This window comes from Coregonus lavaretus (genome assembly GCF_964263955.1).
Source record: "Coregonus lavaretus genome assembly, chromosome: 31".
Classification (NCBI taxonomy): domain Eukaryota; kingdom Metazoa; phylum Chordata; class Actinopteri; order Salmoniformes; family Salmonidae; genus Coregonus; species Coregonus lavaretus.
In genome coordinates this window covers 2394981-2464431 of record NC_140018.1, presented here as the reverse complement: position 1 = coordinate 2464431, position 69451 = coordinate 2394981, and the positions used below count along the sequence as shown (strand labels likewise).

General features: G+C 44.5%; 2 protein-coding genes and 1 pseudogene across 4 annotated transcripts in view; 1 reads left to right on the top strand and 2 right to left on the bottom strand.

Annotated features, from left to right (window-relative positions):
* LOC311106744 (EMILIN-1-A-like) overlaps positions 1-4600 on the bottom strand; it is a 42955-nt pseudogene extending 38355 nt beyond the window's left edge. The window contains exons 1-2 of the transcript in view: positions 4460-4600; positions 4234-4321 (exon numbers count right to left, since the gene is read on the bottom strand). The product of the transcript in view is annotated as an EMILIN-1-A-like (transcript). The remainder of the gene's footprint in view (positions 1-4233; positions 4322-4459) is intronic.
* Positions 4601-20121: 15521 nt separating this feature from the next.
* Positions 20122-36251, bottom strand: LOC311107133 (DNA replication licensing factor MCM3-like). Its single transcript, XM_084149630.1, has 17 exons — positions 36097-36251; positions 35632-35744; positions 35099-35307; positions 34703-34833; positions 34365-34603; positions 33969-34074; positions 33312-33465; positions 29369-29500; positions 28225-28433; positions 26988-27162; positions 26532-26658; positions 25981-26131; positions 23530-23670; positions 23020-23123; positions 22512-22585; positions 21868-21967; positions 20122-21548 (listed from the first exon to the last, which is right to left on the bottom strand). Exons 1-17 carry the CDS (start codon positions 36169-36171, stop codon positions 21350-21352), a joined length of 2439 nt encoding a protein of 812 aa, XP_084005756.1. The 5' UTR covers positions 36172-36251; the 3' UTR covers positions 20122-21349.
* A 4181-nt stretch (positions 36252-40432) lies between these two features.
* On the top strand, positions 40433-44854 carry LOC311106671 (membrane progestin receptor beta-like). 2 transcript variants are annotated; one of them, XM_084149063.1, is made up of 4 exons: positions 40433-40665; positions 41740-42377; positions 42830-43050; positions 43183-44854. In XM_084149063.1, the coding sequence occupies exons 2-4, from the start codon at positions 41846-41848 to the stop codon at positions 43501-43503; spliced, it is 1074 nt and encodes a 357-aa protein (XP_084005189.1). In that variant the 5' UTR covers positions 40433-40665; positions 41740-41845; the 3' UTR covers positions 43504-44854. The 2 variants fall into 2 exon arrangements, with proteins under 2 accessions (XP_084005189.1, XP_084005190.1); XM_084149064.1 differs by having other exon boundaries at positions 40433-40661; positions 43183-44410.
* The last annotated feature ends 24597 nt before the right edge of the window (positions 44855-69451 follow it).

Genomic DNA, 69451 nt, shown 5'->3' with positions numbered 1-69451 from the left:
ATGCACAAATGTTTTCAAGTTGTTGTTTAATCTGTTTACATCTGGTGCTAGATCATTCATGCTAATAGATTCCTGAATGTAAATATTGTTGTTGTTATTGTTGTTTTTCTGTGTGGCAGGACAAACACGCATTAGAGGTGCGGAAGAAAAAGGAGGAAGCCTGCCTGTAGACGAGTGGAAAGATGGAAGGAGAGAGAACGGAGGACTGGTTTAGTGTCATTAAAAAAACAAGAGATCAAGACAGTGAGAAAAAAAAGGAAACTAAAGAACGTCAGAGCGATGAAAACAGGAGTTGATGTATGCGGCAACGATTTGGAACAAACGCACAAACCAAAAAACAGTTTCTTCTGGGGGCATTTGACTACATACAAAACGAAAAACATTGTGACGAAATGATGAAAACACAAGAGGAAAAGAAAGAATGCAGTGTTTTGTCTGGCTGGCAGATCAAGATGCACACGAGTGAGGAAGTGGTCTGGTAGTGTGAGGGGGGGGGGGGGGGGGTGATGTGATGATTATGTTAGAATGGGTATATGGTGCCCTAATCAGTTGGGGAGAACAGTTACTGTAAAACACCATTACAGCCTGCTTTCCCATAGTTTACACACCTCACATCTACGCTCGTACACAAATCTCTCTGTATCTCACACGCACGCTCGTACACACGAGAGCTATGTCTACCCTATAGCTTGAACAGGATGCGGTAAACATGTGCTATTTTTGAATTGACCAGGGAACACTATAAATTATGAATTTGTGAATGTCAGATAAAAGATTGGGTTGGTGTCATTTGGAAAAAGCTCTCGAGTAACTTTATCAAACTTGAGTTATTAACTGATAGATTGACTGATAGATTGACATACATTTAGCTAGACTTAGAGCACAACATGCACTCTGTTTAATTGACATATAAATCATCACTTATTTAAACCACAACTCAAAATCACTCCCGATACAAAGGAACATGGAGCAGAACACATCTTGGACGTTAGGGAAGGCGATGACCTTGTTCTGATTGGTTCATTGATTGATTGACAGGATGGTAAAACTGCTTGAGCTGTCAGACCAGATCATCCAATGGGTGCGCTTTTCTTTGGCATGATGTCACTGTGCTCTGTTAACTGTGATTGTCTGATGGGTTTTTTTTTTTTATGAGAGAAAATAAAGAGATATTAGAGAATGAGAGAAGAGATTGGGGTTGACGTTAGCTAGAGCCACACTGGGTACGTCCCCAAATGGCACCCTGTTCCCTACATAGGCTGCATTTACACAGGCAGCCCAATTCTGATCTTATTTGTGTTTTTGACCAATCACATCAGATCTTTTCACATCAAGATCTTTTTCAGGTCTGATTGATCAAACCCAGCATAGTGCACTACTTTTGACCAGAGCCCTATGAGCCCTGGTCAAAAGTAGTGCACTACATAGGGAAATAGGGTACTATTTAGGACACGACCTCCGTCTTCATTGTGGCGTTGTGTGATATGTTTGGGGGGAATGTGGGGGTTTTACTTTGATATATGTGTATTCGTTATGTTGTAATCTACTCTTTGGCATGGTCAGTAAACGCTTCTCTTGACTGAACTCAGAGCACAGCTCCAGTTCTCTCTTTATTGTCTTTTGTTGTTAGGAAAATATTTACATTTTTCATTTTGGGTCTTTTAGCAGATGCTGTTATCCAGAGCGGCTTAGTCAGAAAAAAATAAAATAATAACAATTGTATAACAAAATAATAACAGAGACATTAAAATCTCTGTCATAGATTTAATTTTTTTACACAGTAAGTGATAAGATGTTTTACAATTATACACATTCTACTGTAAACTATGGTAGACACATTCTACTGTAAACTAGGGTAGACACATTCTTTCATTTAAATAAACAGGTAATTTAAAAAGTCATTTCAATAAACAGGTCATTTAACAAGTTATTTCAATAAACAGGTCATTAACAAGCCATTTCAATAAACAGGTCATTAACAAGTCATTTCAATAAACAGGTCATTTAACAAGTCATTTCAATAAACAGGTCATTTAACAAGTCATTTCAATAAACAGGTCATTAACAAGTCATTTCAATAAACAGGTCATTTAACAAGTCATTTAAATAAACAGGTCATTTAACAAGCCATTTCAATAAACAGGTCATTTAACAAGTCATTTCAATAAACAGGTCATTTAACAAGCCATTTCAATAAACAGGTCATTAACAAGTCATTTCAATAAACAGGTCATTTAACAAGTCATTTAAATAAACAGGTCATTTAACAAGCCATTTTAATAAACAGGTCATTTAACAAGTCATTTCAATAAACAGGTCATTTAACAAGTCATTTAAATAAACAGGTAATTAACAAGTCATTTCAATAAACAGTTCATTTAACAAGTCATTTCAATAAACAGGTCATTTAACAAGCCTTTTAAATAAACTGGTAATTTAACAAGTCATTTAAATAAACAGGTCATTTAACAAGTCTTTTAATTAAACAGGTCATTTAACAAGTATTTTCAATTAAAAAAGCAGTAGGAAAGTATTCTGTCTCTCTCTGTCTCCCTCTCTTTCTCTGCTGTCTGTCTCTTCAGAGTGGAACGTTGCAGTGATAGAATGTTTCATGTTGCCGTTGTTCTAGAAGCATATATGTACAGTCAGTGTTCCAATGCTGTAAGGATTTCTGCAAGACTGTCATCGATCAAGAGCACTTAAAGCACTTAGATCTAAAAGATATACATTGAGTGTACAAAACATTAAGAACACCTGCTCTTTCCATGACAGGTGAATCCGGGTGAAAGCTATGATCCCTTACTGATGTCACTTCAAATCCACTTAAATCAGTGGATTGATGAAGGGGAGGAGACAGGTTAAATAAGGATTTTAAGCTTTGAGACAATTGAGACATGGATTGTGTATGTGTGCCAGTCAGAGGGTGAATGGGCAAGACAAAAGATGTAAGTGCCTTTGAACGGGGTATGGTAGGTGCCAGGCGCACCGGTTTGAGTATGTCAAGAGTTGCAACGCCGCTGGGTTTTTGACACTCAACAGTTTCCCGTGTGTATCAAGAATGGTCCGCCACCCAAAGGACATCCAGCCAACTTCACACAACTGTGGGAAGCATTGGAGTCAACATGGGCCAGCATCCCTGTGGAACGCTTTCGACACCTTGTAGAGTCCATGCCCCAACAAATTGAGGCTGTTCTGAGGGCAAAAGAGACCGTGCTTGGCTCACCTGACCTGACTACCGGCGCCTCAAATGTTCTACTGCATTTGTTCTTACACCTCTTTAAAAATATTAGCTCAAAAGTATTTTGCAGTTCCTGCACCTAAATATAAACAGTACCGGCACCCTCTTAATGAGTACCGGTACCTATTTTAGTTCAAGTCAAGCACTGTTTAGAGCTTAATGGAAACATGCAACAATAAATAGCAAGTCTATCGTCTTACAGTCAAAAGGCTATTTATAAACTGGGTGGTTCGAGCCCTGAATGCTGATTGGCTGAAAGCCGTACTATATGAGACCGTATACCACGGGTATGACAAAACATTTCTTTTTGGGTAGGACAGGCTCGTGTTAATGGCTCGAGCATTATATGTGGAATGGTATCAAACACATTAAACACGTGGTTTCCATGTGTTTGATGCCATTCCATTCCCCCGTTCCAGCCGTTATTATGAGCCGTCCTCCCCTCAGCAGCCTCCTCTGGTATTAAAGTAGTGTAGTGGAAGTATACGCTGTATCGATTAATAAGGCTGATGGAACGAATCAGAACGTTTAGCTTAAAATGTTGATAAACTATTATTTCTTCCCATTTTAGGTGCAGCAATGTGCACACGGAGGTAGACCTATGCACCAATGCTCCAAAATGAAATTTGTGGGGGGAAAAAACATTCTAAAATGAATGAAAATGAAAGATGAAAACATCCGTTAGAAATGTAGAAAGAGGGGAGATCTAAAGATGCAACAGCTATCATGGGTTGCTAATATGACTGGGATAATGCCTTTGGCTGCTAGACAATGAAAGACAGTTGAAAGAAAACCAATAGAACAGGAGAACGCATATGAGGAAGTCAGCAGGTATAACCTCTCTCCCAGTCTTCCTCCCTGGCGGGACCTCTCGAGCAACCTTAGCAATGAACGGTTAGCTCGTTCTAGGGTGCTTTCAGCAGGACTACGGGATTCTCCCTGGACCACTCGTCTAGACCTAATACAAACTGATCCCCCACCACTCGCGCTCCTACCTGTCATGCCCCTGGTGCGCAGCCACTCCTGAAGACATGCGCTATGGAACTCATGGTTACACCTCAACCTTGTAACCATTTCGTCTCTCTAAACAGATAGCACATAATACATATGAGTCCCCTGTTTCTAATGACTAAAATTTAAATGTAATACTCTCCATACCTTCCCTCTGGAGACGGGTTTCACCTCCGGGGAGGTAGCTTGAGTTTCACTCGGCACCGGTACCTCTCGGTCATCCTCATGGCCCATCTGATCTACCGATTCCACAAAGCTCACCACTATTACCTCCACCGGTGCCTGACCCTGGTTCCCCCTGAGCCCGTCGGCCGCCACTCCACCTATGGTTGAGTAGCTCGGTTCCCTCATCCTTTCCGTAGGTTCCCCTTGTAATACAACAGGCGCCCTATGACCCCTCACCGGCCGAGCCTGTAGTATACCCTTATATCCCCGAGGGCGCCTCCACTCATTCTTGCGCCGGCTGACCCATGTACCAGGTTCTTCCCACCAGCGTAACGTTCAGGTTAGGTGTATCGGGACCTGACCATATTCGATATCCTGCCACCCACCAGGATATAACACGTTGCTCATCCTCCCTGCTCGCAGGTCGTCCGAAGTCCCCCTGTAACACACTCCATGGCCCTAAGTTCTGACCCTGCAGGGTCCCTTCCTTTACCCGCCTGGTGACATGTGCTGCAGATTGCTATACAAGCCCCTCTAAATCACCCCTCCTTGTTCCCTGTTCGTCACTCGTTTACACTTGTGACACGGCAAGGGCATCGAGGGACCCCAAGTGGCTTTCCCATTCTGTAAAGAGGATACCATACATTACGAGCCAGATCGTTCCTTTTAAAGTATAATCCAGTCTAATGCGGTGAACACCCCCCAACAACAGCAGCCACCCCAACATTTTACATGCGGCCCAGTTCTCTGGGTCTTCACAAATACACACTTAAGCTCCGCAGCACTTTCCCATCCTTGCATGCCGCTTTGGTCCTATCTTGTTGGCGCGCTTTCCTGTTTCCCATGTTCACACACACACCACTAGATACGGTCCTAAGTAAACTCCTATCAGGGCTTCTATCACCCATAACAGAGGCCTCGGGATGTCATAGATCTCCACACCTACATCCATGGCTTGGCCACACCATCAATACTCTCCATTTGCAGTACCTAGCCTTGCCCGGTTCTATTGGTTTCTCTCCAGTGGGTAGGCCACAAACCAACCACGTGGGTACCTCCATGACCCTCTCAACCAGATCCGCCCTGCCTGTTTGATGTGTTCCTACTAGCAAAATAATCACTCTAATTACCCAACCTTCCTTCCATGAGCCCAGTACACAGTCTCTCAACCATACCAGTGTATGTAAGGTGTAGTCTATTCCCCTCCCCCAGGACCCATTCAGGTTTGCCTCGTTTTCAGTAAAGTTGCCTTCAGTGTTGTTGGTGAGGTTGTTATCCATCTTGCTCCTTGGTTCCCGTTCTCTCAAGTGCAGCCCTCACCCTCAACACTTGGCTTACATCCCATTCTCTGCCTTTAACAGGGATGTGAACCGACCACCAACCTACTACCCTGAGACAAGGCTGAGTATAGGCCACAAAGATCTCCTCCACTGCACGAGCCCGAGGGGGCAACAAACCCGGACAGGAAGATCACATCAGTGACTCAACCCACTCAAGTGATGCACCCCTCCTAGGGACGGCATGGAAAGCACCAGTAAGCCAGTGACTCAGCCCCCATAATAGGGTCAGAGGCAGAGAATCCCGATGGAGAGACGAGAACCGGCCAGGCAGAGACAGCAAGGGCGGTTTGCCGCTCCAGTGCCTTTCCATTCACCTTCGCACCCCTGGGTCAGACTACACTCAATCATAGGACCTACTGAAGAGATGAGTCTTCAGTAAAGACTTAAAGGTCGAGACCGAGTCTGCGTCTCTCACATGGATAGGCAGACCATTCCATAAAATTGTGTAGGTATGTACGGCAGGACCAAATCGGAGAGATAGGTAGGAGCAAGTCCATGTAATGCTTTGTAGGTTAGCAGTAAAACCTTGAAATTAGCCCTAGCCTTAACAGGAAGCCAGTATAGAGAGGCTAGAACTGGAGTAATATGATACCATTTTTTGGTTCTAGTCAAGATTCTAGCAGCCGTGTTTATCACTAACTGAAGTTTATTTAGTGCTTTATCCGGGTAGCCGGAGAGTAGAACATTGCACTAGTCTAATCTAGAAGTGACAAAAGCATGGATTAGCTTTTCTGCATCATTTTTTGACAAAAAGTTTCTGATTTTTGCAATGTTACAAAGATGGAAAAAAGCTGTCCTTGAAATATTCTTGATATGTTCGTCAAAAGAGAGTTCAGGGTCCAGAGTAACGCTGAGGTCCTTCACAGTTTTTTTTTAGACAACTGTATAACCATCAAGATTAATTGTCAGATCCAACAGAATATCTCTTTGTTTCTTGGGACCTAGAACTAGCATCTCTGTTTTGTCCACTTCATTATGTCTGAAACACAGGCTTCCAGGGTAGAGAATTTTGGGGCTTCACCATGTTTCATCAAAATGTATAGCTGTGTGTCGTCCGCATAGCAATGAAAGTTAACATTGTGTTTCTGAATGACATCACCAAGAGGTAAAATATATAGTGAAAACAATAGTGGTCCTAAAACGGAACCTTGAGGAACACCAAAACGTACAATTGATTTGTCAGAGGACAAACCATCCACAGAGACGAACTGATATCTTTCCGACAGATAAGATCTAAACCAGGCAAGAACTTGTCCGTGTAGACCAATTAAGGTTTCCAATCTTTCCAAAAGAATGTGGTGATCGATGGTGTCAAAAGCAGCACTAAGGTCTAAGAGCACGAGGACAGATACAGAGCCTTGGTCTGATGCCATTAAAAGGTAATTCACGAGTGCAGTCTCAGTGCTATGATGGGGTCTAAAACCAGACTGAAGCGTTTCGTATACATTATTTGTCTTCAGGAAGGCAGTGAGTTGCTGCACAACAGCTTTTTCTAAAAATGTTGAGAGGAATGGGAGATTCTAGGTTTGGCTTTTTCAAGAGAGGCTTTATTACTGCCACTTTTAGTGAGTTTGGTACACATCCAGTGGATAGGGAGCCATTTATTATGTTCAACATAGGAGGGCCAAGCACAGGAAGTAGCTCTTTCAGTAGTTTAGTTGGAATAGGGCCCAGTATTCAGCTTGAAGGTTTAGAGGCCATTACTATTTTCATGAATGTGTCAAGAGATATAGGATGTCTCCATTGATCCTAGGTCCTGGCAGTTTTGTGCAGACTCAGGACAGCTGAGCTTTGGAGAAATACGCAGATTCAAAGAGGAGTCCGTAATTTGCTTTCCAATGATCATGATCTTTTCGTCGAAGAAGTTCATGAATTCATCACTGCTGAAGTGGAAGGCATCCTCTCTTGGGGAATGCTGCTTTTTAGTTAGCTTTGCGACAGTATCAAATATACATTTTGGATTTTTCTTATTCTCCTCAATTAGGTTGGAAAAATAGGATGATCGAGCAGCAGTGAGGGCTCTTCGATATTGCACTGTACTTTCTTTCCAAGCTAGTAGGAAGACTTCCAGTTTGGTGGAGCGCCATTTCATCTCCAATTTTCTTGAAGCTTGCTTCAGGGCTTGCGTCAGGGCTCGGGTATTTCCTGTGTATCCCCTGCTGAATAAACCGTGGCCAAATACTGATAGCTAGTCCAGTAATTATTCCTCCAATCCAGTTTATTCAGGCATGGTTTCACATAGTTCAGCACTTCCCTAGTTTGCAGACCCCACCAAACCCGGGCGTCATCAATGGTAAACACCTGGGTGTACAATTTCTGTGCGCTTTTCACCGTGCTCGATCCTCATAGCCCTGTGGAATTATACCTCCAATAGCCCTCCACCCAGGCTCCCCCCTGGCGTATAGAGCACCTAGGGCAGGGTTCTTCAATTCCGGTCCTGGAGGGCCGAAACACTTCTGTTTTTATTTCTACCTGGTAGTTAATTGCACTCACCTGGTGTCCCAGGTCTGAATTAGCCCCTGATTAGAAGGAGAGGATGAAAAACAGAGGTGTTTCGGCCCTCCAGGACCGGAATTGAAGAACCCTGACCTAGGGGTTCCCCAAGGATTCCTATCTCCATCCAAGGTGTAGTCCTTGCCATCTCGGCCTCAGCCATCGCCTCACTCACACACTTATCCAGTGCCGTGAAGTAAGTTCAATTCAACCCCTACCAAATCCCCAGGGGTGGGCTGGTGCTGTACCCACATTTCTACCTGTACCTTTTCCCACTTCTCCGGGGGGTCGTTTACACCTAATATGTACAGTGTAACTGGCCTCTTCCACACCCAATGTTTCATTAATCTCCCTATCTACCCCCACCTCGGTTATACTGCGGCTGGGCCATTTCATGCATGAACCACTACCTGACCCAACACCCCCCCGTGTCCATGTCCAGTATCTTCGTAACACACTGTTCATTGTATTTATAGAGCCCAAGGTCTTTATTAACCTGCCTCAGGTCACCTTCAGATCTTACAGCTGTGCTTGCCACCCTTGACCCATGGCATGTCAAATTCAGTTCTCCCCAGAACCGGCCATCCCAATATATGCTTACAATGCATTCAGCCTCCCCCTGTTTCCACGCATCCCCTTTCCCAGAATGGTGTGTCTGGATCTCCCTTAGGGTTGTTAATGCACCAATCAGCATACTGCCAAGGATGTGATCCCATTTCTCTAATCCAGTTCACCTGCATAGATCTGTCCTCTAGTTCGGACCATGACAACGTGGCCAGGTACAAGTACCTACGGTCCCAGTTCACGTCCAAAACTCGAAAGCCAGTCTTATCATTCAAGTTGCCATCAGTGGCCCAATTATCCAGCCCTTGTGTACAGTTGTCAGCCGTATTGTTCAACTCCCTACCCATTGCTTCGTTGAACCCATTCCACTTTTAGCTTACATTCCAGTGCCTGAATAAATGACTACCATCTCTGGGGCCCCGACCATGCACCCATCCACAGATCATTGGTAGCATGTAGGTTTCAAACACTGGATTATATGCTGTTCCGTTATACCGCCTAGTTGGCCTTATTCCCTAACGTGTGAGCGTTCCCAGCCAGATGACCCAAGGACGTAGAGACCCACCATGAGCAGAGCCCCAAACAACATGCTAATTTCGTACCCTCGTTTACACTGCTTCCTGCTTGGCTTTCCTGCGGGCCCAGATGGTGGTAAGGCTCCATCTCCTTTTTCCTCCCTTTGTCCCCATTCTTACCCTTCCTAGGTTCTGGCTCGTTCTGGTTCTGGGCGTCCTTTCTTACCAGGTCAGTTCCAACTCCTGACTCTTACGTCTGTCGAAAGAGATCATCAGAGCCACTTCCTGTTCACCCAGCTTTCATCCAGAAGGCGAGGTCAGTACAGGTGCATCATAGCTGGAACAGAGAGACTGAAAAACAGCTTCTATCTCAAGGCCATCAGACTGTTAAATAGCCTTCACTAGCACGTTAGAGGCTGATTTCTATATACATAGATTAGAAATCACTGGCCACTTTAATAAATGGAACACTAGTCACTTTAATAATGTTTACATATCTTGCATATATCGTCCATATATTTATTTATATATTCTTAATTCCATTGCTTTACTTAGATTGGTGTGTATTGGGTATATGTTGTGAAATTGTTAGATATTACTTGTTAGATATACTGCACTGTTGGAGCTAGAAACACAACCATTTCGCTACATCCGCAATAACATCTGTTAAACACGTGTATGTGACAAATACATTTTGATTTGATTTGACCCGTTAGCGGCACATAGACCGTCCTAAGTTTCACCCCCCCAGCTGCACAGGCTCCTTCCCTGCCAGTGGACAGGCGCTCGGTCTGCCTGACCCCAAGGGACCTGCAGCACACTCTGTCTAATTGTCTCCTCTGCAACACCTGATTTGAACTTACCTACTTCCCCAGCCATCCAATCTGGTCAGAATGTAGCGCAGCCTACTACTATTTTCCCCCCTTTTCATTAGGTATCTGAATTCCCGTTTCCTCGCACGATATTCAGAAATCCGTCATCATTTCCTTTATCAACTTGTTCCAATGATATAGCTTCCATAGGCCCGTCCAACCTTTGTCCATATCCTGATTAACCGCGGGAAGCTGATTAAACTCCTCCCAGGCCCCCTCCGGCCGATAGACCCTGAACTGGGTCTCAGGCCTTTCCCATCCCAAGGCGACCTGATTTAACTTTAAACACATTCCTCACCACTGGCCAGCAGCCATCAATGGCCTCTATCCAGTCAGTCAATTGGGTGACCCGTGTTGAGTTGTCCCCTCCCTTGGCGCGGGGGTCCGAGCATTCCGCTCTGACATTCCCTGGCCCGCTAGGGTACACCTTCCATTGAATCTCCCTCAAGACCCTTCCAGTGCTCAAAAGGAGTCTACTAAATTTCCTGACCTGGTAACCATCAGCCACCCCGGCCTTCCCTCTTCAGATCGCTGCACTCCTCACACCGCCCCAATTGGGCCCCGTCCCACTGACAAGCAATCCTGGGGACCTCTCTCTGGCTCCTTGGTGCCACCCCGCCCAACCCACTGGTTGTACATCCTAAGTTGTGGGAGAGACTGAAGATGGCAGTAGTGACAGAATATATGATCCATCACTTTTACTGGACCACGTGAGACCCCATCTAACCCATAGGCCACATCGCGCTCCACACCAGGCACGACTGGAGGCCTCTCATTCCCGGGTCCTTCCTATACCTTGGGAAGGGTACAGCCAAAGGACCCCACTTGATAACCAAATTTTCCTTGGATATCAAGCCATCCTTAGACCCATTAAGAAGCCCCAATCCCCTACCGATCCATGCTTGGGTATATCCTCGTCTAAACACTACGATTCCCTGTACATTGGCCACCCCGGCCAAAGGAGGTAGTGCTACAGCTTTTGCCGTCATACGGCCTTTTGGATTCTAACGCGATTTTTGCTATCTTGGAACTGGTTTCAGCTAGTTTACACACTGTATCCCAGATTTGTTACACCTAACGGTATTTGATTCCAAGACTTCTATCACCTGATCCTGGTGCTGATACCGTTTCCTTATTGGTCCTTCTGCTGGCCCATGTCCTTGAGTCTTCACCCAGACCTCCTGCCCTACAAACAGAGAGCACACCGGTTCAGAACTATCATCCTCCACACACCCCCTCCTTCCAGTCTCGAAGAGACTGGAACGGGCGAGAGTTGAGTTCCCTAGCTGGAGTGCCTCTGTTATCCTGCTCCCTGTCATTGAGCTCTGCTCCCATCTTCAGCAGCTGCTCACTCCAAACCTTATAATTGCAATTTTTAGCAATCCAAGCCTTTAAGGGAAAGGAGGATACCTAGTCAGTTGTACAACTGAATGCATTCAACTAAAATCTGTCTTCCACATTTAACCCAACCCCTCTACCATCCCTATCGTCCATTCTACCAGGACGTAGGGGGGAGAAAAAACCTTCTGCACCACGTATTCCTCACACCAGTCATCTACGTTTCTTGTTCCGAAAATGGCTGCCATTGTCGGTTCTGAGCTCCCGGGGGATACCAAGGCTGCTGCCTGATCCAGGGTTTTTACGGCCTCCAGACCCGTGGCTCTACAGATAGCCGATGCCACCACGTACCCAGAGGCTCTACAGATAGCCTGTGTCACCACGTACCCAGAGGCTCTACAGATAGCCTGTGTCACCATGTACCCACAACAGGAATCCACCAGTACACATATTGTTCCCTTTTGCAGCCCTTCACCGGCAATGGACCTGCAATATCCATGCATACCGAACCCCAAGGTACCTTTGATTTAATGGTCTGACCCGCTTGTCTTTTCACTACCCTCCCTGCATTGTACATATTGCAGAGATTACACTTCCTCAAAAACCCGGGCCACTACAGTGCGGGTAACCCTGTACACCAGCTTTACCCGTTGTTTCCGAGTTCCTTTTATACCGGCATGCTCAATCTCCGTGTGCACCCCGGTAACCAACTTTTCAATACAGTTATCCGGGACATTTATTCCTTTGTCCCCCTTTTCCCAACTCTGTCCCCCAAAAACAATTACACCTCTCATGTGGGCCAACATGTCAACCTCTCTATTACCTTCCCAATACTTCCCTTCGGTGGTGTGACTTTTTTGGTGAGCAACCTCAATCTCCGTTTTTTTAATGAGTTCTGCTATTTTCACCCATGACACCGCTGTGGGCCACTTCTTTACCCTCAGCACCCTCATAACCATTTTTTCCCCAAATCCTCAGATCCTCCTTCAGTGTCCTTGCACAGTAATCACTATCCGTTATCAAGCGTAATCACTTTATCCTACGCTTTTTCGGCCTCCAGTAGGGCCTCCAGTATTGCTCCTACCTTGCCCGCCTGGGCTGAGAAACGGTGGTTCCTCACCTTTGCATCACTGTTTTTCCCTGGTGTTTCAATAGGCCCATATATCATTCCCCTTACTGTGTTTTAATATGTAAGTCCAGTAGGCCCCTATATCATTCCCCTTATGGGAGCCATCAGTATACAGTTCCCGCTCTATCTCAGGCTCTTCCACCTTCTTAGCCTGTTTCTTCGGTCCATCACCATACACAAACTGCAACTGTGGGTCCAACAGGATATTCTCCCATCAACCCCAACGCACGTTTGTGGCCCTGGTGCCCTCCACCGTTTCTTTCTTCAACCCTATGCACCTTGCTCTGAGTGTGTACTATGATCGGCATACCTCCCACCACCTCTATTATCCTCTTTCATTAGTGAGCCAGTACTGCCAATTCCTGCTCTGGTAAACATATTTCTGCTCCACCGACCCTAGGCTCCAAGATCAGAGTGCTATTAGCCCTCCTTTATTTACCAACCCTAGTTTCTGAACCCATTCCTTCCACATGGATCCATACTTCCAGATCTTTGTCTTGGTCCCCAGGTTCGAGAGCCTTGTATCTACTTCCGGAGACACTTGAAACCCCACCTCTTTAAGGAATACCTGGGATAGGATAAAGTAATCCTTCTACCCCCCCTTACCCCACCCCAAAGAAAGAAAAAAACATATTGTAAAGTGGTTATCCCACTGGCTATAAGGTGAATGCACCAATTTGTAAGTCGCTCTGGATAAGAGCGTCTGCTAAATGACGTAAATGTAAATGTAATGTTCGATAATCTCCCTTATCCTTAACTCATCAGCCTCTGTCCACACACATGCCTTCTCTGACAGCTTGTTGTACAATGGAATTTCATGCTCATTTTCTCTCCCCAACCTTCCACAGTCGTTTTTTAACTTAGCCAAAAAGTATGGCTTCCAATTCCCTTTTCCCGTGCTGAGAGTTCACTCTCTTACACCTTCTTTTGAATTTCGTCTTCTAGATCCAGTTCCTTGTACCATCTCACTTCTGTGCCTGGTGGCACCTTGTTGCACCTATCCAAGTTTCTTAGTGCTATTAAATTGCTCTTTCCCAACATCCAAAGTATGCCGTCCGCCTTTCCTACAGGAACGAACTTCTTAGACCCGTCCGTGAGGAGTATGTACAACTGGCCTACGGGCTTCAAGCGTCTTTTGGTCATGGACATTTCGGCTCCGGTGTCAACAATGTACTTCTCTCCATTCAGGTAAGTTATCAGCCAGTCACCTTCCCACTCTGCATTCTCCAACACCGTCCACCTGAGGCCCAGGCCTCTTTCCTAGTCCACGCCTGTTTCTCTCCTGATGAGTCCTTCGTTCTTTGGGGGTCATCTTTATCCATTGTTCCTTTGGTATGTACGGCGTAGCGTAAGTGGAGGCGACTCCTCTGCCCTTCTGGTCCCGATCGTATCTAGGCTCAGACCGACTCGCCCCTGGTTCCTTACGCGTCTCACCCTCCGTGGTGCGACCTTTTACCCCCAAGTCTGACTTCTCTTTGGGTGCCGCGGTCCAGCTATTTCGGGACATCTCTAAGCGCCTTATCCCTAGCTCTAGTCTGACGCTCCGATTGTCTTCCGGCTCGGTCACCTCCTCCAGTCCGTGCTTGGACCACACCTTTCCTACGTTTTCTGATGAGGGCCTGAGTCATAAGGTTGTGGCCTTTTGTTACTGTTAAAACGGCCAGCTTCAGTCAGCTGATTCTAGCCATCCCTTCTGGTTAGTTCTAGTCGGGCAGCTTAGTCTCCCATTCAGAGGACCCCCACTTTTGTTAGTGTCTTATTGGTTAATGTCACGCAAAAATACTTATCACCACATCTCGTTCAGCCTATCAGTGGCCTTGATTCCCGGGACATCAGTTTCAGTTAGTCTATGACCCCAGCACACTGTGTGGTCAGAAACGTGTTTTCCCCATCCTGATGAGCAATTCCACAGTGTTTCCCCCTGCTGAACTTTTCCTCCTGTGGACTGAATCCCTGTATGGCTGATGTTTAATTGTGCTTGCATCTAAACGTAAGTGCCTTGAGATCTGTGTCATATTATGTGGAGCTAAGTTTGCGGTCTATTGTGTATAATTACCATGTGTTGAGCTTGTTAGCTAGCTCGCGCTCCTGCCAGCGTTAGCACTACCGTTAGCATTTTGCATTGGAATGCATGAGCATTTAGCATGACTGTTAGCGATTAGCCGTTTATTAGCATTGCTCATTTATGGTGCTAGGCTATTTTCTATTCTATATATTTCACTCATGCTCATTGTATTTATATTATGTATACATTTCAACATTACTGTAATGTTTATTTGAGCACATTTGCCTGAGTTTCATGTGTACAAGTCTAATAGGTTGTGTAGTCTATTGCCATGTGACAAGGCCTTATGCCTGCTGTAGTGTATAGCCTTTGCTGTTATATACTTACCTGTGCTAGCTTATACAGCCATGGCATTCATATTATACCAGTTCTATAGTCTACATTTTCTTTCTCCGCTTTCCTTTCAGAAGCACATAGTTAATGTCAGTTATCCCTGGACATGATTCTCAGTTATCTGAACCATGAGTGGTCAGATGTGTGTTTGATGTGTGTGTGTGGATGTGGACATCTTCTTCCATTAAACTCCCCTTAACCTGAACATCCGCCTCATCTTTGTTCTGACCGGACATTCTGTAGTGGTTGCTACCGGCCTTAAGACAGCACCTAAGGTTTCTTATTACATTCAAGGTCCTCCGATAATCTACAACACTCCACTCTATTTTATAGTTACCTTAGTGAGGTCTATTGGGGTGGAGGTCCGGAGACATCATTTAATAAACTCCATGCCTCCCTGCTGATCTTCCATCAATCTCTTTAGGAATTTCACCTGGTGGGCCTGGGGTATTCTCTCTGAGTACTGCCTCCATACTTCACCCAGTGTGGTGCCTCCCTTTAAAAGGCCAAGGGCCTGGTCAATCATGGCTTCCTCATCGTCTTCATCTTTCATGACCAGCTCAGTTATAAGATCTTCCCTGGGTGTTTGGCCCGTCTGGCTCATTATCCATAACTTCTGTGTTTCTTCGGACACTGGGCCTCATTCACCAACCGTTCTTACAAAGTAATGTGTTCTTAAACCCCACTTACACACTTTTTACGAAGATTCTGACATTCACTAATATTTTCTCATCTTGGATTTGTTCTTAGCTAAGAACAAAATCCATGCACACTCAAGAGCATTCTTACGCACATTTGAGTGATGACAGTTTGCTCCAAATAATTGCTTACTGCATTTCATTTAATTCTACAGTCGTTTACAATGATAGTATTTTACTGTAATGTATTTCTGATCATTTGTTGAAAAACAAAAAATCATAGTATGCAAAGAAACACTAACACTGCCATTTACATCAGCAATTAAGCTGATTAAATCCTGCATTATGAGGTGATTGATCGCGCTATTTATAGGGCCAAACTGGGCCTGTTTCTGCACATCAGGCGTGCTATCAAAATGGCACATCTGTTACTGCTTGACGACATTGCCGCGCGTGCTCTGAGAAGGGAACGCTTCTTTGAGGATCACGTTGATTTATTTGCAGAGACTGACGAGTCCTTTGATCGGACGGTTTTCGGCTTCCAAGACACGTTTTAATGGAGCTGTGTGATACTTTGGAGCCAGTGCTGCGAAGCCATAACCAACGGTCCAATCCCGTACCACCTCATGTGCAGGTACTCTCCACTTTGGGATTTTTAGCCGCTGGGACATCTCAGCGGGAGTTAGCAGACCGGGTGGGGCATATCACAGCCATCCATCAGCCGCGCTCTCCCACGAGTTGTGGATTGAATAAATCAACTGGCCACACAATATATTTTCTTCCCCTACACAGCGAAACAGCTGCCGGTCAAGAGAGGGTTCTACTCTATTGCGGGTCTGCACAACATAATCGGGGCAATAGACTGCACTCACGTGCGCATTAAACCACCCTCACCAGACCCATTCCCGTACCTCAACCGCAAGCAATATCACTCAATCAATGTACAAGTCATCTGCGACTCCGACAACCATCTCTTGAACGTGGTCTCCCGCTTCTCAGGAGGTGCACATGACTCTTATATTTTGCAGAACAGTTCTGTGGGAATGCGCCTGGAACAAAGAGCTGCTGGAGACGCATGGCTCATTGATAAGCATCGTTCAGTAATTTCAAATTCCAATTGTTGGTTTCAAAAAGTGGGTTTCTCCATTAATGACTTGTTTCATTAGGAGATCGGGGGTATGCCCTTGCGCCCTGACTAATGACGCCACTAACAAACCCTCAGACGCACCAAGATGCCTCTTATAACCAGAGGCACGCAGGCACCCGCTCCACCATTGGTATTCTGAAGGGACACAGCAGGCGGTAAGCTGCTTTACAAGCCAGAGAAGGTGAGTAGGACTACTTGTTTTATTCAGGTTTGAAAAATGGAGAACATGTTGTAGAATAATCTAATTCCAACAATTCGTTTTATTTAGTTTTTCTAGCTTTTGATCCTCGTTACACCGTTTTTAGGTTTGCAGAATAATCATGGCCTGTTGTGTTACACAACATCGCTATGAAGCGTGGTGTTCCACTTCCGCCACCACACCAGGATGTGCGTCCTGACCCATTGCTGGGACCAGACAACCGACTTGGTATGGAAGTCAGACAACAAATAATTTCTCGTTTTTGATTTGTTTTGTCCTTTAAATACCACGAATTAAACACATGAAATGACACAGGTTTCAGTGCGCGTTCTTTATATTTTAAAATGTGTGTTTATGTCTGAGTGTTTCTGATATTGTGGCCAATATTGAGTAGAAGCGATTTCACAGAGACTTTGCGCAATCCGCTCCTGGTTATCCAAGACCGCATCGGAGATGACACGTGCAGTTGGAGAGGACCTGGGGGCAGGTAAATAATAATAATAATTATAATAATTATAATATAATTATAATAATATAATATAATTATAATATGCCATTTAGCAGACGCTTTTATCCAAAGCGACTTACAGTGATGCGTGCATACATTTTTATTTGTGTATGGGTGGTCCCGGGGATCGAACCCACTACCTTGGCGTTACAAGCGCCGTGCTCTACCAGCTGAGCTACAGAGGACCACAGGTACAGAGGTAGGCCTACTGGTGTCCGGTTCCTCTTCAGAGGGGTTGCCTGGATTGGAGATCTGTAAATAACAAAAATGATACTGAAAGTAACAGTCACAGTGCAGTTATTTTTTTTTGTTTGTTTCAGTTTGTTCAATATAGGCCTACTGCAAAAGCAATAGGATTTAAAACTGAATAAACTAGGTATTCAGGCGAGGACTCATTCAGTCACATAGGCCCACATTTGGTTTGACAAACTGGTGTAAAATTCCTTTCCAATGGTTTCACCGTTGCTTTCAGTTAACTTGTGGCATGAAATGGTATAAATTCGGAAAGACTTGCTTACCGTCTGATTCACTGGTGGGAGATGGCCTTGAAGGATATTAAGCTGTTGACATAGGGCCCAATAATGGCACCCATGCCTCCGTTTTGTTGGTGGCTTTAAAACCACAGGAAACACTACTAAATATTATGCCTCGTTTGGCATTTACCTGTTGCAGTAGAATTTCTATTTCAGAATTACTGAAGTTCCTTTTTCGTTTGGTGATCGGTGGACCACCACCGTCTGTGCGTCTTTTGGACGTTCTCCAACTTTTCTTGCACACGGCCCTGAAGTGTCATGTCCTTATATGGGAATTTGCGGGGCGTTTTCTTATGCTAATTAGGAACAACGGGCACACGCTTTCAATTACGAAGACGTGGGATTCATCAATCCCAAGAACACAGGTGCGAACAATTATGTTGTTTAAGAACATGTCATGAATCCGACGTAGACTTTTCTTAGGGAGTTTATTAAGAACAGTTTAGAACATCCTTAGGTAGATATTGGTGAATGAGGCCCACTGTTCTTAGTGTACAGTACTTCTTACTCTGCTGCATTTCCCGCCTTTTCTTTGGCGGGTACACGGGTCTTCAAAAATGTAATTTCGCTCATGCTAATTCCCATTACTGCCCCTCGCCTATTACCCTTTTCACTTTCACTTTGTCATTATAGGGCATCGTGTGTAGATGGGTTATAACATTTTTTAAAATCCATATTGAATTCAAAATGTGGAATAAGTCGAGGGGTATGAATACTTTCTGAAGGCAAGGGGTATGAATACTTTCTGAAGGCACTGTATGAAGTAAAACGTCCAGGTTTCAAACAATGAAGGAACAGGAAAAATATAGCGACGCCAATGATAGGCCTAACCGTCTTCTGGTAGATGGAAAGGCTTTCCCAAAAACCTTTGTAGTGTATTAAGATTATGACTTTCTAGAGGAACAAAGAGGGGATGTTTATCTTAGTTCAAAAGTAGCCATTTGTAGGGTGACGCCCCAGGGGAGACAGGTGATTGGACAGCAGAGGGAGCAACCCCTATTTTTGCATTGTTTATAAGTATATGCTGGAGGAAGAAGAGGTTAGAGCAGCCATTGCAATCTGGGACGTTGCTCTCCGGGTGATCTTGACACCTGTAACTCATGCTGAAAGCTTGTGATATGAATAAACTTATGATCAAGGTTCAGTATGAGCGGACTCCTTTGTTTATCAGCAATGACTAGCAACTTTTACTCGATACCACACCTTCTCTATTAAATGTTAACTAGCTACAAAGTAGCCTATGCCTACCTGTCAGAATGATATCATGACTACTTGCATCAATCCAGTGGCCTTTTGTTTTGAAAACTCCATCTCATGTGCTACAGAAACATGCTAACCAAACAGTGCTAGGTGCCTGTACACTTGAATTAAAGGGTAACTACACAATTTTTTTTCTAAATTTCTTAGATTTTCCCCAGACTTCAAATGTAGTCTCCTTATGTGGTTTAGGCATTGTTATGGATTTAGAACATCCAATGTTGTTTTTCTATTAATAAAGTGTGGCTTTGATAGTAAAAACTTGAACTAATTTGGGAAAATCAGAAAACTGTGAATTTCTGACTCAGTTGACAGCCTCATTTATCGATTTCAATAAGAGGACTACTATTAGCTGACTTGCACAGTACAGCTTGGGTTGGCCTGACTATTAAAGACCAATATGGGATTGATCATTTTAGGTCATTCAGTGTCAATGTTTCTCGTAGAATTTTTCACACAGGACACCTTTTCTTCGGTGTGTGGGCTGTTTGGGAAATGTTTCGCAATATTTGAGGATACCCACTTCTCCACGCACCACTGTAGCAAACCGATTTAAAATCCCTAGAAGAGGCACAATCTTCACAGACACACTGCCAGCGTCCCAAATGGCACCCTATTCCCTACATAGTGCATTACTTCTGACCAGAGCCCTTTACGTAGTGCACTATATAGGGAATAGGGTACCATTTGGTGTCCACCCACTCCTCTCTATCCAGGTCACAGAAACGCTGACCACTTCTCAGAACAAATCAGCATTACTCAGTCAAGAAACTGAAAACGGAGCAGAGATTATATTTAGAGAGCTGGGCCAACTTTTTGATTAAAAAATAAAAATATTGTTCTCATTCTATACATTCAGTTTCAGAGCATAAACAAAAAAATGTACTCCCTATGTATTGTTAATGGGGGCGCTAACTAGGCTGCCAAATAATGTTGCAGCGTCATGTAAATGATGACTCAGGCGTGGGTGTAGAGAGCAGAGGGACTAGCCCGGATGGAGGTTATGCAGGTAGCTTAGTGGTTAAGAGCGTTGTGCCAGTAACCGTAAAGGTCCCTGGTTCTAATCCCCGAGCCGACTAGGTGAAAAATCTGTCGATGTACCCTTAAGCAAGGCACTTAACCCTAATTGCTCCTGTAAGTCGCTCTGGATAAGAGCGTCTGCTAAATGACTAAAATGTAAATGTAATGCCAGGGAGGCCCTGATCAGCCCAATCAAAACCACAGCTTATCATTTCCCCATTGTACAACGCAGTGAAACCCCATTTCACAGGCAGCTGCACCTCACCGCATTGTTCATCTGTTTTATAAAAGCGATACGCTATCCCCCGATGTGTGTGTGTGTAAATGAGAGCACAAGCAGTTAGTTCATCTTCAACCAGCCACAATGTTTAACATCAAACAATGTAATGTTCCATCTCCAGGCACTACTACAGTTGACAAACCTTTACAATGAAAACTTTTTTTTTTTTTAACAAAACAATATATACAAGAAAGATATTTTAGAAAAAAGTAATGTTTTTTAAACAGATTAAAACTGTAAAAAGAAAGCATTAAAACGATACAGGTGCACTTTGCTCTAGAGAGAATGGTCCTTCTAGCCCAAATCTCTTCATTGTAACCAGACCTTGTACATACCATAATATGTTGCTAAAACATGAGTAAAGCAAATAAACAAAAAACTTTGAAACTGATCAAGAATGAACCAAGGACATTCAACAACATAAAACCATAATCGTTCAACTCCTTTTTAGTCCATAAGCGGTTGTTGCCAAAAAGCTAACTGGAAGAAGCTAGTGGACCCAAAACCCAGAAGAACCAGTCAAAATCTACTTCAATTCTTCTTCTGAATTCCTTCTCATCCTTCTTGGTCTCAAATGGGAAACATAATCTCTCCATTCTGACTCTTGCTTCTCCTTCTGTCCTCTCCCTCCTCCTCCTCCCTCCACCTCCTCCTCTTCCCTCTCCCTCCCACCTCCTCTTCCCTCTCCTGCCTCCACCTCTGTGTCAGATGAGGAAGATGATATCATCAGCCACCATGATCTGGTTGTCGTCCTGCATGCGAGCGAGGGCGGCCCGGACCTCTGTCAGGGTGAAGGGGGCGTCACTGTCCTTGTTGACACTCTCCACCAGAGAGTTCATACCAACGGACTGAGCATGTGCAGAACGGAACACCTCCAGGAGGGAGGACTTAAACTCCTTCAGCCTGGAAAACACACAGAGAGAGAGACAGAGAGAGACACAGAGAGAGAGAGAGAGAGAGAGAGAGACACAGACACAGAGAGACAGAGAGAGAGGATTAACATGGACAGAGGGATATAACTCCCTTCCATTCAGTGGAGCGATAGACACATGCCTATCCTAACTAGGTCTTGGTTCTATTCTAGCACCCAGCCCCAGACTTCCAACATATTCTTCACAGTTCAAACATTTTGCTTTCACCTATCCAGTCTATGCAGGGTCCCCTAACAAGAGTGACTGACGGTAGCATGAGAGGAGTCTCTGCCCTTCGCACTGTAACCCACCTGTCTGCAGACACCTCTGTCTGCCCGTCCTGGCTCGGTGGGACAGGGGCATCCATAGGCTCCTCTTCTGCCTCGGCCGGTTTGGGCGTGCCAGCCTGGACTGTGGGAGGGAGGGGCAAACAGTGTATGGTAACAATTCTGAAACTGAGAATCAATTTGATTCATATAAAAAGGTTCTATTCAGACTTGAGATTAGTTGACTTAACATGGACACAAGTCAAGAAAAATGATGACTGAAGTCCATGTTTTGATGACTGAAGTCCATGTTTTGATGACTTAAGTCCATGTTTTGATGACTTAAGTCCATGTTTTGATGACTTAAGTCCACGTTTTGATGACTTAAGTCCACGTTTTGATGACTTAAGTCCACGTTTTGATGACTTAAGTCCACGTTTTGATGACTTAAGTCCACGTTTTGATGACTTAAGTCCACGTTTTGATGACTTAAGTCCACGTTTTGATGACTTAAGTCCACGTTTTGATGACTTAAGTCCATGTTTTGATGACTTAAGTCCATGTTTTGATGACTTAAGTCCATGTTTTGATGACTTAAGTCCATGTTAAGGCAATTTATCTCAAGTCTGAATGGAACCCATAGTGCTTTGCAGAAATGGTACTGAGAGAAAGAAGCGTCTGGTTCTTACTCTCAGGGATGTCCTTCTCTCCAGCGAAGTCGTACGGGTCGCGGGCCTCGCTGCTCTGGGAACCACGGCGACTCCTGCAGGACAAACACAGAATAACAGACATGTCCAGAAAACGGGCAGTAGGAACAAGGGGCAGTAGGAACAATAACGTTTGACATTTTTAGTCATTTAGCCGATGCTCTTATCCAGAGCGACTTACAGTTCGTGCATTCATCTTAAGATGGCTAGTTGGGACCACCACAGTAAGTACATTCTTCCTCAATAAAGTAGCTATCAGCAAGGTCACTGCTAGTAAAAGTCCAGTGTGTGAGTTCACCAAAGAGTTTGTTTTGGTAAAAAGCTGAGCGATGGGCCTGGAGAAAATGTAACCACTATCAAATTCATATCCATCCATAGTGATGGTTCGTAACCATCCATAGTGATGGTTCGTAACCATCCATAGTGATAGTTGTAACCATGTTTTGAGGCTATTTTGTTTACATTCACAAATAAGAGTCCAATGCCGTACCTCTTCTTGTCTGAGCGAGGGGTACGTTGTGTTGTCTCCTCCTCTTCCTCCTCAGAGCCAGAGTCCTGCTCCTTCCTCCCTCTCTTCTTCTCTTTCTCCAGAACCTACAGGACCATGGGACAGAACAGAGATGAGTTTCTCCAGAACCTACAGGACCATGGGACAGAACAGAGATGAGTTTCTCCAGAACCTACAGGACCATGGGACAGAACAGAGATGAGTTTCTCCAGAACCTACAGGACAGAACAGAGATGAGTTTCTCCAGAACCTACAGGACAGAACAGAGATTAGTTTCAGATTAAACCCATTCTGTACTAACTGCAGACATCAGACAAGCTTTACCAAAATACAACAGAGTTTATTTAAATGAAGATGTATGTTGTTTGCGCAATGGCTGTAACCTACATTACAAGTACTGTGTAATAATCCCATATGGGATGGCCACCACGTGGAAGACAATCAATCAATCAATCAACCAATCAATCAACTATGCATGTCGAGTCTGCTGACCTTTTTGAAGTATGCGAACTGGACCAGCTCCACAGCGACCTCCGAGTCCTCCAGCTCCACAACCTTACTCATGCGCGCTTTAGCATGGGCCGTAGACAGACGGATCAGGGTCTCCAGAGTACGAGCGGTTACTGGGGATGTCTGGAGGGGGAAAGGGGGGGCAGAGGGTTAGACGGGGGAGAAGGTTAGATTGGGGGGGGGGGGGGGGGGCAATTTATTAGGTATACCACCCTGTTCACGATAATGCTTCGCTCCTACAGACAGTGAGTCACGTGGCCGTGGCTTGCTATATAAAGCAGGCAGACGGGCATCGAGGCATTCAGTTACTCTATTGAACGTTAGAATGGGCAAAACGAGTGACTTAAGCGACTTTGAGCGTGGTCTGATCATTGGTGCCAGGCACGCCGGTTCCAGTACCTCAGAAACAGCCGGCCTCCTGGGCTTTTCACGCACGACAGTGTCTAGAGTTTACAGAGAATGGTGCGACAAACAAAAAACATCCAGTCAGCGGCAGTCCTGTGGGCAAAAAACGACTAATTGATGAGAGGTTTAAGGAGAATGGCAAGAATCGTGGAAGCTAACAGGCGGGCCACAAACAGAAATCAATCAATCAATCAATTTTATTTTATATAGCCCTTCGTACATCAGCTGATATCTCGAAGTGCTGTACAGAAACCCAGCCTAAAACCCCAAACAGCTAGTAATGCAGGTGTAGAAGCACGGTGGCTAGGAAAAACTCCCTAGAAAGGCCAAAACCTAGGAAGAAACCTAGAGAGGAACCAGGCTATGAGGGGTGGCCAGTCCTCTTCTGGCTGTGCCGGGTGGAGATTATAACAGAACCATGCCAAGATGTTCAAAAATGTTCATAAGTGACAAGCATGGTCAAATAATAATCAGGAATAAATCTCAGTTGGCTTTTCATAGCCGATCATTAAGAGTTGAAAACAGCAGGTCTGGGACAGGTAGGGGTTCCATAACCGCAGGCAGAACAGTTGAAACTGGAATAGCAGCAAGGCCAGGCGGACTGGGGACAGCAAGGAGTCACCACGGCCGGTAGTCCCGACGTATGGTCCTAGGGCTCAGGTCTCTCAGTTGGCTTTTCATAGCCGATCATTAAGAGTTGAAAACAGCAGGTCTGGGACAGGTAGGGGTTTCGTAACCGCAGGCAGAACAGTTGAAACTGGAATAGCAGCAAGGCCAGGCGGACTGGGGACAGCAAGGTGTCAGCATGCCCGGTAGTCCTGACGTATGGTCCTAGGGCTCAGGTTCTCAGAGAGAACGAGAGAATTAGAGAGAGCATACTTAAATTCACACAGGACACTGGATAAGACAGGAGAAGTACTCCAGGTATAACCAACTAACCCCAGCCCCCCGACACATAAACTACTGCAGCATAAATACTGGAGGCTGAGACAGGAGCGGTCCGGAGACACTGTGGCCCCATCCGAAGAAACCCCCGGACAGGGCCAAACAGGAAGGATATAACCCCACCCACTCTGCCAAAGCACAGCCCCCGCACCACTAGAGGGATATCCTCAACCACCAACTTACAATCCTGAGACAAGGCCGAGTATAGCCCACAGAGGTCTCCACCACAGCACAAACCAAGGGGGGGCGCCAACCCAGACAGGAAGATCACGTCAGTAACTCAACCCACTCAAGTGACGCACCCCTCCTAGGGACGGCATGAAAGAGCACCAGTAAGCCAGTGACTCAGCCCCTGTAACAGGGTTAGAGGCAGAGAACCCCAGTGGAGAGAGGGGAACCGGCCTGGCAGAGACAGCAAGGGCTGTTCGTTGCTCCAGAGCCTTTCCGTTCACCTTCACACTCCTGGGCCAGACTACACTCAATCATATGACCTACATATGACCTACTGAAGAGATAAGTCTTCAGTAAAGACTTAAAGGTTGAGACCGAGTCTGCGTCTCAGAAATGCAGCAGAAATAACGGTGCAGTACAACAGCGGTGTGCAGAACGGCATCTCGGAACGCACAACTCGACGATCCTTGTCACGGATGGCCTATTGCAGCAGACGACCACGCCGGGTTCCACTACTATCAGATAAAAACAAGAAGAAGTGGCTCCAGTGGGCACGCCATCACCAACACCAACACCGGACAATTGAGGAGTGGAAAAACATTGCCTGCTCCGACGAATCCTGGTTCCTGTTGCGTCATGCTGATGGCAGAGTCAGGATTTGGCGTAAGCAGCATGAGTCCATGGACCCATCCTGCCTGGTGTCAACGGTACAGGCTGGTGGCGGTGGTGTAACGTCGTCCAATGACGTCAGCACGGACCAAAACCCCTGTGGAACGTTTCCAACTTGTAGAATCCATGCCCCCCGAAGAACTCCGGCTGTTCTGGAGGCAAAGGGTTTCTGGCACAGTACTAGATGGGTGCACCTATAAGCAAAGGCTATATTCTGTGTGTGGGCGTGTCTAAACGACTCACCCTGGCGATGTCGGAGCCCAGCTGTTCCTGGCTTCTCAGCCTGGAGTATTCTTCAGCGATGTGATTGGCTGCTTCCTGGGTCAGAGTGGGGGTCAACACCTTGGCGATGTGGATGTACTTCCTCATGAACTCCTTACTCACTACCTTCTCTCTAAACAAAAACATAACTGATTTAGCATGGAGATAGATAGGGAAAGAAGACCTTAACATGCAGTGATGAAGGACTGGAGAAAGAGAGTGGGGGCACGTTCGTTTTTCCTCGCCCTGTGCCCCAGGTGGGCAGAGTTTGCACATTTTAGACCAGTGGTTCCCAATTCCAGTCCTCCAGTACCCCCAACAGTACACATTTTTATTGTAGCCCGGGATTCAACTAATCATCAGGCTGTCCGAGTTGAATCAGGTGAGTTTGTCCAGGGCTACAACAACAACGTGTACGGTTGGGGGCGGCGCTGGAGGACTGGAGTTGGGAACCACTGATTTAGACCATTCTATTGGTCCTAAAGTGAAATGTCAACTCACGCAAAACGAGCGTGCCCAGAGAGAGCACATACCTGCGTCTCTTGGTGCCGTGCAACAGGTTGTTGTGTTTCTCGTAGACCTGCAGTTCCTCCTGCTCGTCCTGAACTGAGTCAGGGTCCTCAGTGGCCAGGATGTCTACTGATCCACCAAAGGCCATGGCTACAACACACACACACACACACACACACACACACACACACACACACACACGCAGTCAGTAGTCTAGATCATAGATCAGTGGTCACACACACACTGGGTCTGGAGAACCACAGGGTATGCAGACCTTTGTTCAAGCCAAGCACTAAAACATCTGACTCAGATAATAAAAAGCCTTGATAAGCAGTTGTAGCTAAGATGAATGACGTTGAATCAGGCCCGAACAGCCGAACAGCCCTCAAGAACCGGGACTGGTGATCACCGGCATATCTAGTTCCCTGTCCCTGGTGGCGCATCTGATCCCAGATCTGTTGTTAGGAGTAGAGTGTTACCTGTCCCGTCTTGTTCGCGGGGGTCTCTGTATCGGTGCATCCTGAGGACGTGGTCTGAGATCTCTCTGTCCTGCTCTGCATCCATCTGGTCCAACATGATGAACAGCAGGTCAAAACGAGACAGCAGAGAGTCCTGCAGACCAATGTTCTCCATAGGAGTCTTATACTGATCATACTGGAGAGAGAGAGAGGGAGGAGAGAGAGAGGGAGGAGGGAGGAGAGAGAGAGAGAGAGAGAGAGAGGAGAGAGGAGGGAGAGAGAGAAAGAGAGGAGGGAGAGAGAGAGAGAGGAGGGAGAGAGAGAGAGAGGAGGGAGAGAGAGAGGAGAGAGAGGAGGGAGAGAGAGGGGAGAGAGAGAGAGAGAAAGAGGGAGAGAGAGAAAGAGGAGAGAGAGAGAGAGAGAGAGAGAGAGAGAGAGAGAGAGAGAAAGAGGAGAGAGAGAGAGAGAGAAAGAGGAGAGAGAGAGAGAGAGAAAGAGGAGAGAGAGAGAGAGAGAGAGAGAGAGAGAGAGAGAGAGAGAAGGAGAGAGAGAGAGAAGGAGAGAGAGAGAGAGAGAGATGGAGAGAGAGAGAGAAGGAGAGAGAGAGAGAAGGAGAGAGAGAGAGAGAGAGAGAGAGAGAGAGAGAGAGAGAGATGGAGGAGACACTGATTAATGCTATCCTAGAGAGAGAGGAGTGAGGTAGAGCGCATCTTGTAAGTTGCCGAGACCAGATTAGTTTCGGCCAGGATCCGGATCATGACTAACACTCTCAAATAGAAAATCATTTTATGAGGTAATATACCCTTTTCATACATAGGACGCCGCTACGGTAACAGGTCGATAGCGACAATTGATACCCTTTCAGAACAGTCTGTTCCTTTTCAGACAGTAGAATTCTGCTCCGCAATAGAATCTTGGGTGTTGTTTCCCTGACAACAATAAACGTTGCTGATTGGTGTGCTGCTGTGTTGTTGTTTATGGTAGGGTAGATGCGTTTTATTTCTACTAAATGTTTTGGTAAGTCAAGTACTTTTCTTAGGAGTTAAATGGTCTGCCTGCAGGCAGCTCGAGATCATTTGATTGACAGTTCTGGTTGCCTAGTGATGGACGTTAGACCCGCTTCAGAAGTGGCATTCCTTTGCAGACTAGTTAAATGCCCGTTCAGCGGCGCTTCCAAACCATCTCCAGATAAGTTTTTGTGAGACGCTTTCAAGGCACCACATTCCTTCATCATTACATGTAATAGTTCTTAGCTCACCCTGCCGTAGACGGGGTTGGCAGCTGCCAGCACGGAGCAGCGGGCGTTGAGCCTGGCATGGATACCCGCCTTAGCGATGGTGACACGGCCCTGCTCCATCACCTCATGGATGGCTGTACGGTCCATGTCGGACATCTTGTCAAACTCATCGATACAGACCACACCCCTGTCCCCCAGAACCATCGCTCCCGCCTCCAGACGACGCTCACCTGATGGGAGAGGAGAGAAGCACACAATATGGTAATATAACAGTAGCATTTAATCGGCAGGTAGCCTAGCGGCCGCTGGTTCGATACCCGAGCCGACTAGCTGTGTTGATGTGCCTTTGAGCAAGGCACTTAACCCTAATTGCTCTGGATAAGAGTGTCTGCTAAATGACTCACTACTGTAGTGGCTCTGGATAAGAGTCTGCTAAATGATTCACTACTGTAGTGGCTCTGGATAAGAGTCTGCTAAATGATTCACTACTCTAGTGGCTCTGGATAAGAGTCTGCTAAATGATTCACTACTGTAGTGGCTCTGGATAAGAGTCTGCTAAATGACTCACTACTGTAGTGGCTCTGGATAAGAGTCTGCTAAATGATTCACTACTGTAGTGGCTCTGGATAAGAGTCTGCTAAATGATTCACTACTCTAGTGGCTCTGGATAAGAGTCTGCTAAATGATTCACTACTGTAGTGGCTCTGGATAAGAGTCTGCTAAATGATTCACTACTGTAGTGGCTCTGGATAAGAGTCTGCTAAATGATTCACTACTGTAGTGGCTCTGGATAAGAGTCTGCTAAATGATTCACTACTGTAGTGGCTCTGGATAAGAGCGTCTGCTAAATGACTAAAATGTAAACATGCATCTATGGGTGATGGGATCAGTGAGTCATTTGTGGTGTGAGTCGTTCAATTTTTCAACTAATGATTCATTGATGTAAATATGATTGATTCACTTATTCATTTGGTGTCTTTGAATGTTTCACTACCTAATTTGATAGGCATGTTATGGATTCATTCACTGTCAGGAAGGATGATCATATTCACTCTTTCTGTCGAGTTTCAACTCAGTATCTGAGTGTGAGCCTGTGTGTGTGTGAGCCTGTGTGTGTGAGTGTGAGCCTGTGTGTGTGTGTGTGAGCCTGTGTGTGCGTCTTTACCAGTCTCCTGGTCAGTAGTGACAGCAGCGGTCAGGCCGACCCCAGATGACCCCCGGCCGGTGGTAGGGATGGCTCGGGGCGCCGTGTGCAGGACATAACGCAGCAGCTGGGACTTAGCCACTGACGGGTCACCTAGAGGAGGGAGAGAGAGAGAGGAGCGCGAGAGAGAGGGGGGACAGGAGAAAGAGAGGAGAGCGAGAGAGGGGAGAGAGCGAGGAGAGGAGAGAGAGAGGAGAGAGGGGAGAGAGAGCGAGAGGAGAGAGAGAGGAGAGAGAAAGGTCAGTCTTATATGTGATAGAATTAGGATACAGACACATACTGTAACACTTTTAACAGTGCTCACTAATAGGGCTGGGAATTGCCAGGGACCTCACGATACAATATTATCACGATACTTAAGTGCCGATACGATATGTATTGAGATTCGATACTGCGATTTGATGTTTCAAACATATCGCTCACCATATGTCTGCTGCAGAGAGACAAGAGAGAGCCATGAGAAAACTAGTTTTGATCGGTCATGGAAATAAAAGTGCTGAAAACATGTTGGCTCACTATTTAAACATGAGAACAAGATATAGGAAGAAAAACGCCGGAGCTTTGGTGCAGGCACAGCCAACTAGCGCTAGCTGACGTGACCTAGCAAAAAAATAAATACATTATTTGGAGTCAAAGTATTGATATAATATTGCGATATGTAACTGTATAAATTTTTCACCCATCACTACTCACTAACAAGTTAAAAAGTTCTTCCCAAACTAATCGCATAACCCAGAACCAAATATTCCGTGAGCTAGCTAGCAAACCAAATTGATTGGAGGGTCGAAAGGCTGCGTTGTAGTACTGGAGACCACATTTTGAATGTCTCGTTGTCAGATACATTTGTACTCGGTCTCGGACAGCGAGGACTCGTCATTTCTACCCACAGACCAGCGGAGTAAAAAAATTAAAAAATAACTCATAATTATCAGCTTCCATTCAGTCAGCGCATAAAAACCGCTTCGCCAGGCCAAATATATACACTCCTTTCTTGAAACATGAATATCTTAATAACAGCCTTTGCATCTATTATAGACATGTTTGCCCAGTGGCAAACCTTTAGGCCTTCAGTGTGTTACAGGTTTGTGATGCTGAAAGGACAGCAACCGTAATACCATCGCACTCATGTAGGAGAGTTGTGAGACCATGAGGTCTAGCATTGTCTTGCATTAGGAGGAACCCAGGGCCAACCGCACCAGCATATGGTCTCACAAGGGGTCTGAGGATCTCATCTCGGTACCTAATGGCAGTCAGGCTACCTCTGGCGAGCACATGGATGGCTGTGCGGCCCCCCAAAGAAATGCCACCCCACACCATGACTGACTCACCGTTGCAGGCAGCAGAACGTTCTCCACGGCGTCTCCAGACTCTGTCACATCTGCTCAGTGTGAACCTGCTTTAATCTGTGAAGAGCACAGGGCGCCAGTGGCGAATTTGCCAATCTTGGTGTTCTCTGGCAAATGCCAAACATCCTGCACGGTGTTGGGCTGTAAGCACAACCCCCACCTGTGGACGTCGGGCCCTCATACCACCCTCATGGAGTCTGTTTCTGACCGTTTGAACAGACACATGCACATTTGTGGCCTGCTGGAGGTCATTTTGCAGGGCTCTGGCAGTGCTCCTCCTTGCACAAAGGCGGAGGTAGCAGTCCTGCTGCTGGGTTGTTGCCCTCCTACGGCCTCCTCCATGTCTCCTGATGTACTGGCCTGTCTCCTGGTAGCGCCTCCATGCTCTGGACACTACGCTGACAGACACAGCAAACCTTCTTGCCACAGCTCGCATTGATGTGCCATCCTGGATGAGCTGCACTACCTGAGCCACTTGTGTGGGTTGTAGACTCGGTCTCATGCTACCACTAGAGTGAAAGCACCGCCAGCATTCAAAAGTGACCAAAATATCAGCCAGGAAGCATAGGAACTGAGAAGTGGTCTGTGGTCACCACCTGCAAAACCAGTCCTTTATTGGGGGTGTCTTGCTAATTGCCTATAATTTCCACCTGTTGTCTATTCCATTTGCACAACAGCATGTGAAATTTATTGTCAATCAGTGTTGCTTCCTAAGTGGACAGTTTGATTTCACAGAAGTGTGATTGACTTGGAGTTACATTCTGTTGTTTAAGTGTTCCCTTTATTTTTTTGAGCAGTGTATATTCACATTCGCGCCACACACTTTTGTGATGTATACGAAGTGTAATATTGGGATGCAAACAACTTTCAACTCTATATTTGACATGGGCTTTTTTGTCCGCCCATAACCGTGTGTGTGACGTGTACACTTTGGTTTCAAAGTAGATTTGTTTAAGACTATAAAGAAATCACTCTGTGACCCTGATTTAGCCCACTGCAGTAAAAAGTTAACTTCTTATTAGAAGTTATTCTTGAAAAGGGAGAAGCTAACAAAGTAGCAACAACATCCTCTTCGATAACACCCGCTGCAAACTAGCCTACAACAAAAGCTAGCTAGCTAGACCGTGGGAAAACTACTGCTCGCTATTGCGCAGTGACACGTTGGCCTTTGAGAAGGCAGAGGTTTACATACGTTTTTTGTAAAGTCGGTCCCACCCATTACAAGTCAAAATGTGATTGGTTGATTCCACTGTCACTCCAAAATGTTAGCCTAATACAGTTGGATGGCAGATGCCTTCTATCTAGCTTCTGATGGCGTAGCCAATGGCTGACTTAGCTAGCTAAAATGATCTCCCCAGAGACCACCAAATAAGAATCCTGATTGGATCTTTTTTTTCCTCTTCAGTGTTAACCCTTTCCAACAAAAACTGAAGAGATTAAATCAGAATATCACTGAAAATAATAATATAATTAGAATCATTATTACTATGATAAGACGTCATGTTCCCCACTGTGTTTGGGCTAGTATTAATTTGTAGAGTAACTCCACTACCTCGACTAGCCGGTGCCCCCGCACCAGTACCCCCCTGTATATAGCCTCCCTACTGTTATTTTATTTTACTGCTGCTCTTTAGTTATTTACTTTTATTTATTTTTTTCTTTTTAAAATGCACTGTTGGTTAAGGGCTTGTAAGTAAGCATTTCACTGTAATGTCTACACCTGTTGTATTCGGCGCATGTGACAAGTAAAATTTGATTTGCCCTCAGTATGCATTCTTTCACCATTCTGAATGTCTAAAGAATCCATATGTTCTTCTGAAATATGAACACAGAAATACTGGACATTTTGAACTCTTATTATGGTGGCGATTTGACAAAATTACAATCATGGTCTTGAACTGGACTCGCATTTCGTCTCGGACCCCTTGTCCCCTTCCCGGTTGCGGTCTTGACTCGGTCTCGCCCCCCCCCCCCGTCCGGTCTGGGTCTTGACTCAGACTCTATTTGCATCGGTCTTGGTCTTGAATCGGTCTCGCTTTAGGTGATCTCGAACACAACACTGTCAAAGGGGTTCCAATCTGAGCAGTGTGTCGTGAGAGATTATTCCCAAACTGACCTTAGGCTCATAGGTCATACAGCCATCAACCACTGTTTGGGCCCTACTATCTCATAACCTAAACTAAAAAACTAAAAGAGAGAGAAAGAACAAGAGAAAGAGAGAGAGAAAGAACAAGAGATAAAGAGAGAGAGAAAGAACAAGAGATAAAGAGAGAGAGAAAGAACAAGAGATAAAGAGAGAGAAAGAACAAGAGATAAAGAGAGAGAGAAAGAACAAGAGATAAAGAGAGCGAGAGAGAAAGAACAAGAGATAAAGAGAGAGAGAGAAAGAACAAGAGATAAAGAGAGAGAGAAAGAACAAGAGATAAAGAGAGAGAGAAAGAACAAGAGATAAAGAGAGAGAGAGAAAGAACAAGAGATAAAGAGAGAGAGAGAGAGAAAGAACAAGAGATAAAGAGAGAGAGAGAGAAAGAACAGCAGCAGTTCAGTGGTCTCAGTACCTATGAGCAGTACATTGATGTCTCCTCTGATGCGTGATCCATTCTCCAGCACCTTCTCCACTCCTCCCAGCAACATACACAGGATGGCCTTCTTAATGTATTCATGACCGTGGATACTGGGGGCTAGGGAGCGGGACAGCTGGTCAAACACATCCTGGATAGGAGAGGAGAGAGTTAGTATAGGTAGAGATGGTCTAGAATGTTCTTAGTGTACTCATGAACGAGGACACAGACGGTGCGTTTGAGGGAATGGGTTGGCGCAAAATAAGCTGTAGAATCTTCTCATCTTTGATCACAGAGTATTTAATTTAGTATTGTAGATATTTGGGATGCCAGGCGATGTGTCGATGAGTGACTCTGGCCAAAATGACTGTCCCGTCTTTTCAGATGAACTGGTAGACAAGAGGAAGACCCTTTTAGACTATTGAGATGGATCTGTAATGATCGCTAGAGGGGAAATTAACACTTGCAATTGTCTTCTCTTACTAGTACTGACAGCGGCTTTACCGAGGAAGGTTTTACTTACTACGACTGCGATGTGGTCGTCTCACCTAGCTACCTTAAGATGAATGCACTAACTAAGTCACTCTGGATAACAGCATCTGCTAAATGACTAAAGATGTTAAAAACCATCACTATGGCAGTGCAGCTCTTTACCATCTTCGACTTGCTGAAAAGTTTGATCTTGGAGACGTCGTCAGCCGAGAAGTATGGAGACACTTCTTTACTCATCTGTTTCACCTGACAGGCTATCATGATGGTCCTGGAGGAAGATGGAGGACAGAGTACAGATGTAGGATAACAATATACCTTATAACACCCCCCGAAGGAGGTACTGTGTGCCTAAGCATTGGTTTTAGTCACATAATAATACAAAAATTGGGAGTAATTCTCTCTATTTATTCTATGTTTAATGTCCTCTTCAACTTTTTAAGTGTGCGTTTTAACTCTTTCTTTACAAAGTATGATAGTGAAATAGTTGGTTAAACATCGACAAAAAACATCTATTGGGGACTATCCACGTGCACAAGTGTTACCAAGTGATGACCTCACCTGAAAGCCCCAGAGGTGTATCCTCCCTTCTTGCCAGGCAGACAGCGGTAGGTCCCGATCACCTGGACCCTGTCTCCTGGTTTTACCACGTCCACCAGATCATTATCCAGTATGATGTCCACCGAGCGGGGAAGCTGACCGGCAGGAGCCTTCTCTGGCATCTCCTGGACCGTGATCGTCTGGTGGTCCTTGTAGATGGACAGACCAAACTCCGTCTCCAACGGGTTGTTTTCCTCATCCTAGAGAGAGGGGATGGAGATAATTAATTATTTGCGCTGCGACCCCACCAAGAGTTTTCGGAGGTTATCTACGGAGTGAGGCAGTGAGTGAGTGCGTACCTTGGTAGGGTAGATGGCAGAGGAAGGGAAGGCGTCCAGGCTGGTCATGTCTGTGTATTTCCGCTCCATGGTCTTCTTGGTGGCCGGACAGTAATGGACGCTACGCACCACCTTGGGACGCACCAGAGAACCTAGAGAGAGAGGAACAGGAGGAGGTATTAGATATTACTTTGGATATGGGGAGGATACTAGAAAAAGGAGTCTGCTTTGTTTATTTCTTATGGATTACATTCTGCTCTGACTCCATGCTGTCATGTCAAAGCAGAACAGAGAGGGGGAAACTGAAGACAAAATAGAATGGGTAGTTGTGGAGCAGTACAGTGGTCTTAGACATTCAGAGTAGGCTGCTGGCTTGATACCTTACACCACTCCATCCATCCCTGCATCTATACTCACACTTGGTGACGATGCCCTCCACACACACAATGCTACCCAGCAGGCGAGAGGTGAGGGTACGGGGAGAGACGTGCTTGTTGCCGAAACTTCCCTCCAGACCAACAAAGAACTCCTCGTACTGCTTGGCGTACGTAGCGTCCACAGACGCCACCAGGTCCTTCAGAGCACGCTGAAATGCAAGCAGCTCCTCAAACGCATTAGTCATCAACCTGGGAAGAAGGGAGCAAAGGTTAATATGCATGGTATTACATGTTGTTGACATAGTTTCCCTTACACAGTCTTATATAACTACAATAATAGACACATACCGGTAGATCATTTTTTATTTAGGTGCTCTATGTGTTTGGCTAGTAGTGTATGGTCTGGAACTTAATATGGAATGTGAACTAAAGAGATCCCCTTACATATCTTGCATAGTGGGATGCCAATAACTTGGTGGATACATACCGGTACAACAAATCGATTACTGCCAAAAGCGTGTGTGTGTGAATGCAGTGTAACATCAGTTACTGTTATCCTATTTGTTTTTCTACCTGGCAGCCCGGGCCTCGTTGCGTCGTCTCAGGTCGTTGATGTTGACGATAAGTCGGTTCTTGTTCTCGCTGATCATGTCCCGTACCTTGCTCTGATATACTCCCTGGTCTTGCTGCATCAGGACAAAACACAAATGGGGTAATCGTCAGACACTATCCAGGTCAAGTGATGGCTGGCTTAAGCAGTGGGCGAACGTTAAATACCCAACTAAAGTTACACATTAGCCTACACATTGTCACTCACTGGCTATCAATATCATCGTAAAATTAACGAGCTAGATAGGATGGCAGGAACTAACGTTACAAAATTAGAAAATATTGCCCAAGGAGTTTAGCTAGCTAGCTAGCTAACTGTTGGCATGATTTCAACGTTATCTATTGTAACTCAACACGCTGCATGGTTTCCTTTCGAAGGCATACAATAAAAGTTAGCTAGCTACATTATCAAAGTACAAAACTACTTACATCGTCATCTAAGAAGTCCAGATACTCTCTCTGCGCCTCTCTCATTTCCCGATCGTCCACAGAATCAGACGCCATTGTGTAATTTTATGTTTTTCAAAGATAAAAACTTTTTCAGAGCCCGAAGCGTCCGTTTCTGCAGAGGTCTTTCCAGAAGTGAAAGATTTTCGCGCCACCTAGTACCCGGGTGGACTCAGATCTGAACCATGATTGGTCGATGTGACAAACTTTGCTTTGCATATTTGGCGCGGAATCTGTATCTGTCCAATCAGATACTAGGTTTCTGCATTTGGACCCGCCCCCTCAGCAACTCGCGGGAAATTTTTAGAGAAGGGGGGCTGGGCTGCAAGAGGTAGCATGAATGCGGTCTGACCGCTGCAGTGCCTGTTTTGTGCTAACATGCTGGTCTTTTCTGTCTCTCAAAACAAATCACATTTTATTTTTTTGTCACACATATTTTGCTGATTTTATCGCAGGTGCAGCGAAATGCTTATGTTTCTAGCTCCATCAGCAGTGATATCTAACAAAACAATACACACAAGGATAGACAGAATGGACAGTCCATGAATAGGAAAGGTGTACAGCAGTAATAATAACAGTATATAAGATGAGCATTGACTAGAATAGAATATATACATATGAAGTTGGTAAAACAGTATGTAAACATTTTTAAAGTGACCCGTGTTTAATGACTATGTACATAGGGCAACAGTCTCTAAGGTGCTGGGTAGAGTACCGGGTGGTCGGCCAGTAACAGTGATTATGTTCAGGGTAGGCTACTGGGCGGAGACTGACTGTCTAGTGGTGACTATTTAACAGTCTGATGGCCTGGAGATGGCCTGTTTTTCAGTTTCTCGGGCCCAGCTTTGATGCACCTGTACTGTCTCCGCCTTCTAGATGGTAGCGGGGTGAACAGCCCGTGGCTCGGGTGGCTGAGGTCTTTGATGATCTTCTTGGCCTTCCTGTGACACCGGGTGCTGTAGATGTCCTGGAGGGAAGGCAGTGTGCCCCCGGTGATGCGTTGGGCAGACCGTACCACCCTCTGGAGAGCCCTGCGGTTGCTGACGTTGATACAGCCTGACAGGATGCTCTCAATGGTGCATCTGTAGAAGTTCGAGAGGGTCTTAGGGACCAAGCCGAATATCTTCAGCCTCCTGAGGTTGAAGAGGCGCTGTTGCGCTGTTGCGCCTTCTTCACCACCACTGTCTCTGTGGATGGACCATTTCAGATATTCAGTGATGTGTACGCCGAGGAACTTGAAGCTTTTCACCCTCTCCACTGCGGTCCCGTCGATGTGGATGTGGGCGTGCTCCCTCTGCTGTCTCCTGAAGTCCACGATCAGCTCCTTCGTTTTGTTGACATTCAGGGAGAGGTTATTTTCCTGGCACCACTCCGCCAGGGCCCTCACCTCCTCCCTGTAGGCTGTCTCGTCATTGTTTTTTTTTGTTTTTGGGGGGGGTAGATCAGCTTAATATTGCAGATAGTTTGTAACTTCCATCAATGTAATTGTCTGCATCACTTCCAATCCCCCATGTTTTTTATATATATACTCCCCTTTATTACTTTTCAACCACGCCATCCTTTCCCTACTTGGGGTAAAAATTTGTGAACAACAATGCCCAGGCCTCTACTTCCAGCCTATACTTACTATCTACACCTTATGGACAAAGTCAATTTTACAATAATTCTATTTTATTAGTTTTTTTTGTTTTTGCTCCTGAACTTCTTCTACTCTCAACCTCTCTGATCATTTTCATGATGTCCATCCGGTTTGCTTCTATATGCCATATCTTTCTAACTGTGCTCTTTCCCAAAAGCTCCCAACATACAACCTATATACTTATTATGGACACAGTATGCTTACATTATTAGTTATCTTGTTATTATTTGTTGTTAGTTGTTATTAGTCCCATCCTTCAACTCCATTCAACACCACCCATCTATCTCTTAACTGTTGTGTCGTCAGCAAACTTGATGATTGAGTTGGAGACGTGCGTGACCACGCAGTCATGGGTGAACAGGGAGTACAGGAGGGGGCTGAGCACGCGCCCTTGTGGGGCCCCCGTGTTGAGGATCAGCGAAGTGGAGGTGTTGTTTCCTACCTTCACCACCTGGGGGCGGCCCGTCGGGAAGTCCAGGACCCAGTTGCACAGGGAGGGGTTCAGACCCAGGGCCCTGAGCTTAGTGATGAGATTGGAGGGCACTATGGTGTTGAAGGCTGAGCTGTAGTCAATGAACAGCATTCTCACATAGGTATTTCTCTTGTCCAGGTGGGATAGGGCAGTGTGCAGTGTGATGGCGGTTGCGTCATCCATGGATCTGTTGGGGCGGTATGCAGATTGTAGTGGGTCTAGGGTGTCGGGTAAGGTGGAGGTGATATGATCCTTAACTAGCCTCTCAAAGTACTTCATGACGACAGAAGTTAGGGCTACGGTGCGCTAGTCATTTACACTGAACAAAATATAAATGCAACATGTAAAGTGTTGGTCCTATGTTTCATGAGCTGAAAAAAAAAGACACCAGAAATGTTCCATATGCATAAAAAGCTTATTTGTTTAAATTGTATGCCCAAATTTGTTTACATCCCTGTTAGTGAGCATTTCTCCTTTGCCAAGATAATCCATCCACTTGACAGGTGTGGCATATCAAGAAGCTGATTAAACAGCATGATCATTACACAGGTGCACCTTGTGCTGGGGACAATAAAAGGCCACTCTAAAATGAGCAGTTTTGTCACACAACACAATGCCACAGATGTCTCAAGTTTTGAGAGAGCGTGCAATTGGCATGCTGACTTGCAGGAATGTCCACCAGAGCTGTTGCTAGAGAATGTAATGTTAATTTCTCTACCAAAAGCCACCTCCAACGTTGTTTAAGAGAATTTGGCAGTACGTCCAACAGGCCTCACAACTGCAGACCAGTAGTATGGCGTCATGTGGGCGAGCGGTTTGCTGATGTCAACGTTGTTAACAGAGTGCCCCATGGTGGCGGTGGGGTTATGGTATGGGCAGGCATAAGCTACGGACAACATTCACAATTGCATTTTAACAATGGCAATTTGAATGCACAGAGATACCGTGAGGAGATCCTGAGGCCCATTGTCCTGCCATTCATCCTCCCAACACCTCATTTCAGCATTAATGCATATCCCCATGCCACAAGGATCTGTACACAATTCCTGGAAGCTGAAAATTGTCCCAGTTCTTCCATGGCCTACAAACCAGACCATTTCAGTTAATTTCCCTCGAATGACGTTGCACTTTTTTTTCTCTTTTGACTTTCCACTAGTTTTCACTAGATCATAAGAGAAACCAAATAGTGCAACGTCGTTCAGGGGTGAAAACGCTTCTATCGTGCCAACTCCTTGCCACTCATTTCATGAATCATTTTAATGTTAGTGTAACACATGAGGATGTGTGCAATTTACTCCCCAGCCATTAGCGTCCTGCTTTTTGCGTAACCTAAGCAAGCAATGTGACGTCCTTTACATTGGCAAGCGCACAAACATATTTGGAATTGGAGCAATGGGAAGTATGGGTGCTTCAGCACCTCCTGATAAATAACATTTAAAAAGTAATTCATATTTTTACAAATATATATTTTTTTATTACTCCTCTATGAGAGGAGAAAATAACTTTCCTCAGCATCCCCACTCCAAAACATCTTCACGTTGCCATAGCTCGCTAAGCAAGAGAGGCTTGAGAGATACAATATTGAACATGCGCCAGCTGCCTATTGCGCATGGTCAATATCTTCCAAGCCCCTCTTGCATAGCCTGGTCCCATATCTGTCTAAGGACGCTCTTCCACAGATAGTACAGCAGATGGCGCTATTTAACTACAACGAGCTGTGGCCATTGCATTCTTTGCAAAGTATGTCATATTGTCGTGCATTGTAGTGTATTTATTGTAATGGCTAGGCACTGGTCGGTTTTTAAACGTTTAATGAGGCTCTGTGTATTCACATGTAAAATTGCAAAAATGACTAGAATGTTATTAGAAATCACTGATCAACATCTCATGCAATTTGATGCTATGATTCAATAATAAATAATGTTTTCGGTTTCTCGTGTGCATGAAAAAAGGGTTGTTTTGATAAACTATTGTGATTGTAATATGTACCAAAAAATATTCTAGGCTATATATTTTTATTGTGATGCGTAACCCCATGTGCGTAGTTTTAAGGATTAGATGATTTTTTCATAGCGCCACTGCCTGGGAAAATGTAGGTCAGTCCTTGAGTTTTGGGCGTTCTCTGTTTAGCCCAATGGTTTAGCCTACCTTTTTAGCCACGCCCAGTCTCCCAAATGACTTATTTGCAGTAGGGTAGCAATGCTGTCACTTGTAGATGGCTAGAGTTCACCTGGCGTGCTGCTACCACTGGCTGTCTGCTTGAGAATAGACCTCACCATCAGCATCACGAAATCGATGTAGAAATGAAAAAGAACGATACGGTCGGAGATTTAGGTTAGTCTAGCGCTTTAGTGGTATTTGATAACTGCGACTGTTCCCAGCAACAGGTGTGTTCTGTCTAGACACACAGGAGCAGACAGACAGACAGACAGACAGGCAGGTGAGATTTCTATCTTTTCAAACAATCATTTGAACATGAAAGGAGGATAATAACGTGTCTAACATGTTTTTTTGAAGATATTGTTTCCCTTTTACATTTTTCTAATCTAGAACTCTGTCTCATTGCTTCTTGTGCAGAACCCATTTTTTTTTTTGGTGTCATTTTCCTCTAACCCCAGGGCTAGATTCTAGAGGTTTAGTTTAATGCTGAAAATGGGGCACTTACATGGATAGGTCGACAGACATTCCATGCAGCAAGTACAGAATGCCGTTGCCTCATATCTCTGTTTTTCTAGTTGTATTTCTAGAATGCTGTTGCCTCATCCCTAGTCTTTCTAGTTTTACTCCCTTGTACAAGTAGCCTGATCCCAGATGTGGGACCCAGGCTAGTGTAGAACGCATGATGACAAGGAATGGAAGAATAGAAGGGAAATGGTCACCACTAGTATCCTACACAATCATGCTCAAGGTGAGAAAGATAAGGCACTGCCAAGAGTTTCAGAAGTGGCCCTTTCCATTGTGCACAGTATCAGTCACATTCATTGGCTTGGATTGTGTTCTCTGGGTGTATATGTTTTTGTCTTTGGTCTCCATAGGTGCTTATTAGTATCGCTGATGACGTCAAAGATAGGGTGGCTGTTGTCACTCCTTAGTGTGTAGGTGGGGTGTTAAGGGAGACATTGACACTAGGCAGGCTACTGGGACAGGTAGCAGGCTAGAGGTAACAATGTACAGGTACGACTGCATGCCTGCTAGTGTAATCTGACACTAGCTGACAGACAGGTGAACCAGTTCACAGAGGGCCAGCTATGTGAGAAATGTGTGTCTGTCAGCCTGCCTCACACGAAATCGATGTAGAAATGAAAAAGAACGATATGGACGGAGATTTAGTTTAGTCTAGTGCTCTAGTGGTATTTGATAACTGCGACTGCTCCCAGCAACATGTGTGTTCTGTCTAGAACAGCATCTGTTTTGACCTAGTTGGTATAATACAGAACACAATGCCTAATCTGTACTTTGATTCATAAATGAGTTTATTATTAACTGCATTTTTTTTCTCTCTTTGTTTTCACAGCAAACCCAAGTCTTCCCAAATCAACACTACTCCTCCTCTATACCCATTCACACTCCTCTCTCTCCCCCTCCATCCCTCTTTCTCTCCCTCGCGCCCCACCTTCATCATGTCCAGCGGAGCCCTGGGGCGTCTCAGTACCCTAACCCTGAGTGTGAAACAGATCAGCCGGCTGCCTCACCTCTCCGACATCCTCCCCTCTACTCTCCCCTCCCTCCCCTCCCCCAGCCCCACCGTCCCCGTCTCCTGCGTCCCCACTCTGTTCCGGGAGCCCTACATCCTCTCCGGCTACCGCCCGGTGGGGCAGGACTGGCGATGTTACCTCCTCAGCCTCTTCCAGAGACACAACGAATCCCTCAACGTCTGGACACACCTTCTGGCTGGCCCCTTGGTGCTGCTGCGTGTCTGGGCCTATGGATTGTCCCTAGACCCAGCCTCCCTGCCTCTCTGCCTGTACATACTGTCTGCCCTCACCTACCTGTGTTGTAGCGTGACAGCCCACCTGCTTCAGTCCCACTCCGAGCTGACCCACTATTCTCTGTTCTTCCTGGACTATGTGGGCGTGGCGGTGTATCAGTATGGCTGTTCCCTGGCTCACTATTTCTACTGCTCTGAGCCTGCCTGGAGGGAGAGCGCTGTAGGTACTTTGTGTTTTGTTTTTATTATTGCTATGGGAACACACTTCGTTAAGGTTCTCTCTCCACACTCTATGCGTCCCAAATGGCACCCTATTCCCTATATAATACGCTACTTTTCACCTGGGCCCAAAGGGGGAAAAGGAAGCCATTTTGGATGCCTGATTCTGATAATGTGTTATAATTGCCTACGGAGGATTACAGTCTCTCAACTCTTACTGAGTGGTCCACAAGGTGGCTTTTAAATCTGGAATGTGTATTGCCGATTGTTGTAATATTGTGCTCAGGGGTGAAGTTTCCCCTATGTGCAGTTTTAGGACCAGCTTCCCCCTCCCCCAATACTAACTTGAACCATTAGTGGGGAAAATGCAAAAGTGACCCAGGATCAGCGTCTAAGGGCAACTTCACCCTACTCCTAATATTTGTGGAGTGACAAACTTTTCTACCTCTACCTCTAGGGTTCTGGTTCCTCCCTGGTGCTGCCCTACTTGGCTGGCTGTCCTGCGCCAGCTGCTGCTTTGCCAAGTCACGTTACCGCCGGCCCTATCCGCTCCGGAGGAAGATCTGCCAGCTGATCCCCACAAGCATGGCCTACTTCCTGGACATCAGCCCTGTAGCCCACCGCCTGGCCACCGTACCCTGGGGACAGGACCCCGCTCTACCGCTCCACGCCCTGCAGGTGGGTGGGTGGATGACAGGATGGATGGATGGATGTAGGAATTATCATGGATGTGGCAACTCTATAGAGGATTTAAAAAAACACAATTAACAGTCAACTGACTTATTTCTGTTGTGGTCCTCCATTTTGTAGATGGCCTTCTTCCTGCTTGCAGCCCTCTTCTTCTCCTGCCCTGTTCCTGAGAGGTTCTTCCCGGGGCATTGTGACATCATGGGTCAGGGACACCAGATCTTCCACCTCTTCCTGTCTCTGTGTACTCTATCTCAGCTGGAGGCCCTTTTCCTGGACTATGGCAGTCGGAGGGATACAATGCTGCAGGTGTATGGGGAGAGGCAGCTGTGGTTCGCCGGTGTATCCTTCCTCGCCCTGGCACTATGTAGTGCCCTGACTGCGGTTGTCATGAGGAGGCATGTACAGAGACGACTGGAGAAAAGTGAAACTGTGAAACAGTGAGGAGGGGAGAGGAAGAATGAGACATTTTCAGTGTTTTTGAGAATGATCGTGTCCTGTAAATGTATAGATACAGTATTTATCTAAGACGATAAGCATCTTTATAGCAGATGAAGGTTTCGTGCCTTAAAAGATTATTTGATTCCTGTACAATATAACCATTTCCTTCTTTGTTTACGCATCTCTGGACAGAGGGTAAATGTTTATTTGACTACTTACTGAAGCCTTGATTCAGTAACCTGGTCCCAGATCTGTTTGTGCTGTATGGCCAACTACTGTGGTCATTGTCATGCCAAATGTAGAAACAGATCTGGGACCAGGCTATTGATTCAGTTGATATCTGAGGAACCCATGAAAGGGTTTTATTGTTAAGCTTTAATGGAATTTCACCCCAAAAGTCTGATGACTGTGATAAAGAGTTACTTACGTTTTTAAAGCTGGATTTTGGCATTCCCTTTCAGCTGTCGGTGTGAGACTGGGCAGGCCACGGGATTGAGCAAAAGAAGTAGTCCGTTTTTATTGAGCAGTGAACAGAACAGGCTGTGATTTGGCCATGGTGACAGGCAGACTATAGGCCATGCAGGGCAGGATCTGGCAACTAGTGTGAGTTGCAGATCTGATTACAGTGGGTTGGGGAGATCTGGGTGTCCCGAGGAGTGATGGTTTTATACAGGGTGAACCTGGGTCATATTGGATATACTCATTGACATTTTTACAGAACAAGCAAAAGCATTGATGCGAGACAAACCTACACAAAGCAACGTGTTGTGTGATTTGGTTCTAGACATATTTGTATTACATACATCATATGAAAAAGCCTGTATATCAGCGTCCATAAATATGATGATGACACTACCAATTCTGTATTGTCTTGGGAATGGGAATTTTCATAAAATCAACATGAATGTAGAATTCAATAGCAAGGTTGTTGTTTGTATGGCCGGTATTGAATACCAGTGTTCTGATTTAGTTTACGTTACAGTCCATGAAAACCATGACAGTACAGAGAAAGCTGACCCAACACTTCCTCTAATACTGCGATTGGTACACAGCACACTTCATCAGGTTTCTCCACACTCTAGTGCACACTGTTGACCCTGGTTGCATCTGAAATGCCACCCAATTCCCCACAGGGCTCTGCATGGTCCAGAGTAGTGCACTACAGTTCATTCGGAAAGTATTCAGACCCCTTCACTTGTTCCACATTTTGTTACGTTACAGCAGCCTTATTCTAAAATGGATTAAATTGTTATTTCTCATCAATCTACACACAATGCCCCATAATGACAGAGGGAAAAACAGGTTTTTATAAATGTTATCAAATGTATTAAAAATAAACTGAAATATTACATTGATATAAGTATTCAGACCCTTTACTCAGTACTTTGTTGAAGCACCTTTGGCAGCGATTACAGCCTAGAGTCTTCTTGGGTATGACGCTGCAAGCTTGGCAAACCTGTATTTGAGGAGTTTCTCCCATTCTTCTCTGCAGATCCTCTCAAGCTCTGTCAGGTTGGATGGGGAGCGTCGCTGCACAGCTATTTTCAGATCTCTCCAGAGATGTTTGATCGGGTTCAAGTCCGGGCTCTGGCTGGGCCACTCAAGGACATTCAGAGACTTGTCCCGAAGCCACTCCTGCATTGTCTTGGCTGTGTGCTTAGGGTCGTTGTCCTGTTAGAAGGTGAACCTTTGCCCAGTCTGAGGTCCTGAGTGCTCTGGAGCAGGTTTTCATCAACAATGTCTCTGTATTTTGCTCTGTTCATCTTTCCCTTAATCCTGACTAGTCTCCCAGTCCCTGTCGCTGAAAAACATCCCCACAGCATGATACTGCCACCACCATGCTTCACCATAGGGATGGCATTGGCCAGGTGATGAGCGGTGCCTGGTTTCCTCCAGATGTAACGCTTGGCATTCAGGCCAAAGAGTTAAATCGATGTTTCATCAGACCAGAGAATCTTGTTTCTTATGGTCTGAGAGTCCTTTAGGTGCCTTTTGGCAAACTCCAAGTGGGCTGTCATGTGCCTTTTACTGAGGAGTGGCTTCTGTCTGGCCACTCTACCATAAAGGCCTGATTGGTGGAGTGCTGTAGAGATGGTTGTCCTTCTGGAAGGTTCTCCCATCTCCACAGAGGAACTCTGGAGCTCTGTCAGAGTGACCATCGGGTTCTGGGTTACCTCCCTGTCCAAGGCCCTTCTCCCCCGTTTGGCTGGGCGGCCAGCTCTAGGAAGAGTCTTGGTTGTTCCAAACTTCTTCCATTTAAGAATGATGGAGGCCACTGTGTTCTTAGGGACCTTCAATGGTGTAGACATTTTTTGGTACCCTTCCCTAGATCTGTGCCTCGACACAATCCTGTCTCAGATCTCTACGGACAATTCCTTAGACCTCATGGCTTGTTTTTTGCTCTGACATGCACTGCCAACTGTAGGACCTTATATAGACAGGGTGTCTGCCTTTCCAAATCATGTCCAATCAATTTAATTTACCACAGGTGGACTCCAATCAAGTTGTAAAAACATCAATTCTGAGTCTCATAGCAAAGTGTCTGAATACTTATATAAATAAGGTATCTGTTTTTTATTTGTAATACATTTGCAAACATTTCAAAAAAACTGTTTTTGCTTTGTCATTATGGGGTATTGTGTGTAGATCGATGAGAAAAATAAAATTTTAATCAATTTTAGAATAAGAACGTAACAAAGTGGAAAAAGTCAAGGGGTCTGAATACTTTCCCGAATTGGGTGCCATTTGGCCTGTCTCCTCTGATTCTGTTTCTCTGCCCTGGTTGGCCCACCTGTTCTAGTGCTCTAGTACAGAACAACAGTATTTCTGTGGACTGAAGACTTTCCTTGTGAAAATGGTCTTACTATGGGGATTTAGCCAACCAGCTCTTAGGAGGGAGAATTTAAAACTGAGAACTTGGCCTATTGAAAACAATATATTTTTGTTACACCCAATACTGCTCATTCTCTGATCAAACCAGATATAGGGGTCAAACCTGACATGGTTGACAATGGCAATACTGCATTTTCAACCAAATGTGATAGACCAGAGGTTTTCAATTCATCCACAGCAGTGGCACATTATTTTCAGGCCTACGTTATTACACATAGGGCGGTGCACAACTGGTCCAGCGTCATCCGGGTTTGGCCGGGGTAGGCCTTCATTGTAAATAAGAATTTGTTCTTAACATGACTTGCCTAGTTAAATAAAGGTTAAATAAAACATTTTAAAATAAACACCTGATTCAAGTACTACATTTACATTTAAGTCATTTAGCAGACGCTCTTATCCAGAGCGACTTACAGTTTAGTGAGTGCATACATTTTTCATTATTGGCCCACCGTGGGAAACGAACCCACAACCCTGGCATTGCAAGTGCCATGCTCTACCAACTGAGCTACAGGGGACTCCAGTGTGATAGTGTTGTCCTAGCTGGAATATAAATATGATGGCTGAGAAGGCCCTGTACTAGGACCGGAATTAAACCCCCAAAACGCGTCGATCGCCCCGTAGCACCCACTTCTGTCATCATGAAGTGCTTTGAGAGGCTAGTTAAGGATCATATCACCACCATCTTACCCCGACACCCTAGACCCACTACAATCTGCATACCGCCCCAACAGATCCATGGATGATGCAATCGCCATCACACTGCACACTGCCCTATCCCACCTGGACAATATAAATACCTATGTAAGAATGCTGTTCATCGACAACAGCTCAGCCTTCAACACCAAAGTGCCCTCCAATCTCATCACTAAGCTCGGGGCCCTGGGTCTGAACCCCGCCCTGTGCAACTGGGTCCTGGACTTCCTGACGGGCCGCCCCCAGGTGGTGAAGGTAGAAAACAACGCCTCCGCCACGCTAATCCTCAACACTGGGGCCCCACAAGGGTACGTGCTCAGCCCCCTCCTGTACTCCCTGTTCACCCATGACTGCGTGGTCACGCACGTCTCCAACTCAATCATCAAGTTTGCTGACGACACAACAGTGGTAGGCCTGATTACCAACAATGACGAGACCGCCTACAGGGAGGAGGTGAGGGCCCTGGTGGAGTGGTAGGGCCCCCTCAAAAATCCGATTTTTTTGTTGTTGATTATTCGTATAGAAAATATATATTCTTTCACAAAAGTAGTCCACTGGGCCTTTACTAGTATTAGCGGACCGATATAGCATCTCCACTTTGGCAAAAAAGTAGTTTTATAATTATTTTACAGTATCTTGCATGATTCAATAGTTGCAATTTTAAGAATTGTTGCCATGTCCCTGTCTCTGCGATTGTCATTCTAATGGAATCCAGAAAGAACAAAACCCTGTCCTCAAACAAAAGGTGCGAAGTTATGGGCAAAGACACAAAACAACATTTTTCTTGATCAAATAACATGGAAAACAACCACTTTTTGTACAGTATTAATTGGCCATTCGTACAAACCACTTTATGTACATTACTGTATTGTACATCAAATCAAATCAAATGTTATTTGTCACATACACGTGTTTAGCAGATGTTATTGCAGGTGTAGCGAAATGCTTGCGCTTCTAGCTCCGACAGTGCAGTAATATCTAACAATACACACAAATCTAGTAAGGAATGGAATTTAAGAATACAGTATATACATATATGGACAAGCAATGACAGAGCGGCATGGACTAAGATACAGTAGAATATTATAGAATAGAATACAGTATATACATATGAGATGAGTAGTGCAAGATATGTAAACATTATTAAAGTGACTAGTGTTCAATTTCTTAAAGTGGCCAGTGATTTCAATAGGCAGCAGCAGCCTCTAATGTGCTAGTGATGGCTATTTAACAGTCTGATGGCCTTGAGATAGAAGCTGTTTTTAATTATCTCAGTCCCAGCTTTGATGCACCTGTACTGACCTCGCCTTCTGGATGATAGCGGGGTGAAGAGGCAGTGGCTTTGATGATCTTTTTGGCCTTCCTGTGGCATCGGGTGCTGTAGGTGTCTTGGAGGGCGGGTAGTTTGCCCCCGGTAATGCGTTTGGCAGACCGCACCACCCTCTGGAGAGCCCTGCAGTTGCGGGCGGTACAGTTGCCGTACCAGGCGGTGATACAGCCCGACAGGATGCTCTCAATTGTGCATCTGTAAACGTTTGTGACGGTTCTAGGTGCCAAGACACATTTCTTCAGCCTCCTGAGGTTGAAGAGGCTCTGTTGCGCCTTCTTCACCACACTGTCTGCGTGGGTGGACCATTTCAGTTTGTCAGTGATGTGTACGCCAAGGAACTTGAAGCTTTCCACCTTCTCCACTGCGGTCCCGTCGATGTGGATAGGGGGGTGCACCCTCTGCTGTTTCCTGAAGTCCACGATCTTCTCCTTTGTTTTGTTGACGTTGAGTGAGAGGTTATTTTCCTGGCACCACTCCGCCAGGGCCCTCACCTCCTCCCTGTAGGCGGTCTCGTCATTGTTGGTAATCAAACCTACTACTGTTGTGTCGTCTGCAAACTTGATGATTGAGTTGGAGGCGTGCTTGGCCACACAGTCATGGGTGAACAGGGAGTACAGGAGGGGGCTGAGCACGCACCCTTGTGGGGCCCCAGTGTTGAGGATTAGCAAAGTGGAGATGTTGTTTCCTACCTTCACCACCTGGGGGCGGCCCGTCAGGAAGTCCAGGAACCAGTTGCACAGGGCGGGGTTCAGACCCAGGGCCTCAAGCTTAATGATGAGCTTGGAGGGTACTATGGTGTTGAATGCTGAGCTATAGTCGATGAACAGCATTCTTACATAGGTATTCCTCTTGTCCAGATGGGATAGGGCAGTGTGCAGTGTGATGGCGATTGCATCGTCTGTGGATCTATTGGGGCGGTAAGCAAATTGAAGTGGGTCTAGGGTGACAGGTAAGGTAGAGGTGATATGATCCTTGACTAGTCTCTCAAAGCACTTCATGATGACAGAGGTGAGTGCTACGGGGCGATAGTCATTTAGTTCAGTTACCTCTGCTTTCTTGGGTACAGGAACAATGGTGCATGTGGGAACAGCAGACTGGGAAAGGGAGAGATTGAATATGTCCATAAACACACCAGCCAGCTGGTCTGCGCATGCTCTGAGGACGCGGCTAGGGATGCCATCTGGGGCGGCAGCCTTGCGGGGGTTAACATGCTTAAATGTCTTACTCACGTCGTCCACTGAGAAGGAGAGGCCACAGTCCTTGGTAGTGGGCCGCGTCGGTGGCACTGTGTTATCCTCAAAGCGGGGCGAAGAAGATGTTTAGCTTGTACCTGTAGACTTTCCATCACCATGAAGAAAAACAATGCACAAAACAGTAATTTAGTACATTGAAACATCAAGTGATTTGTGATGATATGATGTGGCTCAGTTGGTAGAGCATGGCGCTTGCAATGCTAGGTGTTGTGGGTTCAATTTCCACGGGGGACCAGTTGCTCTGGATAAGAGCGTCTATTACAATGGAAAAGGAATGAATAGACCATTTCAGTTTTCACCTAGAACTAAGTTGCAATTGTAAAGTATTTCATGAAACTGGAAAACATTTCTTAAATTCCAGAAGTATTATCAGAAGCCAGTCTGAGGCCCCCCACCCCTCCTATGTGTGCACTCGCTTGCTGATTTAAACAGACAGATTTTGATGTGAATGTTTTTATTAGTTATTATGCCTCGAACAATGTAGCTCAATTGGTAGAGCATGGCGCTTGTAACGCCTGGGTAGTGGGTTCGATCCCCGGGACCACCCATACATTAAAAAAATTATGCACACATGACTGTAAGTCGCTTTGGATAAAAGCGTCTGCTAAATGGCATATTATTATTATAAACGCAACATGGAAAGTGCTGGTCCCATTTCTCCTTTGCCAAGATAATCCATCCATATCAGGTGTGGCACATCAAGAAACTGATTAAATAGCTTGATCATTACACAGGTGCACCTTGTGCTGGGGACAATAAAAGTCCACTCTAAAATGTGCAGTTTTGTCACACAACACAATGCCACAGATGTCTCAAGTTTTGAGGGAATGTGCAGTTGGCATGCTGAATGCAGGAATGTCCACCAGAGCTGTTGCCAGATAATTGAATGTACATTTCTCTACCATAAGCCAATGTCTTTTAAGAGAATTTGGCAGTACGTCCAACCGGCCTCACAACCGCAGACCACGTGTAACCACGCCAGCCCAGGACCTCCACATTCGGCTTCTTCACCTGCGGGATCGTCAGAGGGGGGAGGGCGGGGTGCTGCAGAGTATTTCTGTCTGTAATAAAGCCCTTTTGTGGGGAAAAACTATTCTGATTGGCTAGGCCTGGCTCCTCAGTGGGTGGGCCTATGCCCTCCCAGGCCCACCCATGGCTGCCCCCCTGCCCAGTCATGTGAAATCCATAGATTAGGGCCTAATTTATTTATTTCAATTGACTGATTTCCTTATATGAACTGTAACTCAGCAAAATCTTTGGAATTGTTGCATTTTGCATTTATATATTTTTCAGTCTAAAATACTCATTAAACAATGTGCATTTTCCCACCAGAGATGTTTCCAGCAAATTGACTTGTTGCGGATAAAAGGTTGTGCGTGATGAGGTAGTGCACATAAAAATACATGTTAAATGTGTTTCCATCGCATTTTCAACCCTACTGTTGGTTTTCTCACAAAGAAAAATGTTGCATTATATAGCGAGTGTGCCCACTCCGGCATCTTCACCTACGGGATGGTCTGAGACGAGCCACGCAGACAGCTGATGAAGTTGTGGGTTTGCACACAAACTGTCAGAAACCGTCTCAGGGAAGGTCATCTGCGTGCTCGTCGTCCTCACCGGGGTCTTCGATGGCCACTGGCATGCTGGAGGAGTGTGCTCTACACGGATGAATCCCGGTTTCAACTGTATCTGGCAGATGGCAGAAAGTGTCTATGGCGTCGTGTGAAGGTGAGGAAGGATTCATACATTTGCTAACATTTCTAAAAACCTGTTTTTGCTTTGTCATTTATGGGGTATTGTGTGTAGATTGATGAGAAAAAAACACATTTCATACATTTTAGAATAAGGCTGTAACGGAACAAAATGTGGAAAAAGTCAAGGGGTCTGAATACTTTCCGAATGCACTGTGTGTATATATATATATATATATATATATATATATATATATATATATATATATATATATATATACACACGTGTGTGTGTGTGTGTGTATATATACATATATATTCCAGACTCTGACATTGCTCGTTCTGATATTTCAGAATTTTTTTTTGGGGGGGGACTAGTGTGTATTGTTAGATATTACGGCAAATATGGAGCTAGAAACATAAGCATTTCGCTGCACCTGCAATAACATCTGCAAAATATGGGTACGCGACCAATAACCTTTTATTTGATTTAGATTTTTAAAAAATCCCAGTCTGTGATCTTCTGTAATCCTATAAATTACCAGTAGGGGTCAGTGTTGTCCTTAATGTGATGTCACCACATGACTAACAATAGCAGCACAACAAACGACTAGCTGAAGAAATTAGTCACAAACAAACAGGGTGTGCCACCACAGCTCATCAATGCTCAATTACCTCAACTGAGTATCCGTCACAGTAAATTCTGTAAAGTGTGTTCAAATCTGGTTGTTGTTGGAACGTGAGAAATGTCATGGCACTAGTAAAAGTTTCCATCATGCATTTCCATAAACCACAGGAATGAATGTGTGGTATCAGGACAAAAATCATTGACGTTTTAATAGACAGACAGGAACTATGGATTAGATAATAACCTCTAGACAGAGACACAGAGCAACAACAGTACAGAGGACAGTAGATCATGCAGACAGACTGACTACTGCTTTTCACCAGTTGATTGAATGACTGCCTGACATTAATTTGATAGTTTAGGCTACTGTTTGGGTGTGTTAATGACTTTGTCTATTAATGCTCATAATCACCTGTGGTGTGTAATATACTGTATAATCTATAATCTGAACCTGTGGTGTGTAATATACTGTATAATCTATAATCTGAACCAGTGGTGTGTAATATACTGTATAATCTATAATCTGAACCAGTGGTGTGTATTATACTGTATAATCTATAATCTGAACCTGTGGTGTGTAATATACTGTATAATCTATAATCTGAACCAGTGGTGTGTATTATACTGTATAATCTATAATCTGAACCTGTGGTGTGTAATATACTGTATAATCTATAATCTGAACCTGTGGTGTGTAATATACTGTATAATCTATCATCTGAACCAGTGGTGTGTAATATACTGTATAATCTATAATCTGAACCTGTGGTGTGTAATATACTGTATAATCTATAATCTGAACCTGTGGTGTGTAATATACTGTATAATCTATCATCTGAACCAGTGGTGTGTAATATACTGTATAATCTATAATCTGAACCTGTGGTGTGTAATATACTGTATAATCTATAATCTGAACCAGTGGTGTGTAATATACTGTATAATCTATAATCTGAACCAGTGGTGTGTAATATACTGTATAATCTATAATCTGAACCAGTGGTGTGTAATATACTGTAAAATCTATAATCTGAACCAGTGGTGTGTAATATACTGTATAATCTATCATCTGAACCAGTGGTGTGTAATATACTGTATAATCTATAATCTGAACCTGTGGTGTGTAATATACTGTATAATCTATAATCTGAACCTGTGGTGTGTAATATACTGTATAATCTATCATCTGAACCAGTGGTGTGTAATATACTGTATAATCTATAATCTGAACCAGTGGGGTGTAATATACTGTATAATCTATAATCTGAACCAGTGGTGTGTAATATACTGTATAATCTATCATCTGAACCAGTGGTGTGTAATATACTGTATAATCTATAATCTGAACCTGTGGTGTGTAATATACTGTATAATCTATCATCTGAACCAGTGGTGTGTAATATACTGTATAATCTATCATCTGAACCAGTGGTGTGTAATATACTGTATAATCTATCATCTGAACCAGTGGTGTGTAATATACTGTATAATCTATAATCTGAACCAGTGGTGTGTAATATACTGTATAATCTATAATCTGAACCAGTGGTGTGTAATATACTGTATAATCTATAATCTGAACCTGTGGTGTGTAATATACTGTATAATCTATAATCTGAACCTGTGGTGTGTAATATACTGTATAATCTATCATCTGAACCAGTGGTGTGTAATATACTGTATAATATATCATCTGAACCAGTGGTGTGTAATATACTGTATAATCTATAATCTGAACCAGTGGTGTGTAATATACTGTATAATCTATAATCTGAACCTGTGGTGTGTAATATACTGTATAATCTATAATCTGAACCTGTGGTGTGTAATATACTGTATAATCTATAATCTGAACCAGTGGTGTGTAATATACTGTATAATCTATAATCTGAACCTGTGGTGTGTAATATACTGTATAATCTATAATCTGAACCAGTGGTGTGTAATATACTGTGTAATCTATAATCTGAACCTGTGGTGTTTGTACTATACTGTATAATCTATAATCTGAACCAGTGGTGTGTAATATACTGTATAATCTATAATCTGAACCTGTGGTGTGTAATATACTGTATAATCTATCATCTGAACCAGTGGTGTGTAATATACTGTATAATCTATAATCTGAACCTGTGGTGTGTAATATACTGTATAATCTATAATCTGAACCAGTGGTGTGTAATATACTGTATAATCTATAATCTGAACCAGTGGTGTGTAATATACTGTATAATCTATCATCTGAACCTGTGGTGTGTAATATACTGTATAATATATCATCTGAACCAGTGGTGTGTAATATACTGTATAATCTATAATCTGAACCAGTGGTGTGTAATATACTGTATAATCTATAATCTGAACCTGTGGTGTGTAATATACTGTATAATCTATAATCTGAACCTGTGGTGTGTAATATACTGTATAATCTATAATCTGAACCAGTGGTGTGTAATATACTGTATAATCTATAATCTGAACCTGTGGTGTGTAATATACTGTATAATCTATAATCTGAACCAGTGGTGTGTAATATACTGTGTAATCTATAATCTGAACCTGTGGTGTGTAATATACTGTATAATCTATAATCTGAACCAGTGGTGTGTAATATACTGTATAATCTATAATCTGAACCTGTGGTGTGTAATATACTGTATAATCTATCATCTGAACCAGTGGTATGTAATATACTGTATAATCTATAATCTGAACCTGTGGTGTGTAATATACTGTATAATCTATAATCTGAACCAGTGGTGTGTAATATACTGTATAATCTATAATCTGAACCAGTGGTGTGTAATATACTGTATAATCTATAATCTGAACCTGTGGTGTGTAAAATACTGTATAATCTATAATCTGAACCAGTGGTGTGTAATATACTGTATAATCTATAATCTGAACCAGTGGTGTGTAATATACTGTATAATCTATAATCTGAACCAGTGGTGTGTAATATACTGTATAACCTATAATCTGAACCTGTGGTGTGTAATATACTGTATAATCTATAATCTGAACCAGTGGTGTGTAATATACTGTATAATCTATCATCTGAACCTGTGGTGTGTAATATACTGTATAATCTATAATCTGAACCAGTGGTGTGTAATATACTGTATAATCTATAATCTGAACCAGTGGTGTGTAATATACTGTATAATCTATAATCTGAACCAGTGGTGTGTAATATACTGTATAATCTATAATCTGAACCTGTGGTGTGTAATATACTGTATAATCTATAATCTGAACCTGTGGTGTGTAATATACTGTATAATCTATAATCTGAACCAGTGGTGTGTAATATACTGTATAACCTATAATCTGAACCTGTGGTGTGTAATATACTGTATAATCTATAATCTGAACCAGTGGTGTGTAATATACTGTATAATCTATAATCTGAACCTGTCGTGTGTAATATACTGTATAATCTATAATATGAACCAGTGGTGTGTAATATACTGTATAATCTATAATCTGAACCTGTGGTGTGTAATATACTGTATAATCTATAATCTGAACCTGTGGTGTGTAATATACTGTATAATCTATCATCTGAACCTGTGGTGTGTAATATACTGTATAATCTATCATCTGAACCTGTGGTGTGTAAAATACTGTATAATCTATCATCTGAACCTGTGGTGTGTAATATACTGTATAATCTATAATCTGAACCAGTGGTGTGTAATATACTGTATAATCTATAATCTGAACCTGTGGTGTGTAATATACTGTATAATCTATCATCTGAACCTGTGGTGTGTAATATACTGTATAATCTATCATCTGAACCTGTGGTGTGTAATATACTGTATAATCTATAATCTGAACCAGTGGTGTGTAATATACTGTATAATCTATCATCTGAACCAGTGGTGTGTAATATACTGTATAATCTATCATCTGAACCTGTGGTGTGTAATATATTGTATAATCTATAATCTGAACCTGTGGTGTGTAAAATACTGTATAATCTATCATCTGAACCTGTGGTGTGTAAAATACTGTATAATCTATAATCTGAATCAGTGGTGTGTAATATACTGTATAATCTATAATATGAACCAGTGGTGTGTAATATACTGTATAATCTATAATCTGAACCTGTGGTGTGTAAAATACTGTATATTGTGTTGATATGAGTATTGAGAGGCATCAGGAAAAGTTTGATTGTATCCCAAATGGCACCCTTTTCCCTTTGTAGCGCTGGTGCACTACTTTCGACCAGGGCCCGTAGGGGAATCGGGTGCCATTTGGGTCACATACTTTATATTGATGTCTTAGGCTCCTTGCACAATGCATTAGGGGTTGGGTCGTGTTGTTTAACATTTCACAAGTAGGCTGTCACCAGAGGAATGAATGCTGTCCCCGTACTGGAATGAGTCTTGGTTATGATACACAGACAGGCATAACAGTACAAATGCTGCACAGTAAATGGCTGGGTTTTTGTTTTTTACAAGGTTTCAAGATTATTTTCTCGTGACGAAAGAGACACTGCTTGAAGTGTCTGGGCAATTGAACTGAATTAATGATCACACAGTTGTCAAACCCCAGTACCGATCCCCAGTGGCACCCTAGGACATGTCTCAAATTACTTGTTAGATATTACTGCACTGTCGGAGCTAGAAGCACAAGCATTTTCGCTACACCCGCAATAACATCTGCTAAACACGTGTATGTGACAAATACAATGTGATTTGATTTGATTTGAAATGGCACCATAGGACACGTCCGATATGGCACCATAGGATGCATCTCAAATGCTACCCTAGTACGTAAAGTAATCATTCTACCCCCCCCCAAAAAAAATTAAATAAAAAATAATATAAAAAACATATTGTAAAGTGGTTATCCCACTGGCTATAAGGTGAATGCACCAATTTGTAAGTCGCTCTGGATAAGAGCGTCTGCTAAATGACGTACATGTAAATGTAAATGTACACCTTCAAAATGGCACCCTCAGAAAACAAAGTTTCCAAGCCTCCTGGTTCTGCCCACTCTACCTGGAGGGGAGGGGCTAGGTTTGATTGACAGGGAGATGTATGAGGCTGATGATGAGTATGCAGTGGTGAACAAATCAAATAGGGGTGTGGCCAAGCATCCAGAATGTTCTCTTTTTTCTCTCTCCTTGACATGCCTGATGGGAAAGCGGAGGATGAGGAGAGAGAGAGGGAAGAGATAGAGAATCCAGCTTGACCTGTCCCTGTGAAGGCTTTCTAGGACTCATCCTATAGGTGTAACTGTTGGACTCATCCTGTAGGTGTCACTGTTGGACTCATCCTGTAGGTGTCACTGTTGGACTCATCCTGTAGGTGTCACTGTTGGACTCATCCTGTAGGTGTCACTGTTGGACTCATCCTGTAGGTGTCACTGTTGGACTCATCCTGTAGGTGTCACTGTTGGACTCATCCTGTAGGTGTCACTGTTGGACTCATCCTGTAGGTGTCACTGTTGGACTCATCCTATAGGTGTCACTGTTGGACTCATCCTGTAGGTGTCACTGTTGGACTCATCCTATAGGTGTAACTGTTGGACTCATCCTATAGGTGTAACTGTTGGACTCATCCTGTAGGTGTCACTGTTGGACTCATCCTGTAGGTGTCACTGTTGGACTCATCCTATAGGTGTAACTGTTGGACTCATCCTGTAGGTGTCACTGTTGGACTCATCCTGTAGGTGTCACTGTTGGACTCATCCTGTAGGTGTCACTGTTGGACTCATCCTATAGGTGTCACTGTTGGACTCATCCTGTAGGTGTCACTGTTGGACTCATCCTATAGGTGTAACTGTTGGACTCATCCTGTAGGTGTCACTGTTGGATTCATCCAATAGGTGTAACTGTTGGACTCATCCTGTAGGTGTCACTGTTGGACTCATCCTATAGGTGTAACTGTTGGACTCATCCTATAGGTGTAACTGTTGGACTCATCCTATAGGTGTAACTGTTGGACTCATCCTATAGGTGTAACTGTTGGACTCATCCTATAGGTCTAACTGTTGGACTCATCCTATAGGTGTAACTGTTGGACTCATCCTGTAGGTGTCACTGTTGGACTCATCCTGTAGGTGTCACTGTTGGACTCATCCTATAGGTGTAACTGTTGGACTCATGCTATAGGTGTAACTGTTGGACTCATCCTATAGGTGTAGATGTTGGACTCATCCTGTAGGTGTCACTGTTGGACTCATCCTATAGGTGTAACTGTTGGACTCATCCATTAGGTGTAACTGTTGGACTCATCCTATAGGTGTAACTGTTGGACTCATCCTATAGGTGTAACTGTTGGACTCATCCTATAGGTGTAACTGTTGGACTCATCCTATAGGTGTAACTGTTGGACTCATCCTATAGGTCTAACTGTTGGACTCATCCTATAGGCGTAACTGTTGGACTCATCCTATAGGTGTAGATGTTGGACTCATCCTGTAGGTGTCACTGTTGGACTCATCCTATAGGTGTAACTGTTGGACTCATCCTAAAGGTGTAACTGTTGGACTCATCCTATAGGTGTAACTGTTGGACTCATCCTGTAGGTGTAACTGTTGGACTCATCCTATAGGTGTAACTGTTGGACTCATCCTATAGGTGTAACTGTTGGACTCATCCTATAGGTGTAACTGTTGGACTCATCCTGTAGGTGTAACTGTTGGACTCATCCTATAGGTGTAACTGTTGAACTCATCCTATAGGTGTAACTGTTGGACTCATCCTATAGGTGTTGATGTTGGACTCATCCTGTAGGTGTAACTGTTGGACTCATCCTATAGGTGTAACTGTTGGACTCGTCCTATAGGTGTAACTGTTGGACTCATCCTATAGGTGTAACTGTTGGACTCATCCTATAGGTGTAACTGTTGGACTCATCCTATAGGTGTAGATGTTGGACTCATCCTATAGGTGTCACTGTTGGACTCATCCTATAGGTCTAACTAGGACTCATCCTATAGGTGTAACTGTTGGACTCATCCTGTAGGTGTAACTGTTGGACTCATCCTATAGGTGTAACTGCTGGACTCATCCTATAGGTGTAACTGTTGGACACATCCTATAGGTGTAACTGTTGGACTCATCATATAGGTGTAACTGTTGGACTCATCCTATAGGTGTAGATGTTGGACTCATCCTGTAGGTGTAACTGTTGGACTCATCCTATAGGTGTAACTGTTGGACTCATCCTATAGGTGTAACTGTTGGACTCATCCTATAGGTCTAACTAGGACTCATCCTATTGGTGTAACTGTTGGACTCATCCTGTAGGTGTCACTGTTGGACTCATCCTGTAGGTGTAACTGTTGGACTCATCCTATAGGTGTAACTGTTGGACTCATCCTATAGGTGTAACTGTTGGACTCATCCTATAGGTGTAACTGTTGGACTCATCCTATAGGTGTAACTGTTGGACTCATCCTATAGGTGTAACTGTTGGACTCATCCTATAGGTGTAGATGTTGGACTCATCCTGTAGGTGTCACTGTTGGACTCATCCTATAGGTGTAACTGTTGGACTCATCCTAAAGGTGTAACTGTTGGACTCATCCTATAGGTGTAACTGTTGGACTCATCCTGTAGGTGTAACTGTTGGACTCATCCTATAGGTGTAGATGTTGGACTCATCCTGTAGGTGTCACTGTTGGACTCATCCTATAGGTGTAACTGTTGGACTCATCCTGTAGGTGTAACTGTTGGACTCATCCTATAGGTGTAACTGTTGGACTCATCCTATAGGTGTAACTGTTGGACTCATCCTATAGGTGTAACTGTTGGACTCATCCTGTAGGTGTAACTGTTGGACTCATCCTATAGGTGTAACTGTTGAACTCATCCTATAGGTGTAACTGTTGGACTCATCCTATAGGTGTAGATGTTGGACTCATCCTGTAGGTGTAACTGTTGGACTCATCCTATAGGTGTAACTGTTGGACTCATCCTATAGGTGTAACTGTTGGACTCATCCTGTAGGTGTAACTGTTGGACTCATCCTATAGGTGTAACTGTTGAACTCATCCTATAGGTGTAACTGTTGGACTCATCCTATAGGTGTAGATGTTGGACTCATCCTGTAGGTGTAACTGTTGGACTCATCCTATAGGTGTAACTGTTGGACTCGTCCTATAGGTGTAACTGTTGGACTCATCCTATAGGTGTAACTGTTGGACTCATCCTATAGGTGTAACTGTTGGACTCATCCTATAGGTGTAGATGTTGGACTCATCCTATAGGTGTCACTGTTGGACTCATCCTATAGGTCTAACTAGGACTCATCCTATAGGTGTAACTGTTGGACTCATCCTGTAGGTGTAACTGTTGGACTCATCCTATAGGTGTAACTGTTGGACTCATCCTATAGGTGTAACTGTTGGACACATCCTATAGGTGTAACTGTTGGACTCATCATATAGGTGTAACTGTTGGACTCATCCTATAGGTGTAGATGTTGGACTCATCCTGTAGGTGTAACTGTTGGACTCATCCTATAGGTGTAACTGTTGGACTCATCCTATAGGTGTAACTGTTGGACTCATCCTATAGGTCTAACTAGGACTCATCCTATTGGTGTAACTGTTGGACTCATCCTGTAGGTGTCACTGTTGGACTCATCCTGTAGGTGTAACTGTTGGACTCATCCTATAGGTGTAACTGTTGGACTCATCCTATAGGTGTTACTGTTGGACTCATCCTATAGGTGTAACTGTTGGACTCATCCTATAGGTGTAGATGTTGGACTCGTCCTATAGGTGTAACTGTTGGACTCATCCTATAGGTGTAACTGTTGGACTCATCCTATAGGTGTAACTGTTGGACTCATCCTGTAGGTGTAACTGTTGGACTCATCCTATAGGTGTAACTGTTGGACTCGTCCTATAGGTGTAACTGTTGGACTCATCCTATAGGTGTAACTGTTGGACTCATCCTATAGGTGTAACTGTTGGACCCATCCTATAGGTGTAGATGTTGGACTCATCCTATAGGTGTCACTGTTGGACTCATCCTATAGGTCTAACTAGGACTCATCCTATAGGTGTAACTGTTGGACTCATCCTGTAGGTGTAACTGTTGGACTCATCCTATAGGTGTAACTGTTGGACTCATCCTATAGGTGTAATTGTTGGACACATCCTATAGGTGTAACTGTTGGACTCATCATATAGGTGTAACTGTTGGACTCATCCTATAGGTGTAGATGTTGGACTCATCCTGTAGGTGTAACTGTTGGACTCATCCTATAGGTGTAACTGTTGGACTCATCATATAGGTGTAACTGTTGGACTCATCCTATAGGTGTAGATGTTGGACTCATCCTGTAGGTGTAACTGTTGGACTCATCCTATAGGTGTAACTGTTGGACTCATCCTATAGGTCTAACTAGGACTCATCCTATTGGTGTAACTGTTGTACTCATCCTGTAGGTGTCACTGTTGGACTCATCCTGTAGGTGTAACTGTTGGACTCATCCTATAGGTGTAACTGTTGGACTCATCCTATAGGTGTTACTGTTGGACTCATCCTATAGGTGTAACTGTTGGACTCATCCTATAGGTGTAGATGTTGGACTCGTCCTATAGGTGTAACTGTTGGACTCATCCTATAGGTGTAACTGTTGGACTCATCCTATAGGTGTTACTGTTGGACTCATCCTATAGGTGTAACTGTTTGACTCATCCTAAAGGTGTAACTGTTGGACTCATCCTATAGGTGTAACTGTTGGACTCATCCTATAGGTGTAGATGTTGGACTCATCCTATTGGTGTAACTGTTGGACTCATCCTATAGGTGTAACTGTTGGACTCATCCTATAGGTGTAGATGTTGGACTCATCCTATAGGTGTAGATGTTGGACTCATCCTATAGGTGTAACTGTTGGACTCATCCTATAGGTGTAGATGTTGAACTCATCCTATAGGTGTAACTGTTGGACTCATCCTAAAGGTGTAACTGTTGGACTCATCCTATAGTTGTAACTGTTGGACTCATTCTATATGTGTAACTGTTGGACTCATCCTATAGGTGTAGATGTTGGACTCATCCTATGGGTGTAACTGTTGGACTCATCCTATAGGTGTAGATGTTGGACTCATCCTATAGGTGTCACTGTTGAACTCATCCTATAGGTGTAACTGTTGGATTCATCCTATAGGTGTAGATGTTGGACTCATCCTATAGGTGTCACTGTTGGACTCATCCTATAGGTCTAACTAGGACTCATCATATAGGTGTAGATGTTGGACTCATCCTATAGGTGTCACTGTTGAACTCATCCTATAGGTGTAACTGTTGGACTCATCCTATAGGTGTAGATGTTGGACTCATCCTGTAGGTGTAACTGTTGGACTCATCCTATAGGTGTAACTGTTGGACTCATCCTATAGGTGTAACTGTTGGACTCATCCTATAGGTGTCACTGTTGGACTCATCCTATAGGTGTAACTAGGACTCATCCTATAGGTGTAACTAGGACTCATCCTATAGGTGTAACTAGGACTCATCCTGTGCAACGCGTTGTCTCTGTACTGTTTGTTGCTACTTGGCTACCTGCCAAACTTTGTCGCTTTTTTACTCTTAATAACTATTTTATCAAACTCTGTATTTAACAAGTTTACCAAGATCTTAGTTTTGTCTTCACACAACTTTTTTTTAGAATTCAACTTTGTCACCCCGGACGGTTTATCTGGACATAGATCTGCAGGACCTCCTCCGGCCGAAAAATATATATAAAGGTAAGTAACATGATGCCCTCACATTGCAGTCACTGTACGCTTAATATACAGAAGAACTACCGCCTTATGGTGAGGATTGCCGAGTTGCAAGCTCGGCTTCAGACGCAATCATTAGGCAAGGGCAATGTAAGTGTAGGAAATGATGATACAGCGTCTGTGCCACCAGTAAGTACAGGTAGTAGTGTTAATCCCCCTGCACAGTCCCCGCAGCCGGACAATTTTCTCATGGCTTCTGGAAAGAAATGCTTTCAGCATGCTGAACCGGTGTCGCTCATTCAGCCTATATAAACTTTCAACCGGTTTTCCCCACTAAGCAACGAGTCGGAGTCAGAGCCCGTGCCTTCTCAGGTCTCTCCTCCACCCGTTACGGGGTCTAAGCCGCCGAAGCCTCCCACCATTAGCTCTGACAAATTGGCGACTCCATTACCCGCAATATTAGACTTTAAAAAGCATCATCCAGCAATCATGCATTGTTTACCAGGGGGCAGGGCTACCGACGTAAAGGCTAATCTGAAGATGGTGCTAGCTGAGGCTAAAACTGGCTAGTAGGGATATTGTTATCCACGTCGGCGTCAAAGATGTTAGGATGAAACGGTTAGTCACCAAGCGCAACGTAACTTCAGCGTGTAACTTAACTAGAAAGATGTGTTGGCATCAAGTAATTGTCTCTGCCCCCCTCCCAGTTAGGGGGAGGGATGAGCTCTACAGCAGAATCTCACAACTCAATCGCTGGTTGAAAACTGTTTTCTGCCCCTCCCAAAATATAGAATTTGTAGGTAACTGGCCCTCTTTCTGGGACTCACCCAGAAACAGGACCAAGCCTGGCCTGCTCAGGAGTGACGGACTCCATCTAAGCTGGAGGGGTGCTCTCATCTTATTTATCAAAATAGACAGGGCTCTAAATCCTCTAGCTCCACAACGAGACAGGGTGCATGCCAGGCAGCAGGCTGTTAGCCAGCCTGCCAGCTTAGTGGAGTCTGCCACTAGCACAGTCAGTGTAGTCAGCTCAGCTTTCCCCATTGATACCGTGTCTGTGCCTCGATCTAGGTCGGGCAAAACTAAACATGGCGGTGTTCGCTGTTTCTGTATGATATGTTAGATTAAAGAATAAAGACAGACACAAATGTCAAGTTCAATAGCCATGTTCAAGCATTGTACAAGTCCAGCTATTCGATTACAATTCAACAAGACTCCGTAACATTCGCCTTAGCAATCTCACTGGAATAAAGACCTCCTCCATTCCTGTGATAATTTTTTTTTAAATTGGTAATATCTCATCTCAAAATAGGACTACGTAATGTTAGATCCCTCACTTCCAAGGCAGTCATAGTCAATGAACTAATCACTGATCATAACCTTGATGTGATTGGCCTGACTGAAACATGGCTCAAGCCTGATGAAATTACTGTGTTAAATGAGGCCTCTCATCCTGGTTACACTAGTGACCATATCCCCCGCGCATCCCGCAAAGGCAGATGTGTTGCTAACATTTATGACAGCAAATTTCAATCCCCCGCCCCCCCCCCCCAAAAAAAAAAATGACTGTGTTTTCGTCTTTTGAGTTTCTAGTCATGAAATCTATCACTTTTTATAGCTAATGTTCACAGGCCTCCTGGGCCGTATACCGCGTTCTTCACCGAGTTCCCTGAATTCCTATCTGAACTTGTAGTCATGGCAGATAATATAAAACATTTTGGTGACTTCAATATTCACATGGAAAAGTCCACAGACCCACTCCAAAAGGCTTTTGGAGCCATCATCGACTCAGTGGGTCTCCGGACCTACGCATTGCCACAGTCATACCCTGGATCTAGTTTTGTCCCGTGGAATAAATATTGTGGATCTAAATGTTTTTCCTTATAATCCTGAACTATCGGACCACCGTCTTATTACGTTTGCAAACGCAACAAATAATCTGCTCAGACCCCAACCAAGGATTATTAAAAGCCGCGCTATAAATTCTCAGACAACCCGAAGATTCCTTGATGCCCTTCCAGACTCCCTCCACCTACTCAAGGACGTCGGAGTACAGAAATCAGTTAACCACCTAACTGAGGATCTAAATGTAACCTTGCGTTATACCCTAGATACAGTCGCACCTCTAAAAACAAAATACCACGAGCCCTGAAGCAAGCTTCCAGAAAATTGGAAATGAAATGGCGCTCCACCAAACTGGAAGTCTTCCGACTAGCTTGGAAAGACAGTACAGAGCAATATCGAAGAGCCCTCACTGCTGCTCGATCAGCCTACTTTTCCAACCTAATTGAGGAGAATTAAAAACAATCCAAAATGTATTTTTGATACTGTCGCAAAGCTAACTAAAAAGCTGCATTCAACAAGAGAGGATGGCCTTTACTTCAGCAGTGATGAATTCATGAACTTCATCGACAAAAAGATCATGATTATTAGAAAGCAAATTACGGACTCCTCTTTGAATCTTTGTATTCCTCCAAAACTCAGTTGTCTGCACAGAACTGCCAGGACCTAAAATCAATTGAGACACTCAAGTTTTTTTTCTTTTTTTTTTTTCTGGAAGGTTTAGAGCCAATGACTATTCACGAAAATAGTCATTGGCTCTAAACCTTCCAGTTGCCTACTGGGCCCTATTCCAACTAAAATACTGAAATAACTATTTCCTGTGCTTGGCCCTTCTATGTTTAACATAATAAACAACTCCCTATCCTCCGGATGTGAACCAAACTCACTAAAAGGGTCAGTAGTAAAGCCTCTCCTGAAAAAGCCAAACCTTGACCTGGAAAATTGTAAAAACTATCGGGTTATATCGAATCTCCCATTCCTCAATTGCACAGCAACTCACTACCTTCCGGAAGACTAATTTACATTTACATCATTTAGCAGACGCTCTTATCCAGAGCGACTTACACATTGGTGCGTTCAACTTATGATGGCCTGAATGCCAAGCGTCACGTCTGGAGGAAACCTGGCACCATCCCTACAGTGAAGCATGGTGGTGGCAGCATCATGCTGTGGGGACCTCAGACTGGGGCAAAGGTTAACCTTCCAACAGGACAAGGACCCTAAGCACACAGCCAAGACAATGCAGGAGTGGCTTTGGGACATGTCTCTGAATGTCCTTGAGTGGCCCAGCCAGAGCCCGGACTTGAACCCGATCGAACATCTCTGAAGAGGCCTGAAAATAGCTGTGCAGCGACGCTCCCCATCCAACCTGACAGAGCTTGAGAGGGTCTGTAGAGAAGAATGGGAGAAACTCCCCAAATACAGGTGTGCCAAACATGTAGCATCACACCCAAGAAGACTCGAGTTTGAGGACAGACGCTGGGAGACGAGAAGCAAGTACAGGGAGTGAACATTTAATATATACAGACATGAAACAAAACACGGACAGCATCTGGACAGGGGAAACATAACAACATTAATGCTGACATGGGATCAAACTGGGGAACAGACAGATATAGAAGGGGCTATCAACAAAGTGAAGGAGTCCAATGAGCGCCGGTGCGCGTAACGATGGTGACAGGTGTGCGTAATGATGAGCACCCTCGAGCGCCAGGGAGGGGGAGCGGGCGCAGGCGTGACACTCGAGGCTGTAATCGCTGCCAAAGGTGCTTTAACAAAGTACTGAGTAAAGGGTCTGAATACTTATGTAAATGTGATATTTCAGTTTTTTATTTGTAATAAATTAGCAAACATTTCTAAAAACCTGTTTTTTTGTTCTAGGTCCTAAGAAACAAGACATCTGTTGTTTGATCTGACAATTAATCTTGATGGTTGTACAGTCAAATAAAACTGTGAAGGGCCTCTGTGTTTCTCTGGATAATGATCTCTCTTTTGACGAACATATAAATCATATTTCAAGGGCAGCTTTTTCCATCTTCGTAACATTGCAAAAAATCTGAAACTTTTTGTCCAAAAATAATGCAGAAAAACGAATCCATGCATTTGTCACTTCTAGATTAGACTACTGCAATGTTCTACTCTCCGGCTACCCGGATAAAGCACTGAATAAACTTCAGTTAGTGTTAAATACAGCTGCTAGAATATTGACTAGAACCCCAAAATGTGATCATATTACTCCAGTGCTAGCCTGTTTACACTGGCTTCCTGTTAAGGTTAGGGCTGATTTCAAGGTTTTACTGCTAACCTACAAAGCATTGCATGGACTTGCTCCTACCTATCTCTCCGATTTGGTCCTGCCGTACATACATACATGTACGCTACGGTCACAAGACGCAGGCCTCCTCAAATTTCTAAGCAAACAGCTGGAGGCAGGGCTTCCTCCTATAGAGCTCAATTTTCATGGAATGGTCTGCCTATCCATGTGAAAGACGCAGACTCTGTCTCAACCTTTAAGTCTTTAAGACTCTACTCTTCAGTAGGTCCTATGATTGCCTCTGCCTCCGACCCTATTACGGGGGCTGAGTCACTGGCTTGCTAGTGCTCTCCCATGCCGTCCCTAGGAGGGGTGCGTCACGTTGTGCCAGGCTTTTTTCGCTCTACTCGACTTGAGTGGGTTGAGTCACTGACGTGATCTTCCTGTCCGGTTTTGCGCCCCTTCGGGCTGGTACAGTGGAGGAGATCTTCGTGGGCTATACTCAGCCTTGTCTCAGGGTAGTAGGTTGGTGGTCTGTTGATATCCCTCTGGTGGTGTGGGGGCTGTGCTTTGGCAAAGTGGGTGGGGTTATATCCTGCCTGGTTGTCCCTGTCTGGGGGTATCGTCGGACGGGGCCACAGTGTTCCTCAGCCTCCAGTATCTATACTGCAATAGTCTATGTGCCGGGGGGCTAGGGTCAGTCTGTCCTATCTGGTGAAATTCTGTGTGAACTTAGGTATACTCCCTCTAATTCTCCCATCTCTCTCGCTCTATCTCTCTCGCTCCATCTCTCTCTCTCTCTCTCTCTCTCTCTCTCTCTATCTCTCTCTCTCGCTCTCTCGCTCCATCTCTCTCTCTCGCTCCATCTCTCTCTCTCTCTCTCTCTCTCTCTCTCTCTCTCTCTCTCTCGCTCCATCTCTCTCTCTCTCTCTCTCTCTCTCTCTCTCTCTCTCTCTCTCTCGCTCTATCTCTCTCTCTCTCTCTCTCTCTCTCTCTCTCTCTCTCTCTCTCTCGCTCTATCTCTCTCTCTCTCTCTCTCTCTCTCTCTCTCTCTCTCTCTCTCTCTCTCTCTCTCTCTCTCTCTCACTCTCTCACTCTCTCTCTCTCTCTCTCTCTCTCGCTCTCTCTCTGAGGACCTGAGCCCTAGGACCATGCCTCAGGACTACTTGGCCTGATGACGCCTGGCTGTCCCCAGTCCACCTGGTCATGCTTCTGATCCAGTTTCTGCTGTTTTGCCTGTGGCTATGGAACCCTGACCTATTCACCAGATGTGCTACCTTGTCCCGGACCTGCTGTTTTCAACCCTCTCTCTCTCTCTCGCTCGCACCTGCTGTCTCGACCTCTGAATGCTCTATATCCTGCCTGGTTGTCCCTGTCTGGGGGTATCGTCGGACGGGGCCACAGTGTTCCTCAGCCTCCAGTATCTATACTGCAATAGTCTATGTGCCGGGGGGCTAGGGTCAGTCTGTCCTATCTGGTGAAATTCTGTGTGAACTTAGGTATACTCCCTCTAATTCTCCCATCTCTCTCGCTCTATCTCTCTCGCTCCATCTCTCTCTCTCTCTCTCTCTCTCTCTCTCTCTCTCTCTCTCTCTCTCTCTCTCTCTCTCTCTCTCTCTCTCGATCTCTCTCTTCGCTCCATCTCTCTCTCTCTCTATCTCTCTCTCTCTCTCTCTCTCTCTCTCTCTCTCTCTCTCTCTCTCTCTCTCTCTCTCTCTCTCTCTCTCTCTCTCTCTCTCTCTCTCTCTCTCTCTCTCTCTCTCTCTCTCTCTCTCTCTCTCTCTCTCTCTCTCTCTCTCTCTCTCTCTCTCTCTCTCTCTCTCTCTCTCTCTCTCACTCTCTCACTTTCTCTCTCTCTCTCTCTCTCTCGCTCTCTCTCTGAGGACCTGAGCCCTAGGACCATGCCTCAGGACTACTAATGGCCATGTACTCTTGTAATCTCCACCCGGCACAGCCAGAAGGGGACTGGCCACCCCTCAGAGCCTGGTTCCTCTCTAGGTTTCTTCCTAGGTTCCTGCCTTTCTAGGGAGTTTTTCCTAGCCACCGTGCTTGCTTGCTGTTTGGGTTTCTGTATAAGCACTTTGTGACATCTGCTGATGTAAAAAAAAAAGGGCTCTATATAAATATATTTGATTTGATTTGATCTTCTATCTAAGCATACAAGGAGCAGCTCAGAACATAGCACCAACAAGCTTTCATCTGGGTTGTTATAGGTCCGACAGTGTCACATGATTTAATTAATTCCGTCTAGATTGGGATTGAGATTGGCAGTGGGATTGGGACCTCTGTCTGTAACCGTGCTGGAGCTCAGACTAAAATCCCCGTCTGGTGGAGTAGCTACACATTCACAGGGCTTGAGCTTTAATCCACTCACCAAAAATGCAGAGCTGTAGCTACGTATGAGGACAACAGAGGTTCGGACCTCGGTTATATTTTCTAGAAACTCAGTCGGGGTCTCAATTTACTTTTGAGAGTTAGAATGGTAGAATACACAAGGTGCAGTTTTGACATTTGGTTTCAGCAATTTTCCTCTTGTTATAATGTCACTCACGAACCAGGTTTCCAGCCAATATTTGTATGCGAGTAAAGTACATTTCGGATTTTTAAAAAAAGTCACGACAGGCCTGATGGAAACCACACATTTGTAGGTCCACTTTCCAA

What these genes read in the sequence shown, in the direction of transcription:
- LOC311107133 (XM_084149630.1), bottom strand. Translation starts at nt 36,171, where the DNA reads ATGGCGTCTGATTCTGTGGACGATCGGGAAATGAGAGAGGCGCAGAGA. An exon ending in TTTTCAGCAAGTCGAAGATG is followed by an intron (nt 33,466 to 33,968) that starts GTAAAGAGCTGC and finishes TCTCCTATCCAG; the next exon opens with GATGTGTTTGACCAGCTGTC. An exon ending in CCTCGCTCAGACAAGAAGAG is followed by an intron (nt 22,586 to 23,019) that starts GTACGGCATTGG and finishes TTTGTCCTGCAG; the next exon opens with GAGTCGCCGTGGTTCCCAGA.
- LOC311106671 (XM_084149063.1), top strand. Translation starts at nt 41,846, where the DNA reads ATGTCCAGCGGAGCCCTGGGGCGTCTCAGTACCCTAACCCTGAGTGTG. An exon ending in CTGGAGGGAGAGCGCTGTAG is followed by an intron (nt 42,378 to 42,829) that starts GTACTTTGTGTT and finishes CTCTACCTCTAG; the next exon opens with GGTTCTGGTTCCTCCCTGGT. An exon ending in TACCGCTCCACGCCCTGCAG is followed by an intron (nt 43,051 to 43,182) that starts GTGGGTGGGTGG and finishes TCCATTTTGTAG; the next exon opens with ATGGCCTTCTTCCTGCTTGC.